The following is a 72,089-nucleotide window of genomic DNA, read 5'->3' on the forward strand; positions in this document are numbered from 1 at the left end:
CACCGCCGGCGGTAGGCGGCCCTTGCGGACGATCCATGGCAGCGGGATCCGGCCGGGAAGGGCGGGGCGGAGGAGATCGGGAGGCGGCAGCGGCGATTGGCTTCAGCAAAACCCTTCGCGCGCAGTGGAGGGGAGGATACCGGTTTCGCGCACTATCCCCGCTCCCACCCCGCACAAGTAGGGGGCGAAGACCCGCCCCGTAATCGAAACCAGCAAAAATCGGAGCCGGAGCCATTTTTACGGGGCGTGCTAGACGGCTGGGTAGAGCCGAAATCCGTATTCCGGCGGTTATTATACGGGTTTGACCCTTTTAAGGGATTTGTTAGACATGCTCTAACCTGATTCCTAGTACTAACCTGGTCTCCCCTCATAAACAGTCAATCCGAACGAGGGCAAACTTAACTGACGAGCTAAAAACTCTTACAGAAAAAAATAACTGACGAGCTAAATTACAGAAACGAAACTGACGAAGTGTCAAAAAACAACAACACCTAACTAAAATTCAGACACAGAGAGGGAGACAGGGTTTAAGCTCAACATCAGCTACGATCGCTGCCTAGCCTTGGGTCGATCTGAACGAGAGAAAACCTGCGTGAAGTAGAGCAGGTCGGCCGTCCGTGAGTCCGGGTACTTGCACGCGCGTCGTCCCCGGCGAGCAGCTCGGAGGCGCCATGATGACGAGGTCTAGCTGCAGGTTGAGGAAGATGACTAGCAACCGGAGGGCGTCCTGGGCGTTCACGACGGCGCGATGGACGAAACAGTCGACCTGGTCGATCTCGACGAGGTCGAAGGAAAACGCGCCGAACGCGTCCATCTCCCCGCGCGGCAACGCCACCCCGACTTCGATGCCGCCACCGTCCAGGTTCTGAGCAAGAACCAGCGCCTCCGTCCGCTTCACGGACATGATCTCCACCTTCTGCGGCCGGCACCACGGCGCACCCAAGTCCGCCGCCGCGTATCACCACCTTCGCCGACCCGGCCACCGTCACCGCGCGTGCCGCCGCGGACTCCTTCACGAGCCGCACCCACCCGTGCGCGCCCTTGCTCCGCGAGCCCTGGCAACGGTGGGCTCACGCGGGGCCTGCAACCGGTCACGACCCGAACCGGTTGGCCACACGCTGCTGCTGTTGCCTCATCGCGCGTGCACGGTACCGGCCCACGCGGCGCGGCACGCCGCACGCCAGCGAGTACGGCGAGCAAGGTTTGCGCCAACGTCTCCGACTCCACGCGCTTCCCCAACTGGCCGAGCAGCTCATCAGTGAACCGGATCTTCGCGAGCACGACGGTTCCAGGCGACCGCCTGCTGAGGTCCCACAGTCGTCCATGCGCTCACGATGGTCGCGGATGAACGCCTAAGGCTGGTGCCACTATAGCCTCGCCACGTCAGCTTTTTCCTCACTCTCACCCTCCTCTCACCTCACTCCCACCCCATGGTGCCAATGCACGGGCTATAGTGACAGCTCTCACTTCTCTCTCCTCCCTACCGCCTCCCTACCGCCTCCCTACCGCCCCCACTAGCACCGCTATCGCCTCCCTCTCGCCCCGCTCTCGCCTCCAACGCGGGCTATAGGCGGGCGGTACCGCGCCCTAACGCCGGGCGCCCGCGCCACCGCCCGACGCTACCGTCTCGCCCCGCTCTCGCCTCCCTCTCGCCCCGTCGCGGGCGGTAGCGCCCCTCCTAGCGCCCGCGTTGGCACCAACCTAACGGAGTTCACCGTCCGCGCCCATGATGCCGCGGTCGAACAGCGGCGGGGCTACCACCCCCAATTTCTCGCCGCCGAGGCGGCGGTGTATGGACGCCCAGGTCATGACGAGGTGCATGTAGCTCGAGCCACCGGCTGGTGCAGCGTGGTACCGACGCAGATGCCGGCGCGAGGGAATACGATGACCTGGGCAGCAAATACAGCGTGTTTGGGCAGAGCTGGAAGCAAAGCAGCGGCCGGAGCCTCGGGGTGTCGCGCGGGTGGTCGCCACCGAGGTCGCTGAAGTCGTCGTCACCTACCGTCACGGTGAGACGATCAAAATCAGAATATTTTGGTTCCTATTAAGGAGAGCTACAAAATAAGCTAATTAAGAATTCGTTTGGAAGCGAGGCTTTCATTTCGTTTGTACCATTTTGAAATGAATACATGTATTCAGTTCATTTACATTGTAATTCAAGAAACAGACACTTGTTTGGTTGCCACAGAAATTGCAAATGACAGCAGAATTCAATATTGAATTTGTACATGGTTTTCATAGAGAAACGCAAATGACAGTCTCAGCTTGGAATTATGTTTACCCATGGCGTCATTCTGCTTCATTTTTTAATTGAAATGACGGCCCAATTCTGTGGTAACCAAACAGCTCACCTATGAAATTCCAAAATGAATTCCAGGATTTCAGGCCTAAATGATGAATACCAAATGACTTCTAATATTTTCGAAAATCGATTTTGAAATTTGATGAAACACGATGAAACATGATGAAAAACGATAAAACATGGTGACACTTTAGTTTGAAACAATTAAGTTTTGTGCATCCTTATGTTTAAATGTATTTCAGAATTCAAATTTTAAATTCTATTGAAACAAACCATTTTTAGGCTTACTTAGAAAATGCCATCGAAAGAAATTCACAAGTTTAAACAAATATTTAATTTGATATATATTTCCATGCACCGGATGTCACGTGCATTGGACACGTGCTTTCCTAAAAAATAGGCGCTGCAAGGGCTGGAAGTACCAAAAAAGCGAGGTCGAAGAACATAAGCCGCAACACCATCGGTTGCCTAGCTGTTGGCAAGGAAGACGACGAGACCTGTCACCGCTCCAGGACGTTCTGATCAAGTGTTAACGGAGCCATTGTTCATTGCATTACGGTAATCTACACTACTTGAAAAGGAGGAATATGTTTCCTATTGTGCGCCCAACCTCTTACTACAACAAATTCTTTAGTCGTCCAGGGGTCCTTCTGTTCGCTCGCCTAAACTGGGCCAAGCCAGGGCAAGCGCGGAAGCGCCCAAGCCCAATGAATTTTTTGATGGGTACCCTTTCCTCTGTCTATGACGTTTCTAGGGTTCTTGTACTACGCCGCCGCCGCCATAGTCTACTTCGGAAGCCTCCCACACCTCACCCCGCCAGCTTCCGCAACGCCCTCTCCACCATGCCCTAGCCATGTCGTTCCTATCCTCACAGTTTCATGCGACACCGCCACCTCCACTCCCACCTCCATAGCCGCCCCGCCACGGCCAACGGCTGAACCGAGGGACGGGAATCCGAGCGGTGCGCTTTGGTTCCCCTTCAGCCGCACGGAGTGGGCGAGCTCTGCACAAATGGATCATCGACCCATCCGTGGAAGTCGGTCCGGCGACGGACAGGGAGAGGGCGCCCGCTTGGGCCTCCTGCTCATGTGGGAGGAAAGAGACGTGTGAGGGGGCGACGGTGTAGGATAACGTAGCATAGAAAACAAAAATTTTCCTACCGCGAACACGAAATCCAAGCCAAGATGCAATCTAGAAGACGGTAGCAACGAGGGGATTATCGAGTCTCACCCTTGAAGAGATTCCAAAGCCTACAAGAGGAGGCTCTTGTTGCTGCGGTAGACGTTCACTTGCCGCTTGCAAAAGCGCGTAGAAGATCTTGATCACGATCGGTTCCGGCGCCACGAACGGGCAGCACCTCCGTACTCGGTCACACGTTCGGTTGTTGATGAAGACGACGTCCACCTCCCCGTTCCAGCGGGCAGCGGAAGTAGTAACTCCTCTTGAATCCGACAGCACGACGGCGTGGTGTCGGTGGTGGTGGAGAAGTCCGGCGGAGCTTCGCTAAAGCTACGCGGGAGTTATGGAGGAGAGGGGGGCGGCTAGGGTTTGGGAGGGGGTGGCCGGCCACTCAAGGGGGGCGGCCAGCTTGTGGTCTTGGGGTGGCCGGCCCCCTCCCCTTGGCCCCTCATTATATAGGTGGATCCCCAAGAGTTGGTCTCCAAGTCTTCGAATAAGACCCGAACCAAAAACCTTCCATATGGTGGGGAAACCTAGCCAAGCTAGGACTCCCACCAAAGGTGGGATTTCCACCTCCCATATGGGGGGGTTGGCCGGCCCCCTAAGGGGGAGTCCACTTGGGACTCCTCCCCCACTAGGGCTGGCCGGCCATGGAGGTGGAGTCCCATGTGGACTCCACCTTCCTTGGTGGTTTCTTCCGGACTTTTCTAGAACCTTCTAGAACCTTCCATAGAACCTTCCGCGACATTTTAATTCACATAAAATGACATCCTATATATGAATCTTATTCTCCGGACCATTCCGGAACTCCTCGTGATGTCCGGGATCTTATCCGGACTCAGAACAAATATTCGAACTCCATTCCATATTCAATTTCTACCATTTCAACATCCAACTTTAAGTGTGTCACCCTACGGTTCGTGAACTATGCGGACATGGTTGAGTACTCACTCCGACCAATAACCAATAGCGGGATCTGGAGATCCATAATGGCTCCCACATATTCAACGATGACTTTAGTGATCGAATGAACCATACACATATAATACCAATTCCCTTTGTCATGCGATATTTTACTTGTCCGAGGTTTGATCTTCGGTATCACTTTATACCTTGTTCAACCTCGTCTCTGACAAGTACTCTTTACTAAATGCCGTGGTATGTGGTCTCTTATGAACTTATTCATATGCTTGCAAGACATTAGACGACATTCCACCGAGAGGGCCCAGAGTATATCTATCCGTCATCGGGATGGACAAATCCCACTGTTGATCCATATGCTTCAACTCATACTTTCCGGATACTTAATCCCACCTTTATAGCCACCCATTTACGCAGTGGTGTTTGGTGTAATCAAAGTACCTTTCCGGTATAAGTGATTTATATGATCTCATGGTCATAAGGACTAGGTAACTATGTATCGAAAGCTTATAGCAAATAACTTAATGACGAGATCTTATGCTACGCTTAATTGGGTGTGTCCATTACATCATTCATATAATGATATAACCTTGTTATTAATAACATCCAATGTTCATGATTATGAAACTAATCATCCATTAATCAACAAGCTAGTTTAAGAGGCATACTAGGGACTTCTTGTTTGTCTACATATCACACATGTACTAATGTTTCGGTTAATACAATTATAGCATGATATATAAACATTTATCATAAACATAAAGATATAAATAATAACTACTTTATTATTGCCTCTAGGGCATATCTCCTTCAGTCTCCCACTTGCACTAGAGTCAATAATCTAGATTACATTGTAATATACCTAACACCCAAGGCATTCTGGTGTTGGTCATGCTTTGCCCTAGGGAGAGCTTTAGTCAACGGATCTGCTACATTCAGATCAGTGTGTACTTTGCAAATCTTTACTTCTCCATCTTCGATGTACTCGCGAATCGAGTGGTAACGCAGCTTGATATGCTTCAGCCTCTTGTGTGACCTTGGTTCTTGTGCATTGGCGATGGCACCCATGTTGTCACAATATATGACTAGTGGGTCCAATGCACTAGGAACCACACCGAGCTCTATAATGAACCTCTTCATCCATACCGCTTCTGATGAAGCCTCTGAAGCCGCTATGTACTCCGATTCTGTTGAGGATTTCGCCACCGTGCACTGCTTCGAGCTTGCCCAGCTTACTGCAGCACCATTCAATATAAACACGTACCCAGATTGTGACTTAGAGTCATCAGGATCAGTGTTCCAACTTGCATCGGTGTAACTTGTTACAACGAGCTCTTGGTCACCTCCATAACAAAGAAACATATCCTTAGTTCTTTTCAAGTACTTCAGGATATTCTTGACCGCTGTCCAGTGTTCCATTCCTGGATCACTTTGATATCTGCTAGTCAAACTAACAGCATGTGCTATATCCGGTCTTGTACATAGCATGGCATACATGATAGAGCCTACTGCCGAGGCATAGGGGATCTGACTCATCCTTTCTCTTTCTTCTGTAGTAGCCTGGACCTTGAGTCTTACTCAAGACCTTGCCTGGTAACATAGGTAAGAATCCTTTCTTACTTTCGTCCATTCTAAACTTCTTTAGAATCTTGTCCAGGTATGTACTCTGTGATAGCCCTATTAGACGTCTTGATCTATCTCTATAAATCTTGATGCCTAATATATATGATGCTTCACCAAGGTCTTTCATTGAAAAACTATTATTCAAATAACCCTTTACACTGCTTAATAGTTCTATATCATTCCCAATCAATAATATGTCATCTACATATAATATCAGGAATGCTACAGAGCTCCCACTCACTTTCTTGTAAATACAGGCCTCTCCATGACACTGTATAAACCCGAAGTCTTTGATCACCTTATCAAAGCGTCGGTTCCAACTTCTTGATGCTTGCTTCAGTCCATAAATTGAACGCTGAAGTTTGCATACTTTGTCAGCATTTTTAGGATCGACAAAACCTTTGGGTTGTACCATATACAACTCTTCCTCAATGTCACCATTAAGAAACGCCGTTTTGACATCCATCTGCCAAATCTCATAATCGAAAAATGCAGCTATTGCTAACAAAATCCTCACAGATTTTAGCTTCGCTACAGGTGAGAAAGTCTCATCGTAGTCAACTCCTTGAATTTGTCGGAAACCCTTTGCGACAAGTCGAGCTTTATAGACAGTAATATTACCATCAGCATCTGTTTTTCTCTTGAAGATCCATTTATTCTCAACAGCCTTTCGGCTATCAGGTAAGTCTACCAAAGTCCATACTTTGTTATCATACATGGATCCCATTTCGGATTTCATGGCTTCTTGCCATTTGTTGGAATCTGGGCTCATCATTGCTTCTTCATACGTCACAGGGTCCTCATCATTATTATCCACAATCATGACATTTAGACAAGGATCATACCAATCAGGAGTGGCACGTTCCCTTGTCGATCTGCGAGGTTCAGTAGTTTCCTCGTTCGAAGTTCCATGATCATTATCATTAGCTTCCTCTGTTGTCGGTGTAGGCGGTACTGGTACAACTTCCGATCTTTGCGCTACTCGATCAACGAGTATAGATTCATCAATCTCATCGAGTTCTACTTTTCTTCCAGTCACTTCTTTAGTGAGAAATTCTTTCTCAAGAAAGGTTCCGTTCTTAGCAACAAAGATTTTGCCTTCGGATCTGTGATAGAAAGTGTACCCTATAGTTTCCTTAGGGTATCCTATGAAGATGCATTTCTCCGCTTTGGGTTCTAGCTTGTCCGGTTGTAACTTCTTTACATAGGCTTCGCAACCCCAAACTTTCGTGAACGACAGCAATTTTTAGGTTTCTTATTAAACCATAATTCATACGGTGTCGTTTCTACGGATTTTGATGGTGCTCTATTTAAAGTGAATGCGGCTGTCTCTAATGCATAACTCCAAAATGATAACGGCAAATCAGTAAGAGACATCATAGAACGAACCATATCTAAGAGAGTTCGATTACGACGTTCGGACACACCGTTACGTTGTGGTGTTCCCGGCGGTGTCAATTGTGAAAGTATTCCGCATTTCTTTAAATGCACGCCAAACTCATAACTCAGATATTCACCTCCGCGATCGGATCGTAGAAATTTGATCTTCTTGTTACGTTGATTTTCTACTTCACTTTGGAATTCCTTAAACTTCTCGAAAGTTTCGGATTTATGTTTCATGAAATAGATATACCCATATTTACTCAGATCATCTGTGAAGGTTAGAACATAACGATAACCACCGCGCGATGCTACGCTCATTGGTCCGCACACATCGGTATGTATGATTTCCAATAAGTCAGTAGCTCGCTCCATTATTCCAGAAAATGGAGTCTTAGTCATTTTTCCCATTAGACATGCTTCGCATCTATCAAGTGACTCAAAGTCAAGTGATTCAAGTAATCCATCAGTATGGAGTTTCTTCATGCGTTTCACTCCAATATGACCAAGGCAGCGAGTGCCACATATAAGTAGAATTATCATTCAATTTAATTCGCTTAGCATCAATGTTATGTATATGTGTATCACTACTATCGAGATCTAACAGAAATAAGCCATTCTTTTCAGGTGCTCGACCATAAAAGATATTATTCATAAAAATAGAACAACCATTATTCTCAGACTTGAATGAATAACCGTCTTGCATTAAACAAGATCCAGATATAATGTTCATGCTCAACGCGGGTACAAAATAACAATTATTTAGGCTTAAAACTAATCCCGAAGGTAGATGTAGAGGAAGTGTGCCGACAGCGATCACATCGACTTTGGATCCATTTCCAACGCGCATCGTTACTTCATCTTTCAGTAGTCTTCGTTTATTCTTTAGTTCCTGTTTCGAGTTACAAATATGAGCAACCGAACCAGTATCAAATACCCAGGTACTAGTACGAGAACCAGTGAGATAAACATCTATAACATGTATATCAGATATACCTTCTTTCTTCTTCTTGACAAGGCCGCTCTTCAGATCCACCAAATACTTGGAGCAATTACGCTTCCAGTGTCCCTTCTCCTTGCAGTAATAGCACTCAGCATCAGGCTTAGGGCCAGTCTTAGGTTTCACAGGAGGCGTGGCAGCTTTCTTGCCACTCTTCCTGTTCTTGCCTTTAGACTTGCCCTGTTTCTTGAAGCTGGTGGTCTTGTTGACCATCAACACTTGGTGCTCTTTCTTGATCTCAATCTCAGCAGATTTTAGCATGGAGAAGAGTTCAGGTAACTCTTTGTTCATGTTCTGCATATTGTAGTTCATCACAAAGTTCTTGTAACTAGGTGGCAGTGATTGAAGGACACGATTAATCCCCGCCTATTAGGAATCACTATTCCCAAGTCAATCGAGTTTCTTCGCATGCCCGGTCATGGCGAGCATGTGCTCACTAACGGAGCTGCCTTCTTCCATCATGCAACCGAAGAAGTGTTTCGATGCTTCATAGCATTCCACGGCCGCATGAGTCTCAAATATAGTCTTCAACTCATTGATTAACTCATGTGGATCGTGGTGCTCAAAACGTTTTTGAAGATCGGCTTCCAGACTGCATAAGATGGCACACTGGACTTGAGAGTACCGAGTTTTCCGAGTTGCGTAAACAGCTTTTACTTCATCGGTTTCAGTTTCTGCAGGAGGGTCACCTAGCGGTGCATCAAGCACATATTGCAGATTTCCGCCATTGAGGAAAATCCTCACATGACGGAACCGATCGGTGAAGTTGCTACCGTTGCTCTTAAGCTTTTCTTTCTCTAGGAACTGGTTAAAATTGATTGGGGACGCCATATCTACAACATATTTGCAATAGTTTAGACTAATGTTTATGACAAATTGAGTTCAAATTTTAATTCAATATAATTAAAAACTAGGTGAACTCCCACTCGAAACAATATCCCTCGCATTGTCTTAGTGATCACACGAACCAAATCCACCGCACCTAAGTCCGATCATCACGAGACAAGGTGTGATTTCAATGGCGAACATTCAAAGTGTTCATCATATCAATCATATGATTCATGCTCTACCTTTCGGTATCACGTGTTCCGAGACCATGTCTGTACATGCTAGGCTCGTCAAGGCCACCTTAGTATCCGCATGTGCAAAACTGTCTTGCACCCGTTGTATGCACTTGTTGATTCTATCACATCCGATCATCACGAGATGCTTCAAAACGACAAGTCTTGGCAACGGTGCTACTAAGGATGAACACTTTATTATCTTGAGATTTTAGTGAGAGGGATCATCTTATAATGCTACGCAAGTCGCGATCTAAGCAAAATAAGATGCATAAAAGGATTAACATCACATGCAGTTCATATGTGATATGATATGGCCCTTTTGTCTTTGCGCCTTTGATCTTCATCTCCAAAGCACGGACATGATCTCCATCATCAACGGGCATGATCTCCATCATCGTCGGCGAAGCACCAAGGTCAATGGCGCCGTCTTCATGATTGTCCTCCATGTAGCAACTATTACAACTACTTTGAAATACTACTCAACATGAAATTTAAAGACAACCATAAGGCTCCTGCCGGTTGCCACAATACAATAATGATCATCTCATACATAGTCATCATCACATTATGGCCATATCACATCACCAAACCCTGCAAAAACAAGTTAGACGTTCTCTAATTTGGTTTGCATATTTTACGTGGTTTAGGGTTTTCGAGTAAGATCCAATCTACCTACGAACATGAACCACAACGGTGATACTAGTGTTGTCAATAGAAGAATAAATTGAATCTTCACTATAGTAGGAGAGACAGACACCCGCAAAGCCACTTATGCAATACAAGTTGCATGTCGAGCGTGGAGCAAATCTCATGAACGCGGTCATGTAAAGTTAGCCCGAGCCGCTTCATCCCACTATGCCACAAAGATGCAAAGTACTCAACTAAAGATAACAAAAGCATCAACGCCCACAAACCATTGTGTTCTACTCGTGCAACCATCTATGCATAGACACGGCTCGATACCCAGCACAGTAGGATAACGTAGCATAGAAAACAAAAATTTTCCTACCGCGAACACGAAATCCAAGCCAAGATGCAATCTAGAAGACGGTAGCAACGAGGGGATTATCGAGTCTCACCCTTGAAGAGATTCCAAAGCCTACAAGAGGAGGCTCTTGTTGCTGCGGTAGACGTTCACTTGCCGCTTGCAAAAGCGCGTAGAAGATCTTGATCACGATCGGTTCCGGCGCCACGAACGGGCAGCACCTCCGTACTCGGTCACACGTTCGGTTGTTGATGAAGACGACGTCCACCTCCCCGTTCCAGCGGGCAGCGGAAGTAGTAACTCCTCTTGAATCCGACAGCACGACGGCGTGGTGTCGGTGGTGGTGGAGAAGTCCGGCGGAGCTTCGCTAAAGCTACGCGGGAGTTATGGAGGTGAGGGGGGCGGCTAGGGTTTGGGAGGGGGTGGCCGGCCACTCAAGGGGGGCGGCCAGCTTGTGGTCTTGGGGTGGCCGGCCCCCTCCCCTTGGCCCCTCATTATATAGGTGGATCCCCAAGAGTTGGTCTCCAAGTCTTCGAATAAGACCCGAACCAAAAACCTTCCATATGGTGGGGAAACCTAGCCAAGCTAGGACTCCCACCAAAGGTGGGATTTCCACCTCCCATATGGGGGGGTTGGCCAGCCCCCTAAGGGGGAGTCCACTTGGGACTCCTCCCCCACTAGGGCTGGCCGGCCATGGAGGTGGAGTCCCATGTGGACTCCACCTTCCTTGGTGGTTTCTTCCGGACTTTTCTAGAACCTTCTAGAACCTTCCATAGAACCTTCCGCGACATTTTAATTCACATAAAATGACATCCTATATATGAATCTTATTCTCCGGACCATTCCGGAACTCCTCGTGATGTCCGGGATCTTATCCGGGACTCCGAACAAATATTCGAACTCCATTCCATATTCAATTTCTACCATTTCAACATCCAACTTTAAGTGTGTCACCCTACGGTTCGTGAACTATGCGGACATGGTTGAGTACTCACTCCGACCAATAACCAATAGCGGGATCTGGAGATCCATAATGGCTCCCACATATTCAACGATGACTTTAGTGATCGAATGAACCATACACATATAATACCAATTCCCTTTGTCATGCGATATTTTACTTGTCCGAGGTTTGATCTTCGGTATCACTTTATACCTTGTTCAACCTCGTCTCTGACAAGTACTCTTTACTCGTACCGTGGTATGTGGTCTCTTATGAACTTATTCATATGCTTGCAAGACATTAGACGACATTCCACCGAGAGGGCCCAGAGTATATCTATCCGTCATCGGGATGGACAAATCCCACTGTTGATCCATATGCTTCAACTCATACTTTCCGGATACTTAATCCCACCTTTATAGCCACCCATTTACGCAGTGGTGTTTGGTGTAATCAAAGTACCTTTCCGGTATAAGTGATTTATATGATCTCATGGTCATAAGGACTAGGTAACTATGTATCGAAAGCTTATAGCAAATAACTTAATGACGAGATCTTATGCTACGCTTAATTGGGTGTGTCCATTACATCATTCATATAATGATATAACCTTGTTATTAATAACATCCAATGTTCATGATTATGAAACTAATCATCCATTAATCAACAAGCTAGTTTAAGAGGCATACTAGGGACTTCTTGTTTGTCTACATATCACACATGTACTAATGTTTCGGTTAATACAATTATAGCATGATATATAAACATTTATCATAAACATAAAGATATAAATAATAACTACTTTATTATTGCCTCTAGGGCATATCTCCTTCAGACGGATGTGGGGAGAGACACCTAGCCCCATCTCCCTCCTTCGATGAAGGATTTCGAGACGAGGAATGCGCCACCGCCGCCCATCACCAAGCAACGCCTGTAGGACTGCGACGCAGTGGACGATGGGCCTCTGACGGTCGGTGTTCAGCAATCGGCCGGATCCGGCATTGTACAATATAGTGCGCCACAAAAGCGATACTATCGCCAAGGTGTTGGAAACTTTCCCACCAAACGTGGCTTTTAGAAGAAGTCGCATCGGTCCCTCCCAGACAAACTTCTTGGTAGGAATAGTTACAACGTCTTGAGTTAGTTCAATTGACATAGGGATATGATGTATTTCATTGGAATCTTACCGGGAATGGTTCATTCTTAGTGGCTTCCATGTACAATGCTCTCATTCAGGCTGAGATTTCGATCGATAATAATTCAAAATTTTGGAAGATAAAAACACCGCTGAAAACAAAAATATTTACAGGATATCTTCATCGGGGGTAATTCTTACTAAAGATAATCTTGCCAAACACATGGAAGTAAAAAGTGTGTCTTCTATCATCAGGACGAGACTATTAAACACTTATTTTTCTAATGTAAGTTTGCTAGGTCTATATGCTCAGCCGTCCAAATAGGGTCTACCTTATACCCACCACGTAGTGTTGTCAATTTATTTGGCAACTGGTGTGGATGTTAGGTTTAAGAGTCTTATTAGGATGGGTGCGATTGTAATTATTTGGTCGCTGTGGCTGTATAGAAATGACAAGATTTTCAATAATATTTCTTCCTCCTTTATGCAGGTCATTTACCGGTGCACAGCTATGCTTCGTTTAGGGTGCCACTGCAGCGTGTGGAGCATCGAGACATCTTTACGGAGGTGTCTTCACGGTTGGAGGATACGACGAGGGATATTTTCTCCCAACAAGGGTGACAGCGTGACCTTCGGCTAGATCCTCCTAGCTAGTGCTCCCACCCCTTCTCCTGAGAACATATCTAGTGCTCCCACCCCTTCGTATGCTATGGTTGCTACCGTATAAAAAAGTATTTTATACATGTCAAAAAATTATACGAAAAATTGTGAGTGCTCATGAAGTATGTCCCTACAACATCCCAAAATTTCATGTCCAAATTCGACATGAACACTGAGAAACAAAAAAGAGAAAACCAGCATGACTATGTTTTAACCACGGGAGATTCCTTTGTTTTACTGGGCTACTGTTCGTCCACTAATTATGTGTAATGATTAAAAAAAATTTATATGAAATACTCCATCCTTTCGAAAATAGGATGCACTGGTAGAAAAATGGCCTTTAGTCGCGGTTCGCAACTGCCATTAGTCGCGGTTGCGCAACCGCGACCAATTAAGCGCGACTAAAGGTCCCCCCCTTTAGTCGAGGTTGCTTACGAACCGCGACTAAAGGCCCGTCCACGTGGGCGGCTACCGTGCGCCTGGGCGAAGGACCTTTAGTCGCGGTTGGTGTCCCCAACCGGGACTAAAGGCTATTTCGTTAATTTTTTTTAATTCATTTGGATTTCTAATTTTTTTTCACTCCGTTTTTTTTTCATTTTTTTTTTAGAATTTCTCTTATTTCAGTTATTTGCATAGCTTAGTCTCTATCTACACTTATCTCTAACTACACTTATCTCTAGTCAAATTACTTACTCGTGGTCAAACTTCCCGCTCGGTCACCCATCCTCCCGCTACTCCACCTCTAGCACGCTTAACTTCCGAGTTCCATTCCGTTCCGCATCCAAGTGCTTCGCGCGCATGTATGTGATAGTAGTATCATATCAATCCTATTAACATGTTGATCGATGTCACATTTCTTTATTGTTTGAATTTCAAATAATTCTTTTAATAAACAAAAGTAATGATGTAATAATAATATTGAATCAATAAATGAATATTAACTTTTTAATTTGTATTATTTTTAATTTTATTTATTAATTAATTTTTTTGCCAAACCTAAAATCTAAAAATTTAAAAATCTAAAAATTGGGTAAAAATGATAGTAATGTTTATGCAGAATGAAATTATTAATTTTAGATTTTAAAAAATTAAAAAAAATATAAAATCCATAATTTATAGAAAAAACTAAAATCTTCCTGCTTTTGTATTTCCATTTGGAATTTTGAGAATCTAAAAATTGGCCAACCGGGTAAACCCTGGTGAATTCGGATGTAACTTTTTCTCAGGATTTTTTTGATATATTATACGTTTTTTTCCGACGTCGTATGCAAAAGTTATTGCGGTTTTACCATTTTTTAAACTTTTTTTGCAAAAAAAGTGGAAATTCGAATTTCTTAATTTCTCCGAATAGTAGGTTGCATAACATACAAGAATCTGAAAACAGTTTTTTTTTTGAATTTTCTATCATTTTCTTTTGTATTTTACCAACCAAAAAAAGGCGATCCACGGGGGGAGGGGGGGTGCAGGGTCCGTGGGAGTAAAAAAACTCGGAAAAACCTTTAGTCGCGGTTGGGGACACCAACCGCGATTAAAGGTACCCTTTAGTCGCGGTTGATGTCCCCAACCGCGACTAAAGGTATTTCCGCAGGCTGCATCCCTCCATAGCCCTTTAGTCCCGGTTGGTGTTACGAACCGCGACTAAAGGGGTACCCTTTCGTCGCGGTTGGAGCATTAGTCGCGGGTCGCCTCCCGAACCGCGACTAAAGCCCCCTTTAGTCACGGTTCGAATAATTCCGGGACTAATGGGGCTGGACGGAAGCCCTTTTTTCTACCAGTGATGCCTATAACTTTCTTTTTTCTGTTAAAGTCAAATTTATCAAAGCCTAACAAACTATATAGGAAAAACTATCGGCATTTATCATCCTAAATCTATATTGTTACAACCATCATGAAATATTTTTTCGTAATCGTGTATACTCCCACCGTTCCATGAAAATTGTCTTAACTTTGTCCAAATTTAGATAAAGTTAAAACAAGCTTCATGGGACCGAGGGATATTGGAGATGTTTCTCCTATAATGTTGGTCAAATTTTATAATACTTTGATCAAAATCTTTGTAGGCACACCATATTTGGAAGTAGGGATTATTACTAGGGATTTGTTGCACATGGTCACTAATGAGCCCTTTGTTTGAAATTTATGGAAGTTGTACTTTTAAGTTTTAAAAAAATCCAAGTTTGTTTAGGGAGTACATATACGTTGTCGATATATCTGTGTAAAGTTTTGGTAGAAAACTTGTATTATTGGGCATGTAAAAAAAATCCTGATAGTATATATTTGTTATATACGAGTATTTTTGTCACTATTTTTTCTTTTTTATATTTCGGAAAATACAATGTATTTTTCAACAAAATTCTAGGCGTACAACATTTAGATTTATATATCTAGCTCAGAATTTTTGAAGGACGAAATATGCGATTTTCAAAAAACGAGCTCGGGGGCTCAAGAGCACCACTGAGTTTCCACCGGAGTAGTTGAAAGTGCAGACGACCAAATTTCGTTAAAAAAGATCACTGCGATATTCACATTTCATGAGGAGAGAAAAAAAAGTACGTACTACTGTATTTTATCTGGCGGTTCAAGGATACGGAAATCCCTTGACACGTGGCGCTGGAAGTCGGTTTGACACGGCCACCGAGCCAGCTGTAGCACCACGGTGCGGGCATTTAAGATACGGAACGGAGTTGTAGGCGGGGCCCACATTCAGAACAAGCAAGCAGGTGATCTCTGCTTAACACACGGAGCGGGTTCCGTAGCCGCGCGCGGCACGGGACGGGACGCCACTTCGCTTGCTCTCGCTCTTGCCTGCGGCTGCGGCGAGCACGGAAGGGGTCGGGGTCGGGAGCGAGGAGCACGAGGCGGAGGAGGCGCCGCCTGCTGCCACCACCATCCGCGGCGAGGTAACTCCTTCTCTTTCTGCGGCGAGCGGCCGCGGAGTTGCCGGGGCCGGCGAGGTTGCGGGTGCAGGCGCGGCGGCGGCTAGGGTTGGGGCGGTTAGGGTTTGGTCGTCGTGCGTAGGGAGCGGCATTGGGGTCTGGGGGCGACGCCGCGAAGGTGGCTGCCCTATCTCGCGCGTGCGCGAAGCGGGTAGAAGGCGGGTCCCTAGCCCTAGGGCCGGCTGCGTCGGCGGCGGCTAGGGGCCATGGTTGCGGCGACGGTGGGGGTGATGCGGCGGAGCGACGCGGGCTGAAGGAGCGCACCTGCTGGTTGCTGCTCCTCCGCCAGCGCCACACATCTTATATACGTTATGTTTTTTTCGAGTGTGACGGGGGGGAAAATCCCCACCGTTTGTATATTCCTCGAATGACTTGGAGTCAGTCCAATACAAGATGTATCTCAGAAACAGGGAGGGGGTAGGGGAAGAGATTTACAACAAGCGGCACTGGGCCGGCAACCAATAAGAACAGAATTAAACATTACACTTCAGAAGGAGGAGGGATCGAAAGTCATCTAGCCGCTGGCGTTCTGTCCCTTTGAGACGCCATCGCCAGGTGCCTAGGTCTTCGCAGACCCGCCGCAGAACAGTGGTGGTGGAGCACGGGCGCGAGTTGAAGACAAGGTCGTTCCGGGCTTTCCAAATAGCCCACAGTATCGTCGCGCAGCCAAAGCGCCAGGAAGTAGAACCAACGCCAGGTGGTGGCAGCAAGCTCCAGACGGAGAAGCGCCCGCCGGGAATGTGGACTCCAAGCCGCGCCCAAACCGAGCCGGCGAGAGAGCAGTCGAAGAAGAGGTGTCTGCCGGTCTCCGTCTCGCCGCAAGCCGCACACGAATCCGTAGGCGCACAGCTTTTGGCAAAGAGGTTAGCTCGGGTGCTAAGCCGGTCGATGTCGCAGAGGTAGGCGAAGATCTTCACTTTCGTGGGCAGCCGAGTCGCCCAAACGATAGAAGCAGAAGTATCCACGGGGCCAGCCGGGGAGAGCCAACGGTACGCCTCACGAGAGGAGAACGGTGGAGCCGAAGGCGAGTCGATGTGGCGCCGATCCGCCCCATCCACGAGAGCGAGCCCATCAAGGATGATGCGGACATCCATGAGCTCCGCGGAAGCCGCGCCGGAGAGACGAGGCAGAAGGGCGAGGCCGTCGGTGGAGACCCCCGCCACCGTAGCGTGCGGCCTGGTGCAGTGGGAGAACAGGGCGGGGAACCTGTCCGCCAGGCAGCCCCCCTGGAGCCACCTGTCGAGCCAGAAGGCAGTAGAAGTACCGCTGACAACGACACACCTCGTCATTGCCCTGTAGAGAGGAAGGCATTCCAACACAATTTTGTCGAGGAAGGATGGCGAAGAAGACACGTCACCCAGGTCTGTTCGATTCTCTGCTTTGATCTGTGTTTGGTGGTCGAAATGCAACTGCTCTCCAACATATGATGATTTGGAGAGGACTTTCGTATGGAGATGCATTTGCTTTCATATATTACATCATTTATATGTGTCCCTTGGTAAAGGTTAGGTTGTCATGATTGTTGCTCCAAGAGTTCTCATATAAATTTGCTAATAAATGCTCAAATATGTACGAGTACTAGCACGTTATACACTTATCAAGGAGTAGTAAATATTAAGTGTGGCTTTAAAAACCAATTTTCTGTTTTCTTATCATTGTCAAGCGCAAACCATAAGGCTCAACCTGCTTGTTCCATCTGCTTGTTCCATCATTGGCTACACCTGGTACTCTCAAGTCTCAAGTGATTTGTATTTATGATTTTTGACAGTCTGCGTGTCTCAGCTTCCAGAACTACTTTTGATATGGAATGAATTATGCTGCAGGATGGCAACCTATGCTCTCCACGTCGCTCGGTCGAGTGGGTTGGCGGATCTGTTAAAGGGAGACGATCGGCCTAATGAGAAAATGTTTTTTCTCGGACCACGTATAAGGGTAAAGCTTCCTAGGCCTCAACCACATCGCGGCCCCACGCCAGGTAGGCCGGGGACTGGCAGGCCAGGGACTGGAAGGCAGGGGAGGCCAGGGGGGCCAGGGGGCTCCGGTGGTGCAGCGAAGGCGGCGGTCCTAGCTGCCGCAGTGGCTGCAATCGGGAAACTCTGGGAATGGCGATGGTATGCCATGGGACCAGTTGGTATCTATGTACTGGTTCGCTGTGTCAAGTATGTCAGGCAGCGCCTACGCAACGTCGCCATCACCAACCGTAACTCCGACCCTGAAGGTACATTTCTCACTTAGCTTCCATGACGGCGTGCCAGGGCTTTGACATGTTTGTATGTGTTGTTCCATATTTCCTACTGTTACTTGGTTGAACATCTGGAATGTTGAATATAACTGCGACTTATTTCTCATTGGTAGATATCTGGCATTCATTTTTTTGTTATTCCAGTTTATGTATATGCAGCATCCTTAACACAAATTGGGAAATTTCGATGCATTCATATTTTTGTCTGGAAATGAACTCAGCATAATTTTTTCACCTTTGTTGGTTTGTTTTGAAATAGAATACAATATCATGTTACCTTTACAGCTGTTGAGTTTCTGCAATAATTTGATTTATGTTAATTGTTAGCAGAACAAGCTTAGATGAATTGCTGGACTACTAGTACTAGTGTGCAGAATTTATCCGCATTTGCAACCAGAAATTGTAAGCATAGACAAGCAATGCACTTCTGTGGCATTCAAGACATATATATTTGTTTAGGTACTAAGCATAGCTTATTTTGTAAAGGGGACTCTATTTTTGTAAATAATTCTCAACATCTTTAGTAATTCTGAGCCAACATTTAACTCAATACCCTCTTAAGCTTATGGGTTCATAACTTATTATCAAAATAGGACTGATCTTAAGGGTTGCACTGCTGCAATACCTGCATCACTGAAGTTCATGCTAGTGTGCTTTCTGAATGATGTCAGGGCCTGGATCACTGCTGAAGTACGCTCAGCAACACGGCCAGTAGAGTTGAATTACATTTAAGTTCAGATTGTCTTAAACGTGACATATCAGCATAGCAACAAGAATAGGGTAATCACATCTTACGGATGATGAATCCTTATGTCCCCAAAGGTGTAGGAAGGATTGAGAACTGAATAGTATTTAAAGAATCTCAGATTGTAAAACACTGTTTACAAAAGCTTGATGCGTACAGCTCTCACATATAGTTGTAACCCAGAAATAATTATCACTCACTTCCAGCTAGGCTATCGTCCTTTCCTTTGCTTGCAGCTGTTAGTTTCTTATTATTTCACCCGTTTTATTCCCATGACCATGCAGTTTATCATCTGGGTGAAAATGCAGATGGGGAAGCGATATTGTCAGCTTACATGCTTGAAATGTTAAAGGTTGGTTAACACGGAAATGTAATTTCAATCATATGTGCTTGCTAAGTATTGAAATGACTGACATTTAATTTCTTTAATCTTTGCAAGGAGAAATACCTTGATCTTGATGTTTACACAGCTAGTTCTTCATTTGGTTCTTATGATAATAGAGGTTCGATCTTTCCTAGAACTGAAAGTCAATGTTAATGATCAAAATGGTTCATGCTTTAACAATTGTTCTTTAGGACCATCTGCCGCATTCTACTGTACTGAACATTTCCATCTCAAGATTATGAATCATGTCAATCTTCGCACGCCACTATTGAAAGATGTGAAAGATTCCCTTGATAGGTCTCCATTCCGAACTTGTTAATTGTAATTAATACCAATGCTCATGATTTCATTTTTAAATTTTCCCCTAAATTTGTACTGTAGGACGAGGCAGATGATGATAATGAGTTCTAACGAGAGTGATGTTGTCAATGAAGTCAGTGCTGATTTTTCATTCTGTCTGCTTTCTCGGGCCGGTCAGGTATATAATTATGTCTCTTCTTATTTCTACTCAGTCTTCTGTATCATTGTAGAACATTAATATCTCAACTGTATTTGCATTGTAAAGGGAGTCGGCCTTTTCATCAACGAAAAACTGGATGATTGTGATTTTTGGGACTGCTGCTCCCAAACCTTAGATGAACCAGTTTTTATTGAAAGAGCTTCTGGTACAACACTAATTCTTCTTATTTATTTGGGCTTAGTATACATGTGTACCACTCTTATTGACTCTTCTTTAAATTGTAATCGCAATCCAGGTGACTTGAGTTACATGGCAACCAAACGTTTCAGTGAAGATGGATCTTTGAATGTACGTGCAGTAATGTTAATAAAAGTAATCCTGTCTTTATTATAAACTAATAAATGAAATTTTTCTGTAGGAAACTATGCCTGGTGACCCTGAGTTTATTATCTTTGTATGTGATGGTGTTAGGTAAGAGAACTTACCACAACCCATCACTCCCATATAGCCAGTTTGCACACTTGTTCATATGTTACTGTAGCATTTTCATGTGAGTGACTAGTAGACCAAAGTTTGCATTTCCATGAGCTATTTCAAAATTTTGAACTGTGCGTATGGTAGTACCTTATGATTGGTGACAAAAAAAGTGGTTAACCCCAGCCACATGGTTGGGGGTACCCATAGCCACCTTTTTATGCCCACAAACCAAACACATCCTTATTGTCCTTATCTAGCACACAAGAATAGTTAGGTATACATGAGTCAGTTCACGTCCTGAACATTTTTTATTCCGTCTGAATGTATATCACGTGAGGTACTTTACTCCAACGTATATACAGTAATCTACTCCATGATAATCATTTCTATTATTGTTCATATTTCTCACCAGTTGACATAATTTGTCATATATATATATTTTTTTGTAGCAATTTGTTGCAGAGCCTGGACTTAGTTCAATTTGCTTACCAAGGCGTGAGGAACGTAAGTCTTCTTTTCCACTGTTCTGATTTTCCACGTTTTGGTAAAACTTGGGCTTGAGCGTCCATGAACAGATTTTTGAGTCAAAGGAACTTGTGCTTGACTACTAATTGTGTTTGTTTCTTTCTACTTATCAGATTAGATGCTTAGAATACTTAAGTTGCAGCCATTAATTTACACCAAGAGTAGTCCCTTTTGGTATATTTGTTTTCTTGTTGCCTAATATATTCTGTGAACACTAGGGCATGCCATTGCGCCCTCTCTGTGAAACCCTCCTGGACCTGATGAAGCCGTCCACTATCAAGATGGCGGTTGTACTCGTGCAGTTGAAGACCTACCGGCAGCAAGGGGAGGGTCCATCATCCGGTAGTCAGTGATACATGCTCGGAGTAACACTGAATGAGGAACTCCATGTTTTTTCTTTCTGTGGATTACGTGGCACATAAATTTTTGGTTATGTATCTGGTGAAACAAAGGTTATTGACAACATATTAGGGTGCTAGACTAAACAGAATCTGTGCCACTCATTTATCCTATGGTCGTGCAAACTATTTGTGGTGCCACTCATTTACCTGTTGCTTTTGTTGATGGTCCATCTGTTTGTGGTGCTATCACTAGGGTGTATATAGAAATCTGTCATGCATGGCTGTAACATCGATATCCACTTGCCACTTGGTTCTTTTGGGCAGTGTTAAAGAGGCTCACGTGATCACTTTTCCCAGGAGTGCAACGGGCATGAGAAGTTGCACCGACAATCAGAAAATTCCGTGCATAAACAAGGGAAAAGTGCTGTGACATATTGAAAACCTGAACATGGCACTGCAGTGCGATAGTTCTTCTTCATGTTTTTATATGGCACTGCAGTGCGATGGTTCTTCATGTTTTTATAGGAATAGATTCTTTTGCATCAACAGCAATGTAGCAGGCAGTTCGAAATTTCTCCCCACCCAAGCTTACATGCATCTTTAGAAAGAACAAACCTCTTGGTATCATCATTATCTGGAGGATTGAGAATCCAGCAACTTACCGAGGTTTGCTGTTTCAGTTCCCCCATTTGGTGATATTAGATCAGAGCTTGAAATGTTTAAATGTTATTCATTTCTACAGAACCAAGTCGTGGACGAGTTGATGTAGCCAACAGTACTTTTTTTTTTAAATTTATTTATAAAATAACAGAAAGTCGAAAAGAAAAAAGCTGCGTTCGCCCGCCCGTGCCGACAGACAGCAGTACATCACCGACAGCTCTTCGTTTATTCAGTCCCCTGATCCCCTCGCCTTCCTAGCTCAATCCCGGTGATTTCATTTTCCTCACGGCTCCCAGCCGCTGCCGGCCTGCCGCCATGAGGCTCCGGCGGCGGCGTGCCACTCCTGGGTGACCACTCCCCAGTCCCGGTGATTCCGCGCCGCAAAGGTCCTGGCGGCGCTGGAGGGACTTGGCCCCGCGCGCATGTCGATGTGTCCTTCTCCGGGTGTCTCTTGCGGATAACTGCGCCGTGGCGTTCTTCCTCACCCGCACCGAGAGCTCCCGTCCACTGCTACAATTGTTTCTGGAAGGAAGCCCCCCTCCCCTTGCCGACAGAGGTGACCTTGCTTCCCTCCCTCCCTCCCTCCCTCCCCGCCTGCTAGGTGCTAGCACCAACTAATTAATCAGCCTTCTCCATCTGCAGACATTGGAATTTTGCTTCATGATCCAAGAAATTCACAGCAGTTCTGACTGCGTTGATATTTGATCTGACTGGGTTGACAAACAGTGCCGCGTCGTCAGCATAGAAGCTGTTCAGCAGTTTAGCAGCTCTGTGGGTGGGATAGAGAACCGAGGATGCCCTCAGTGGCGTGATCCAAAATCTTCTGCAGTGGATCAATTGCAAAGTGGAAGAGAAAGGGAGAGAGCAGGGTCTCCCTGCCGCAGCCCACTCCATTGAGCAGATCTCGTGATGAAGTCGAGGCCAGCATAATGGAAACCAGCTTCCCGCAGCGCTGCCCAAAACCATATATTGACAGTACTTTCAACAGCTAGTCCAGTTGACTGAGTATGCTTTTGCAATGCCCAACTCAAAGCAAGGCCGAAGCCAACTTGGCGCCGTGAAGCATTTGAATCAAATTTTGAACATCCAAAAAAATTGTCTTGCATGCTGCTCCCTTTGAGGAATTAACTCTGACTGTTGCAAACAAGGCTCTTCATATATGGGGCAAGGCGAGTGGCCAATAACTTTCGGAGGATCTTGGCGATGCTGTGGGACAGACTGATTTGTCTAAAATCAGTTGGCCCAAGAGCAATATCCTTCTTGGGGATCAAGGCAATGTAAGCTGTGTTGAGGAGCTTCCAATTCTTGCCAATAAGAGCAGACATTTGGTTTAAAGCATTCGGAACGTCCATCTCGTCCGTGTGCCAGCACCGCTTGTAGAACATGCCAATGAACCCATAAAGCCTAGGTGCCTTCTCAGCAGTCAGACACTTGATTTCAGCTTTGAGTTCTTCCAGCTCAAACGGCTGATCAAGGTGACTGAGATCAACCTGGGGGAGTCGCAGATTATCCCACCACATATCGGCACTCTGTTCATCAGGGTTACCAAGCAAGCAATTCAAGTGGTGCAGCAGCACGTCAGCCTGCTCGGAAACCACAGGATTGCCAGCATGAAGATAAGGAATGTGGTTCTTCCTTCTTTGTCCATTAGCGCGCAGATGGAAAAGCTTCGTGTCCCCCCCCCCCCACTCCCCACCTTAATCCAGGTAAGCTGAGACCACTGTCGGCTGTCGACTGTCGCCCATTTGATTCTGTCAATGGCCGCAAACACATGCAGCCTCGACTTGAGGAGCAAGCGGAAGCTGAGCTCTGCTGGCGTGAAGTTGCGGTATTCTTGTGCTACGTCCAGCCGGAAAATGACCTCAGAAGCAATGGCTGCATTGAGCTTGCCCTCCTGTGAAACTTTCGTGCTCTACTTAAGCAGAGCCTTCACAATGGCTGGACTGAATAAAGTCTTCTTAATTTTAAAAAGAAACTAACTAATCATCTGGTTCGCAGGTCTCATGATCTATTAGAGATAATTGGACTGTATTTGGCATTTCATCTTGTGAAGCATTTCGCTTTTCTAGGTTCACTTGGTTAAAGATGACACCGGACTGTCGCTTTTTACTAGTCTTTACTGGTAGCTTTAGTGCAAATCTGTGCTACATCATGAAACTGGAAGCATAGCTGCTAGATTGAGAATAGTATGCATAATATATGTTGCACCTGTACACCTTTAAAAATGCCAAATGTTCTCATGTCACCTTTCCATTTTTTGCGTGGAAATTCATTCAGGTACATTTCTTCAATAGTTCACCTCAGGAGCATGTTCATGATGTTAGCTTAATGAAGCATAGCTGTGCTGGTTAGTGGTTTTCAAAAGTTACATAAGAAGTTATTGGCAGTAGTCTGATATATTTGCCACAAGAAGGAAAACAACACAGCACGGATGAAATTTCTGTTTGTTTTATGGTATAATATGTTTCAGATATATTCAGTTGAAACCAACACTTATTTAAGGCCTTTTGCAGAATTTACTTGACGATGAAGCATACAAGGCATCAAATAAGCGCTAGGTTTCGAAAGTGCCATGCTAGCTGATATTGGGCAATCAGCAGTTGGACAGGTATGAAATGTGGTGTCTTATGATAGTTTCATTGTACATAATTAATAATCCTGCCAGATACTGACGTTTGATGATTCTTGATGATGATAATTCATCTTTTTTTTACTGTATGGTTATCTTTTCACAGATAAACAAGGTTACTTTCAGTCTGACTACAGAGATTATCCACAGGTATGTTCTTCATACTTCAGCCATGAATCATTTCCTAAATACTGCAAAAGCCAACTGCACTAGCTATACTGTAAAAAGTTGTAGAACCGTGATATTTGAGAACTGTGCTTTAAAAAAATAATCACTTGGTCCCATGTTATTACAACTAACGAGGAAAGGGAAGTAAGTACTTTGGAACCAACCAGACCCGCTGATATCTTTTTTTTTTTTGGATATGAGTCCCGCTGATATCGTTTCTGTAAGATTATTGTATTCTGTGGAGGCTGAATTACTTATGTTTGCATGTGTGCGTGGGAGAAATCCTACGGAACAGAGTTTCTTATGCCACCTGCCAAATATCCCGGTTGATTCTGTTGAGAGTTGAGTTAGTTCATTAAAAATATTTCAGCGTCGCGGAAAGCAAGAAAAAAGAAGAAAAAAGGAGCGGAATTACTTCACACACGAGAATTTTCGTTTGATCTCTGTCCGACAGTTCCTCCACAGCGCTATTATCCTCTGCCCGTGTGGCTGTGTCCACGTCTCAGCCCCAGCCCAAACCCAATTCATATCCGGAAATACTCTGCCATGATTCGACCTTCCTCCCTCCATGACCTTTCTTCTATTTTTTTTTTGAGAGAATGTCGGCACTTTATTGATTACGTAACATCATTACAAAGTTCTTTCCGGATGCAATCCGGGACAACAGAAAGGGAAAGATTACATCTATCTGGCTCACTACGACGAGCTAAAACATGTGCCGCTACATTCTGCTTACGACCATAATGCTTGAAAGATACAGTAGAAAACTCAGTAGCTAGTTGTTTGATGTCACTAACCACCGAGCCCACACTAGATCGGTCTCGAACCTCTGAGTTTAAACGCTGGATCATGGTGAGGCAATCTGAAGCCAAAATAACCTGGCTGAAGCCATTATCTCTGGCAAGCATCAGTGCAACCATCTTAGGAGACATTATGCCAGGTACTCCCTCACTGCATGCCAACTTGAGATCACCCAGATGATCACGGATGACCACTCCCAGCCCCATCCGGTGTTCTGCTGCAAAAACGGCCGCGTCCACATTGATACAAACCCAACCCGCCGGTGGTGGAATCCTAGCTTGGTTCGAAGAAGATTCACACCTCTTTGCCGACGATGGTTTGACGCAAAACTGAACTATGTTGTCCACATAGGCTCTGACTTTGGCCGCTACCCTGACACGAATCAGAACACCTTTCCCATTCCTTGCATCATTTCTAGATTCCCAGATATGCCAACAAGTGACCGCTAGAGCTGATGCTTGCACTGGGGAAGCCCTGCCTAGGAAATCAAAGATCCATTGTTTCATATGTCGCAGATCTTTCCTAGCCAGCCTCAACTGAAAACCCTCCTTAACTGAATCCCACACCACTGTTGCAAAGGGGCAGCGTAGGAAGAGATGCTCAACATACTCTACCTGGCCACAGAAAACACACCTGTCATCGGCTGAGATCTGCCGGTGTCTTAGCTGGTGGCCCGTACCCCGTAGGCAGACAATCATGGGCCATGCCACAAAACAATTTTCATCTTATTGGGACAATTAATCGTCCAAATTGACTTCCAACTATTCTCCTGGTTCTGAACATCAGAACACCCGCCCTTGTTCAACTTGCATCTAGCCTGATGGAATTTCTCCGTCCTTGCCAAATTGTAAGCCGATCGGACAGAGTATATGCCGCCCGTATCATATGGCCAGGAGGCAAAGTCTTCACCACCAAACTTGCTAATAGGGACTTGGAGTATCACCTTGGGAATCTCTTCCGAGAAGAAAAACCTCACCTTCCCCATATCCCAGGCTTTACCGTCCTGGTTCAGCGGGATCTGAACTTTTTTGCATCATTTGATAGAGGTGCTAGCGTGGAGAAGGTACCCGACTTGACACCCGGTATCCAACTGTCTTGCTTGATTCTGATGGAAGTGCCTGAGCCGACACCCCACCTTAGACCCTTCAACAGTAGCTCCCTCCCAAACAAGATAGAACACCAAGTGAAGGACGCTGCTCTGGGTTTGCTAGCAGATAGAAAATCCGTATCAGGAAAATACCGCCCTTTCAAGACTCTAGCACACATCGATGATGGCTCCGTTAGAAGACGCCATCATTGTTTCCCAAGCATTGCTTGGTTGAATAGGACAAAGTCCCGGAATCCCATGCCTCCTAGTGATTTTGGAGAGGTCATCCAATCCTAAGACCGCCAATGCATCTTCTTCTTTCCCTCCCCAGAGACCTACCAGTAGTTGGCAATTATAGTTTTCATCTTATGTCAGATGCCTACAGGGATTTGGAAGCAGTTCATGATATAGTTGGACAACGCCTGGGACACTGACTTCAAGAGTGCTTCCTTTCCAGCCCGAGACACCGGTCGGTCGTTCCAGTTATTGACACTTCTCCAAACACGGTCCGACAAGAAATTGAAGGATGAGGACACCGTCCTGGCAATTTATGTCGGCATGCCCAAATAAGTATCGTGGAGGATCTCACTCGTCACCTCTAGTCTGGACTTTACCATGATCTTAACACTATCTTGGCATTTTCTCCCAAAGAAAATTCTATGTCCGGAGGCTTCACAATAACAGTTCAGAACCTCCTTGAGAGAGTCCACACTTTGTTGATCACTGCGTGCAAAAAATATGCTGTCGTCTGCGAAGAGCAAATGAGATATAGAGGGGCCGTTTTCCATTACGAAGACCTTGTAGTTCACCACGTCTCTCTTTCTTCTGCAAAAGACAGGACAGTAAGAACAAATAGGGACTTATTGGATCACCCCGTCGAATGCCTCGAGAGGGTACCACGGAGGATGTTAAAGATCCGTTTACTCTGACAGCATACCTTGCAGTTGTTACACATCTCATAACTGAAGATATCCACCCAGAGTCAAAAACCTGGCCGCCTTCATGGTGATCTTCTCTGTGTGGTGCTTTTCCTAGGGTCAGTGCACCAGTTCAGCCTGGCCAGCCAGCCGTGCCAGGCCGCCAGTACTCCGATGGCTAGAAGTGCAAGCCGGTGTTGTCCAAAGCAGCCTGGGCCACGGCGCTCCGTTCCGGCGCCGTCATGGGGTTCTCCGTCCCTGGTCCTCCTGGTGCCGTATATTGCAGTGAAGCTCTTCGGCCGCTCTGTGCTACCACGGTCCACGGTGACTAGGAAGGTATGTACGAGTAGATCACCAGCTCCAGGCTCGGCGGCTCGTCCATGTCCCTGTTCGGGCCTGTGGCGGCATGTAGACCAAGGTGGCAGACGTCAGCTCCGATCTCGTCATCCTTGAGTACGACCCGAGGAACCCTCCTGCCCTTGTAGAGATACCACGCCACGGACAGGCGGCATCGCTGAACCATCAGGTCTGGCCGAGCTTCAAGGTGCCCAGGGCGACGCCGGGTGAAGCAGCACATACTCTTGGGCCCTTGGGCGGCACACATCTTCTCCATGATGAACTCCGAGCAACTCTGCGGCCATCCGGTACCACGGCTACGCTGTCAGGAGCCAGGACGCAGACGCACGAACCCCCACCTCACCGACGGCCGTGAGCTGCACTCCGACGGCAGGAGCGTACATCGCATAGGGCCCGTCCCACCGGATCTCGCCATCGACGGGATCAGGTGGCGTAGATGCGGTCGATCGATGGTCCGCATGTATATTGCATAGTTTTCGTCATGGTGTCGATCTCCGGTGGAGCTAATTGGATCCATGGCCCGCTCGCTCTCGTACTTTTTTTTTTTTTTTTGACATCGTACGCCCGAAGGCATACGTTACTTGTATTCATACGGTAAGGAAATACAAACGAGAGCAGTACAAATACGAGTAAAACAGAAAGGATACAGGCCAACCAGGTGGCACCACCTAGCTACAGAGAAGAATCCAGAGAACGCTAGTCATCCGTCTTCACCGCATCCGTCGCCGCCGCACCGCGCACACCCGACCACCGTCACCGGAGGGAGGGCACCGCACGGAGAGGCAGCATCCCTGGAACAGAAGAGGCCGCTAGCCCACAGGCTTTGAAGAACCGCAATCGCCACCAGCTCCAGGAAGCTGGATCTTGACACGAAAAGCTCATCGGCGGGAGACTCGCTCCCAACCTTCTTCAGCTCCGGAACCATGGCAATCGCCACGCCGCCGCATAGGCGACAGCCGGATCCCTCCACCTTCTTCCACGAACTAGCCCAGCCGCCAGATCCTCCCTTCCTCCACACACCTACCTCAGCAGCTCCGCGCCGTCGTTGGAGGAGACGACGCCGCGACGACCGAAGAGCTCGAGGACGGCATCTCCACCACGCACGCCCTGCATCGTCGCCATGCCGGCCGCGCGGGAGAACTTCCACAGATCCGCCGCCACCGCAACGAACGGAGACGGGAGAGGGCCGGATCCGAGAAGACCAAAACACCGGACCCGCCGACGCCGCCCCCTCGCAGACGCCGCCGCCGGCAACGAACCCTACCCTATTTACAGCCGAACGCACGGACCTGGGGTTCCCCCACCCTTCCGCCGCCGCAGCGGACTGAGAAGGGGAGGGGAACCCACGCCGGCGCCGGAGAAAACGGGGAGAAAAGCGCGGTCGCCCTCTCAGTCGCCTCTCTCCTCTGTAGCTCTCGTACTTTTTGCTGTAAATAGTTTGGACGATTGAGTCCGGAGTGGAGTCCAGCCATCGACAAAACAAAACAGAAACGGAAGCAACCCGGCCTCTGTATCGTGCGTGTTAGGATTTAATTAGTTTACTTAATTAAAGGGAATCCTCCCTATGTAACCGCCGTCGTGCGGTTGCTTCGGCAACTGACGCGACGCTCCCTCACACCCCCACGATCAGTCGCGTCTCCTCTTCGCGACGGTTGAACTTGTATAAATACCCGATTGTCAATGGAATAAAGAACACAGTTCGATTCATTTGCTTCTCTCTCGATCGCTCTCAGTTTTCCTTCGAACACGTTATCAGCACGCTCTCAATCCTGAGCGATTTCGAGATCGGAAGAGACAAGAACAAGAAGAAAAGGTGAGAAACAATGCCTGCAGGAGGTTTCCTTGGATTCCTCCTTCGTCTTCTTCGCCAGGAAAGTCGCCGGAGCCGCCTCGTCGCGCGCCGCCGCCATGGTGCTGGTGGACTTCGCCGCCACAACCGCCATGTGCAGCGCCTTCGACATCTTGGTGGCCGTCGCCAAGTCTTCCGCCGGAACGAACGCCATCGCTATGGCTTCCACTGGTATGGAGGTCGCCGCCATGGCCCTCGCCGCCATGGCCCTCGTCGTGGTCGTGGAGGTGGTGATGGCGCAGGGCCATCGAACGCCCAAGTCGTCCCATCCACATCCGCCCCAATGGAGATGCCGGAGGCACAGCCGCTGCCGGCGTGGATTCTCGCCGGACCAGCCGCGCCAAACCTCTACGCCGACGAGGAGATGGAACCGGCGGACGATGACGTTGACGTCGACGACTCGGCCCTCGCCGCTCCGCCCCCACCCCTGCCTTGCCCGGCACGGGCCGGGCTCGCCCGAGGCTTGCACAGCAGGGAATCCATGTCCAGGAGGAGGCCGAGCCCGTGGTGCCTGAGGCGGCGTCGTCGGACCTGCCGTCCCCAACTCCGGCGCACGAGCCCGGCCCATCAAGCGTCGAGTCCGCCACGCCAAGCGCTGGACTCGCACCGATGGCCGTGCGTGACGCCGTCCTCGACGACGACGCGGGAGGCTCTGCCGCCGCTGCACAGCCTCCTCAACGCCGCCTCCGCTTCATCGTGCCGCGCGCCGTGCTGCAGGCCAGCCGCGCCGGCCGGCGGCCGGGGGAGTGGAGCCCGGCGAGGCTCTCCAACGGCCACTCCAACGGCGTCGCCCCGGGGACCCTGCTCCCTGGAGGATCCTCCGACGAGGAAGAGGACGGCCGGAATACCCGTCGCCGGTGATTGCTGATGCGGCCGGCCGGCCTCGTGCTCTCCGTGTGGCTTTTGTCTGTGAGAATGGGGATCGAGAGCCTGGACTTGTTTCCTCTCTCTCCTTATCTCTTTGACTGACCAGGAGAGTGCATACGTGGCCATGTGCATGCGGAGACACCAGCAGGCCTTGCTGTCTACTCCGTATTTACTACTAGTAGCTATTTGCTTTATTGCTTCGTAGTACTAGTTCAGCTTATTAGCAAATTAGTCTTATAACAGTGGTTCTAGCGGTAATTTAGTTCTGTTTAAACTCTGTTTAATTCAGTACAAGTTTTTCAGTACTGTTTTTCAGTTCAAGTACTATGTGTATTACTGAAAATGTGTGATGTAATACATTTCCGTGTGTGCACATGTTGAGATTTATTACATTCACTGTTTGCAATTGAGATTGTAAATTTCTTGCAAACTGAAATGCAAAATTCAAAGTGATTTCCTTCAAATTGATGTCTTGGGATCATGATGTGATGTGTAGATTTATCTACCACTACTGTTAAGCCTACATATTGTCATTTTGACATTATGATTGCCAATGTGCTCTCCCATACATTTTCATTAAGTTATGACACAAGGCATTCGAAGTGTGAGTATCTATACTCCGCTAATGCTGCTAGATCTACTCCAAATTTTCTTTTGGAGATTATCTACAACGTGCCATACTTAACAATTTGAGGTTCACACTAATGAGTTCAAGCCCACTTCTTGAACTTCATTTATTTTGCATAGTTCATTACAACATAACCATGATGGTTTTTGGTTTACCAAGTGTAAATTGATAATCTCTGGTTTACCCATGTAGGTAACCGATGGCTCGAGAATTTGAGGCACTCGCCCTCAATGGCCACAACTACCCTACTTGGGCCATGGACACGAAGATCGCTCTTGCATCTCGTGGGATAGTACGTGCAATTCAGGCTGAGCAGGATCCACTACCGGCCGGAATCACGCCACTAACAGAAGAACAGAAATATACCGCTTTATACATTATAAGGCACCATATTCACCCAGATCTCAAGTCTGAGTACTTGGAGGAGGAATCCCCTAGTACCCTGTTTCAGGCCCTCAAAACGAGGTATGAATGTGTATGCGCTTGTCCCGCTGTAGCACTCCATGATTGGACTCACCTCCGTCTTCAGGACTTCAGTCCATCGGAGAGTACAATCACGAGGTTCATAAGATCGGGCCCAAGTTACGCTTTTGCGGGAAGGAACCTGCGATGCGGAGAAGATAGAGAAAACTCGTCGACTATGCTCCCATCTGACAGAATCCTCCAGCAGCAGTACCGTGCTCGCGACTACCAAGTATATTCCGATCTTATTCATATCTTACTTCAGGCTGAAAAGCATGATGAGCTACTCGCTAAGAATGGCTCTCAGCGCTCGGTTGGTTCTCAACCTCTACCTGAAGTTCATATGAATGTCGCGAACGGACGAAAGTTTGATGGTGTTTTCAAAGGAAAGCCCTCTAACTTCAATGGTAAGCGAAAGCGCAACCTAACAGAAGCCCAAACTCGCATCGTGGGAAAGGCACCGCAAAGTCCAAGTTTGACAAATCTAAGCTTTCATGGCTAAAGTGTGGATGCTACACGCACCCCACTGACAAGTGCAAGACCCCAAGGCATCTGGCCATTCTGTACCAACAATCCCATGGACGCAACGCACCTCGAGGGAAAAGGTTTGAAGCCAACTTCAACCTTCATCCAGATGGCACCGATGGAGCTGGCTGTTCGCAAGACGTTCCCTCGGGACCAAGCAACGCCGTTACTCTCCTTCCATCAAAGGACCCTGCAGGAACGGAGGACATGATGGTTGAGTACACCTCAACCGACGTGTTTGGAGACTTCGACTAGTCCCGCTACCTCCTTAGTGACTAATATATTCATGTCCATTTGTGATGTTGTAATAGAACATAAGTATTGTTGTCATTTATATTGTATCAGCACTTTGATATAGTAAGATTGTGATCTATGTATTTAAATCAAGGATTCTTATTGAAAATTCTTCATTTTTATATATAGTTCTCTACGGGGACAATCCGATGGAAGAGGAATTATGCCTTGTGGATGTTGCTACCACAAACTCCATACCGAGGAGTTAAAATATTTCCAGACTCGAAAAAGATGAATGGAGATATTTTAACTATCGCTGGACGCGATACGGTAATTGTTGGCACTGGACGTGCCATATTTACCCTCCCAAACGGTACCCAAGTGATCCTTGAGGATGCCTTGTTGTATCCCGATTCTTCACGTACCTTAATCAGTTATCGAGATATTCGTAAGAATGGATTTCACATCGAAACCCATGAAGACAACAAAGAGGAGTATCTACTCTTCACAAAAGATTACGGATATGGCAAGCAAGTACTTGAAAAAATTCCTTCTCTGTCGTCCGGATTGTACTATACGTACATCAAGCCCGTAGAACATGTTGCTTACAAGGTAATTTTCCGTAATGTTGATGCATTCCAAACCTGGCATGATCGCCTAGGCCATCCCGGTATCGGGATGATGAGGAAGATTACTAGCAATTCCATTGGTCATAATTTGCTTGAGTCCAAATTTCCTCGCCTTCAGATTTTGTGTGCACATCATGTGCCACGGAAAGCTTATTTTAAGGCCTTCGCACCTCAAGATACAAGCTGAACCACTTCAATTTCTTGAACGAATTCAAGGAGACATTTGTGGTCCCATCCAACCATTATCTGGACCGTTTAGGTATTTCATGGTTCTTATTGACGCATCTACACGATGGTCACATGTGTGCCTTCTTTCCACACGGAACCATGCATTTGCCAAGATAATGAGGGAAGTAATTAAGTTACAGACCCATTATCCGTAAAGTCGAATTAAATCAATTCGCATGGACAATGCCGAGAATTCTCCTCACGTGCTTTCAATGACTATTGCATGGTCCTGGGATTGAAGTTCAAGACTCGTTCCATACGTCCACACTCAAAATGGTTTGGCTGAATCCCTAATTAAGAGGATCAAACTCATTGCAAGACCTTTGTTGATGAATTGCAGCTTGCCAACATCGTGTTGGGGTCATGCGCTTTACACGCCGCCGACTTAATACAATTGCGACCTACCGCATATCACAAAGATTTCCCTCTGCAATTGGTACGTGGAAATCAACCTAGCATTTCCCATCTCAGCGTAAGTTCTGATGTGCTACATACATCCCGATCTCACCACCTCGCCGGACATCCATGGGTCCACATAGGAAACTGGGATCTATGTGGGGTACAAATCGCCGTCGATTATTAAGTACACTGGAACCCCTTATCGGGGATCTATTCACAGCCCGTCACGCCGATTGCATATTTGACGAGGAACACTTTCCCAAGCATTAGGGGGAGATTTCAAGTACCTAAAGAATGCCCGGAAATTGATTGAATGCTATCGCCATTTCATCCTCTCGATCCACGTATTTCCAAGAGACCGAACTACAAGTTCGGAAAATCATAAATTTGCAACATCTTGCAAATAATCTGCGATTCATTTACCGATTTAAAAGGTGTCACAAAATCCTTGAATCCGGCCGTAAATGCGCCCGAAAGAGTGGAGGTACCAACTAAAACCACTCAACTACCCGTTCCCAAAAAGAGGGGGAGTAGTACGGCCTTCGACCAGGATCCCGCTTCTCGTAAGCAAAGAAAGGAGAGTAAGGAGAAACTCCTCAAAGTCAAGATGCAAGTCAACTCAACGTTGACAAACACCTTATGGGTAGTATACACCCAAAGGAAGGGCAACCTCCACAACCCAAAAGCTCTTTGCACACACCGGGCCGGAACATCTAACACCTAGACTCACGCATATTGGGAAATCACGAAGAGTTATCAACGGTGCACGAGATATCCATCAACTATATCGATTCTGGGAATCATTCAACCGTAAGTCTACGATTGTCGACACTTATTTTTCTGCTACAATTGCAAATACCCTTCTTAATGATCATGATCCAAGGACTATCGTTGAGTGTGAAAAACGCTCCGATCGGGCCTCAATGGAAGGATGCAATACAAGCTAATTAGCCTCGCTTAATAAAAGGAAGGTATTCACATAAGCAATACCTACACCTCCCAAGTTGTTTTCCCCGTGGATTCAAATGGGTTTTCCTCCTAAACGGAATGAGAACAATGAGGTGGTGAGATACAAGGCAAGGCTCGTAGCACGTGGTTTCCACGCAGAGACCCGCATTGATTTCAATGAGACATATTCTCCAGCTTATGAGTGGTATCACTTTCCGATATCTAATATCTTTGGCAAGACAAAATCGTCTATCTATGCGCTTGATGGATGTCGTGACTGCATATCTTTATGGGTCACTAGATTCGGACATATACATGAAGGTTCCCGACGGAATCTCTGTCCCGAATGCAAGCGCAAAACGCAACATGTATTGTGTAAAACCGAACAAGTCTCTATACGGCTTGAAATGGGACGGATGTGGTACAACCGACTTAGTGAGTTCCTTCTTCGCAAGGGTTACTCCAATAGTGATGATTGCCCATGTGTCTTCATCAAGAAGTCCTCTTCAGATTTTGCATCATTTCAGTGTACGTTGATGATCTCAACATCATTGGCAACACACAAGATATTGATGAAGCACGCAATCATCTAAAGACAGAATTTGAGATGAAGGATTTGGGTCAAACCAAATTTTGCTTGGGTCTTCAACTCGAGCACCTTCCCTCGTGAATAATGGTACACCAAGCCGCCTATATCCGTAAAATATTGGAGAAATTCAATATGGACAAATCCTATCCATCTAAAAACTCCCATGGTGGTTCGATCTCTAGACGTAGAGAAATATCCGTTCGTGTCGAGGGATGATGGAGAAGAGATGTTGGGACCCGAGGTTCCATATCTCAAGGCTGCCATTGGAGCGCTTATGTATCTTGCAAATTGTAATGAGACCCGACCTCGCATTTGCAGTGAATCTACTTGCTAGACACAGTGCAGCCTCCTACCAAACGCCATTGGTCCGAGTAAAGAATGTCTTTAGATATCTCCAAGGCACAAAGGATCTTGGCCTATTCTTTCGCTTTCGTAGAAATCTGGACACCAATATGATTGGATACACAGATGTCGGCTATTTATCTCGATCCCCATAATGCCAGATCACAAACCGGCTTTGTGTTCCTACATGGTGGAACTGCAATATCATGGAAGTCTTCGAAACAGACTCTAGTTGCAACATCCACCAATCATTCTGAAATAATCGCATTATATGAGGCATCACGCGAATGTGTGTGGCTTCGCAGGATGATAAACCACATACAACAATCATGTGGAATTGGTTCTATCGAATCACCTACCATTATCTACGAAGATAATGCGGCTTGTGTTGCACAGATGCAAACAGGATACGTCAAGAGCAATATCACTAAGCATATTGCCCCTAAGTTGTTTTATCCCCATGAACTCCAAAAGGGTGGGGAAATAAACATCTTGCAAGTCAAATCATGCGATAACCTCGCTGATCTATTCACAAAGTCTCTACCAACTTCAACGTTCCAGAAATATATTTATGGAATTGGTATGCGCCGACTTCGGGATTTGCAAGAGTCGGGGGGAGTATCTTCCTGAACTATTCCTGTTCAAAGCATCATATTACACTCTTTTTCCCTTTATGAGTTTACTTTTCAGGTTCTCATTAAGGTTTTTAATGAGGTAATATCAACATAAGATTATATGTCATATTTTCTGTTTTCCCCACCGGGGTTTTTAGGAAAGTATACACGACATATTTATTGCCCTCTAAATTCTATGGATATACTTCATATCGAGTTAACGGAGGCAATAATCATTATATGTTGGATCATTTTCTCCTTATTTTCCCACAGGGTTTGAAGGAGTTTTACCAAAGATATCCTACACTACTTCTCATATTTTTCCCACAGGGTTTTTGGAGAAGATTATTCCAAGGATGATCAATCGCAAGTACAAGGAAGGATTAGGGGGAGTGTTAGGATTTAATTAGTTTACTTAATTAAAGGGAATCCTCCCTATGTAACCGCCGTCGTGCGGTTGCTTCGGCAACCGACGCGACGCTCCCTCACACCCCCACGATCAGTCGCGTCTCCTCTTCGCGACGGTTGACCTTGTATAAATACCCGATTGTCAATGGAATAAAGAACACAGTTCGATTCATTTGCTTCTCTCTCGATCGCTCTCAGTTTTCCTTCGAACAGTGCGATCGTATGACAGGACTCGAGGACGGACGACGGATACACTTGACGGATTGCTTCCCGGTGGCAATTGCTCTGTAATTTCAATGGAAAATCAAGGGCAATAAAAATGGATCAACAAGAAGTCTTACTTTTTTTTATTATTATAGGTATAGATATAGACATATTTCTTTTATCGAAAAAAATTCGTTTCCCATTTTCGGCAAAGAGGCTAAGGAAAACAAAATGTAAAATTACAATCTTTTATCTGAGCGATGGGGCGCACCATCAGAAGAGCCGGTCCAATCCAAAGCCAAAAGCCAAAGCCAAAACCTAAACTGCTAGTTTGCCCACGTGAGGAAGGCTAGCTGCCACGTAGGATCGTACGGGAATCGGACACGAATCATCGTACATATATAGCAGCGCCAAGAAAAAAAAAACTGGTCCCATCCGAATCAGATCTCGGTCCGGATCGTGTATCAAATACTAGCACCAAGATCTCTTTTTTTTTTTTGGCTCGATTAAATACCAAGATCTTGTCCCGTGATCTCTCCCTGTATAATAATCAAATCAATCCCCAAGGCGTAGCCCTCCACGGTTTCACACCCCCCTGGGTGGGGATCGCGCGCCATGGGGATGAAGCTGTCGTCCTTGCGCTGTCCACCGCGCAGCGCCGTCGTTGCTGTCTCGCTGCCACCCGACGTCGTCTTTGACATCCTCTCATGGCTGCCGCTCAAGTCCCTCTGCCGCTTCCGTTGCGTGTCCAGGGAGTGGCGCGCCCTCATCTCCAACCCGGCCTTCGTCGCGGCGCACAAGGCTCGCTCCGAGCCTCTCATCGCTGCCAACTCTTTCAGCGAACCAACGACTCTACGGCTCATTGACATGGACGGCAATGTTGTGAAGGTGATCAAAACCAAGGATCATATTTTTAGTTTTGTCTGCGCAAGCTCAGATAACATCATATGTGTCCTCGGCCATTCCTTGCTACAAGCTAGAGTGATTAACCTTGCAACAGGAGAGATATTGGTGACTAGCATTAGAGGTACCTTCATAGGTTTCGGCCGTGCTACCCCGTCCGGTGTCTACAAGATGGTTTGCATCCGTACCCGCTGCTGTAGGATCCTCACCATTGGAGATGGTGCGGGGTGGAGGCAAAAGCAATCCCCCCCACCCAAAGGTATCTCCTATCATAGTAATCCTGTCACGGTCAACGGCGTGTTATACTTCGCATCGCAGATACATGGGGATAGTGTACTCTGCTTTGACCTTGAGAGTGAGGAGTGGAAAAGGGGGATTAGAGGCCCGCCCAATGTGGAGCCTGAGCGGTGTTACATCACTTTGGGCGAGCTAAACAGCACCCTATGTATGATGCAACCAGAGGTTGACAATGGATTCACAATCATATGGCTCCTAACTAATGCCGATAAGGGCACGTGGTTCAAGCTGTACACGATCCCCTTGGACCCATCTACATACGATCGTATGATACCTTTGAGGATGTTACTTGATGGTGGGAAACTGCTCTTCTACGTCACAGATGATTCCATGAAATTACCGGTGCTGCAAATCTTTGACCCACAACATAGGACATGCTCGGACGCGCCCAAGATTCTAGCAGGTGACCATGGCGGAAGTATCAGCCTTTGCAGCTTGCGCTAGGAGGGTTTTTATCTATATTTAAGTTCTTAGGCATTTCACCCGCTATGTAGGCAGCAGGACAAAGACCGGTTAGACAGCAGCATGCATGAGGATCTCCTAGTGGCTGCCCGTTAAGTTTCATTCTCACATAGAGTTGTATCGCTACCTGTTTTAATTCCAGTTGGGCTTGTTTGTGCTGTTGCCCCAGCGAAATCTGCTTATTTTCTTGACTTGCAATTGAACCTTATATGGATGTGGTTGTTTTATTTATGAAGTGCAGTGAAATCCTGTTTCGAGAAAACTACCCAGCCAGGATCTACTGCCCAAAATACTCTATGTTCTGTAATTTTTTATTTTGAAAAGTTTGATGCGTCAAACAAAATTCTTAACCTTCTCTATTAAAGAAAAATGGAGTATGCATAAGTTCTCCTTGAAACCTGAAGATTAACAAGAGGGTCGTGTACACATAGTACAGACTCAGCTTTCGGGGTGTAATATCCTAGAGACAACCTGAAGCTAGTATATGTGATTAAGTGATTGACTAAATGCCGTTGACTATGTGCTCATTCACTCTCTTATATGTCGTTCGACTGCTGTAGTCATGTCTGCAGCCTTTAAATATGGAAGAAAATATTCCTGGAATTTTTGTGCTGTAAGAAACCTGACGCTCTCAGGTCTCAACTCTCGACTCAAGTTTTAGTACATTGATATGAAACCGGGCACTCTGAAAGTTCTCGAGGAGTTAATGTTGTTTGCGTACATCAGGTTTGTATGGTGCATATATTTGAAGAGCTTTTGGTTGTATGCATCATGTTCTATTGACAGTGATTGGAGAGAATGCCAACAAATGGGCTATATATACTCATTTCACAAGAAACTAAATCGTGAGAGTTTATTCAGAATTTGGCAGGAATTCCGCGAGGCGATCATGCGGCTTCACGGTGAGGTAGGAGAGGTCACTCTGCAGTGTTCCTCCTGAGGCGGGAGTCAGAGAGGTCACTCTGCAGTGTTCCTCCTGAGGCGGGAGTCAGCGTCGCGGGGGTCACTTGAATTATTTAGCAGATGACGAGTATTGAGTCTGATCTGCTGTAATTAGCCATCATCCATTTATAAAGGTTGGTCTCTACATTCTAAATCTTCCCCAGCATATGATTTTTTTTTTCTGATCACCAATACGCGCTCTGCTCACTGCACTAGTACTAACCAAATAGTGTGCTTGGCTGCTTGCTAATGCTAATTTCGATGCTTCAGAAAAACAGAGTAGATTGCTACAGTAAGAGCCATGAAGTCACTTGATACACCAGACCCACAAATTTGCCAACTATTCTAGCTTCTCCACCACCGTTACAAAATAAGACAACGTTCCCAAACTTCCCTATGGCTACTAGCTAACAAATCAGAGAAAATAATTGTTCTCTCCTTTTACCACTCTTTTTTTTTTTCAAGTAATCAATGGAGAGCGATTGTCAACCTGAACGTGCTGCACTAATTTGAAATCTGGGTGTCACTGTATGGTTCGTACCCTGGGCCTGGGGTACGATATGGGCCGAGGGCCACCGTTGTGTTGGTGTGGTGGGAGCAGTATAAGTATGAGGCTTGTAACCAGAACCCTGTTATGTTGAAAATGAATTGAAGTCTGAACTCTCTCATCCTGTTCTCTGTTTCCTAGCCTTTTTTCTCTAATTTCCCATCCTGATTTCCCCTCAAATCTTGGTATGTTAGGACCCTTGCCTCCACGCACCTCATTGGGCCGGGTACCATGGGCTTGCAACAACGGAATCGGCCCAACTCATAGCCAGTATCGGGTCGTCATTTACAAGTATCCAAGGAGAGGCAACAAAAGAGGTATCCGGAAGGATCAAAAACGGCACGGCGGCGGACTTCCTCTCCCACCTTGATTCCGATTCCCCGTTCATGCTTGTTCTTGTGTTCAGTTCGTGTATGATTGAGTGGATTTGAGCATTTGGATCTTAACATCTGGTATCAGAGCCAGATTCCACCTTCCCTAATTTTTCCCCAATTTTTTTTCCACCCCACACGTCGCCATGACTCCCATGACTCCCGAGCTCAAGGCTTACCTTGATGAGTGGCAGGCCGAACGCAAGGCCTACCTCGATGAGTTGGAGGCCAGACGCAAGCATATCTTGGACGACCATATGGCTCGCATGGATGAGCATATGACTCGCATGGATGAGCAGATGGTTCGGACGAATGCTCTTCCCCGACCGGCGACTGAACTCTGTGCAATCGACCACCAAGACTGCACTCCTACCATCGACACCACCAGCGGCGTTGTTGGGCCTGTGTAGCACGGCCAAGAATATCATCGCGTCAAGCTCCCATCAACACCAACACACTGGTGCCCGCGCCCGTGGAGAGCTTCGGCACAACCGAGGTCATCCTCGCGTCGGCAGGGCTGGCCGAACCCCGGCCTCCGACTCCCACCACCACGACGCCACTCGTGGTCGCACCTGTGCTTCCCATCAGCACCAGCACTGTGTCGCCCGTGCCATGTTCGGTGGAATGCGCGACCGGTCTCGTCATCGCGTCGTCAGGGCTGTACGATCCCTCGGTGTTCCCAACAATCGCTCCTGGTGCTCCCAATACGACCAGTACCATGGCGCCGCAACCTGTTTGATGAATTGCGCCGCCCAAGCCATTACCATGTCGACCACGACGACACAACTGTCATGGGCATCCGGGATTCCATTGTCACCTGCCACGCCCACGACAAACCGCATGGTCTCCACCGAGCTCGCCCCCGACAACGAGCAGGGTGCGTCGGGCGACAACCACCAACAACAACTCCAGCATTGATGTTCCCTTCTATGTGATGCCCGCTGTCACCTTAACAGCCCGCGCCCAGGAAGACTCAACGCCATCAACCAAGCTTGTGGTCCCTACCTTGACCACGCCCATAGTCCCAGCAAGCATTGGGGACATCTTTGTCATCAACAACAACTCTACCAAGGATGTGCCTCCTGCCATGGAAGAGGTGCTCTGGTCAGATCAAGTGCCAGGCCATTCAATCTCAGTTGATTTTCGCAGACCATATGATTAACACGCTGTTGTCCTCAAGCTGGCACCAGGGACACATGCATTGTCCTACACCGTGGCCACCTTTTTATCTGCACTTGAGCTGGTGTGGTAGCAGCAGGCCACAACCAATACCGTGGCCATCGTTCGCTATCCTTCCTGGAGGTGTGCACCTCGTTGAACCAAGGTCACCACTTCAAGGTACATCCGGTGAATTTTCTATTGTTGCTGTTGTGATGTGCTGCTTTCGGGACAGTCAATCTTGGGTTAGTCATCTGCATATCTGCTTGCATTATGAGCTTGACCGAGAGGAGAATTTTACCAGTTTGCAGCACGATGACCGAGATGATCAGTTTAACTCTCTTGGTGTAAGCCTGAATGTTCTGGAAAATTTTCTTAAGAAACCATGCACAGAATCTGAGGAAGCTACCGTGAGTGGTCTAATTAGCAAAGGTGTTGCAAGTGTTCTCAAGCTATGGCACATTCCTTGGTTCAGTTTTCTTTTCCTTGAACTGACTAGTGAAGAGCCATATTGTTTGGCATTGTTCCAGTGGGACATTGCTTGGCAACCTGAGGCTGAGGAGCAGGTGTCTATGAGATTGGATGTGCTAGAAATGCAATGTCTCAGGGACATGTTCCTACTTCGACTAGCTGTTACTACTTATCGAAGGGCCAAACCTAGGGAACGTCTGGATGTGTCTGCACCGGTAGTCACGAAGTTTCAGCAGCTGAACCTAATGTATTACTACCAGGCATCCAAATTACGTTGCTTGAGCTGCAGGGGTCAACGTGCAACTTATTTCCACCTGGAACATGCCGCTCACAAGGTTCAGAGCTACATGAAGTTCTCTTTTTCTGATCGTTATGGAGAAAGAATAGATTTCAAAGTGGGGCACCTATTTTATCATGTTGTCCATCATACTACCCAGGGGGCCTCTCGCTGCAATGGTGTTACTGTCTATTCTCACTTCCACATGTGCATGGGTATGAGTAATGGTGAACTACTTCAGTGGCTCGCCAACAATCTCTGTGGTTCAAATGTATCAATCATTCAAAGCCTTCATGATGAAGATCAATTCTGGGTGCTAGTGAACTTGGATGGTGAAGCTACTCAACACAGAAAGAGTCAATGGGATCCTGGAAGCTGTATGATTGCACTATGCAGTTTCGAGAAAAGGTGGACTACTCTGCATTATCATGCACACCTCCAGTGGTCACCACTACATCTTGCGGATACATTTCTGAACTGGTGGGTGGCATGGACTCTGGATGGTTTGGAGTTCTCTATGGATCACAGACAAGCTCCTTTTGAAGGAGGGAAGAATGTCATCCGAGTCGCCTTCTCCGACCATGTCCAAGTCAGCCCGAACTACTGCATCGACATTATCTACTACCGCGGAGATTATCGCCATGATCCTAGCAGGACCAAGAAAATTCATGTGCCATGGGATCCCGGCAAGTCAAGCCTTCGATATCCTTGGAAGCTTCGGCTTGGGGACAAGCCGAGTTTCAAGGAGGGAGGGATGTTAGGACCCTTGCCTCCACGCACCTCATTGGGCCGGGTGCCATGGGCTTGCAACAACGGAATCGGCCCAACTCGTAGCCAGTATCGGGTCGTCATCTACAAGTATCCAAGGAGAGGCAGCGAAAGAGGTATCCGGAAGGATCACTGTATCCCGTTGAATCTGTCGTCCTTCCATCCGTGGGACACGACAATTTGGTATCACATCCAACAAAGTAGACACAAAAAAAATCTCCACACCTTTTCCTGCCTACCACCTGTTCGAGGAAATGTCGAGCCTCCATGAAAATGTTCGCCGGCTGTGTTCTTCTCGTCACTGTGCACTATGTGTATCATCCCATCACCGAGGAGGTGTTGCATCAGGTCTTTGAGGCCTATGGAGTGGAGCAGATCTCTGTTCCCTAGAGAGCCGATCATGTAGAGACGGAGGTTCAGCTTAGATCAAGACGTGGGGCAGCGCAGGCTCTTGCCTTGCATGGTCGTTGTATCTACAAGCACTCCTGCCTCCTCGACATCCAGCAGGTTTCACCAGATGTCCTGAAACAGCCTGAGCAAGCTTTGCGATCAGATCCATGGCCAACTACAGAAGTTGGCGGCAATCATGCGCACAGCTTCACGGAGCACCACTTCTTCCTCGCGGGACATCACCACTGAGGAGCATGACAACAACCTCATCGCTGCCCCGTGGTGTGCCGTGCAGACCAGGGTGTCGTTGCCTCCGACCCCAGTAGCCTCACTGCTCCGCCTACCAGATGCTGGCTGGTTTGCCAGAGCAGCGATGCCACCGTTGACGTCCTCCCTAAGCTCGTCGCCTCAGTGGCGAATGACGAGGACCTCAACCTCGAAACTATTAGTGTCGCTCCACTGGCACCTACCAACTACCCGACGGGTGGGCTAGCACATGGTCACGACGGTGACAGCCCGGTAGTGGTGTCTGTAGTCCTCCAGACCATGACCCCATCATCCACAGCTTGTCCACATCCTTCTCTGAATAGAAGGTTCTAGGCTAGCGCTATGCCGCGACCATTACCATGGTTGTCTTTTCTGTGTGATGGAGATGACGAGCGGCTAACTCATGTCCTGCAACTCAAGGTACTTTGCTCAGCTTGCAGCCAAAACCCCCATTGGTGTACTCTTCCCAAGCTTTGTTGAGTAAAGGACCAAGATGCTGGGAGCATTTGTATACCAGTGTTAAACTGAATCTACATGCAAGTTGTTGGAACTTTTTCAGTCCTGAGCTACCTCTATACAAGAATGATTGGTTCATAGGCAACAGTCTTACTGACTTGATTGTACAGAAGAACTGGGATCCAGGTGGTATGTTGCAATCAGTTCACCTCTTGCTTCTTCAAGATATTGTTTCTTATCATGGGATACTTGTTTACCCAAGGCAAACCATTCTAATGGAACAATTGGGGTTTCAAACCTTTATCCGAGTTTGCAAGACAACCTACACGTGTAATCACCAATGGGACCCTAGAATCCTTGTTGGCGTCTTTCACGTGCATTCAGTTGGTACTCTGAAAGTTGACATGGTGCTTCAGTATTCCTTTGCCAGATATCCTATGTTTGGTGTTAAGGAATGGGTGCAAGATATCCCCAATGCGTGCAGCTTAGCAGTGTCGTGTCTGATGCTCCTCCATATTGTGTCTGATGCTCCTCCATATTGACATGACCACCATATTGTTGGAACTCTTTTACAAGTCCTTCTCAATACTTCAGTTTCGGAACTTCACGCAAGAGAGTGGTGTATGGGAGATGTTAGTGCAGATTTCAATAGGTTCTCAAGAAATGAACTGATGGACAAGTGTTGCATTACGTGTATACTGAAGTGGGAATTTAAGTTGAGTTATGATCAAGGTCAAGGTGAGCAGTTTACTTGTAGTGCTAAAAAATCAGTGGGGGTACAATGTTGTGTATTTTCTCCTAGCATCATGACGGGACCAGTGCAATGTCCTTCTATCAAGGTCTTGGAATTTTTTTGTTGCAACATTTTGTGGATCCTGGAGGTTACACTTTGGATGAATAACTCGGACATTTCCGAACCTTCTTGCAGCACTCTTGGGCATTCAATGTTTATTGGTATTTTTCTTAAAAGGATGATATGGTCTCTAGCACAACTGCTCAGTTATCGTGGTGAAGGTGTACAAGCAGATTGTTGGATGATCAAAGCATCCAGGTACAAAATGGAAGCGCAACATAAGCTTGGTTGTGTTGAACATTCTTTGTTTGCTCGCTCATGGCTGTCAAGTAAAATACTTGTGGGTGCTCAAGAGAGAGCCATTCATGGGGAGATGCACAAGGAAAACACACTCATCTATTCAATATTGATGGAGTCCATCTGACTAGCAGTACATGGGATCACATAAGAAATTTTCGATTAGTTGTAGCTGGACAGTTCCTCACAGCTTCTTATGTGATTCGGTCCATGAGGTATATAGCGACTGCTCATTACCTTGGCACCTCGACACAGGTTTCAAGCGAGTGTGTATCAGGCTTATTTGTTTGGCTGTGAAGCTGCTCTCTTGATCAAGGATCAGATTTTACTAGCACAAGAACTACGTCCACTGATTTCCCAGTTGTCAACATACCACCACTGACCGGCCTTTTCCTATTATGTGTGCAATACGGTTATGGAATCCTGGAATTTCACAGTTAATTCCTCCATCTTGCTGGTTCTTGGGTAGTCTAGGTGCATAAGAAGCTGGTGCCTCGTCTCTTTTCTCTCTCTCTCCATATTGGTTGCGTGAAGCGCAGGAGGTTGAGGTCGAGGCAGCGGCGACTGTGCTGGACGCGGCAAACACGGAGGAGGAGGGGCGCCTGGCCGAGGTCGGGCGGGACTGCGGGAGGAGGCAGCCGGCAGCAGCGGTGGGGAGCGCGCTGCGAGCGACGGCGGCAGCTGGACGCGGAAGCGGTAGTGGCCGGCAGCGCCCCGATGGGGGGACTCGACGTGGCAGAGCAGCGGCAAGGAGTGTGCGCTCGGGCGTGAGCAGCCTTGATCCAAGGGACGTTGGAGGCCTGCCGGACGGTCGGCAGGCGGCAGTAAGAAAGTGAACCTCGTCTGTGGTCACTTTGTTACTCATAGGTTGGAGCACCTACACTACAATAGAAATTTCAATTTAATCCAAGGGACTGCAATGAACCTATTAGACAATGTGCATGATGATATCCTTGTGGCATCTTTCTACAGTGCCTAGCCCTTAAGTTTCGTTCTCACCTAGAGTTGTATCGCTACCTTTTTTAATTTTAGTTGGGTATGTTTGTGTTGTTGCTCCAGCGGAATCTTCTTAATTTCTTGACTTGCAATTGAACCTTTTTATGGATGTGGCTGTTTTATATATAAGGTGGAACGAAATCCCGTTTCAAGAAACTATCCAGCCAGGATATACTGTCCTAAATGCTCTATGTTCTGTAATTTTCTTTTTTTGAAACCTTTGATTCGTCAAACAAAATTCTTAACTTCCCGATTGAAGAAACATGGAGCATGGATAAGTTCTCCGTGAAACCTGAATATTAACAAGAGGGTTGAGAACACAGAGTGAAGCTGGTATATGACCTTCTCGAGGTCATATTTCATCTCGCTGCCATGGCCGCTTCAAGCATGACGTTCTGGACATTGGCAACAACGACAAAGGTAATGAAAAGCAGGCTGCCTTTGCAAGTCACGAGCAAGGGAACACTCCTTCATATCCTATTGATGCATTATGGTACATGGATAAGGGAGTTACCAATCACTCGTCTAGTGAGTGAGAGGGGCAAGCTCTCTGCTCAGGAGCCCTACGGTGGTCATGATCAGGTTCGCACTGTCAATGGAGCAGGTATGCACATCTCATATATTGGTCAGGTTTCCCTTCTTACTCATAATTCAGAAAAGAGATGTTGGACCGGCGCGGTATTTGTAGATCTGGCATGTCAGTACATCATGGTGGGGTTATCATCAGTGGTACCATGATAGTACCTAGGTAGGAGCACCCATAAAGCACGCCCCGTAGGTTTAAGCGTTTATCGCTGAACCGCATTACATTTTTTCGATAAAGGGCGCTTTATTACTCGACGTATCAAACATTACACTCAGCCTCTGCATAGCTAAGATGCACACAACTATTTATGAATCCAGTATCCAAACTAAAAGAGTACAGAAATGATAAAAAGAAAAAAGCTAACTAGTCGACAGCTCCATTGGCTTCTATCCTACGGTTATGCAGCCACCCATGTTGGGTAATAAAGTCCTTGGCGTTTTCTTCAACCATGTAGACACCTCCATAAATAGGTCTCGGTCTTCGACGCGTTGAAGCGGCGACCATGAACGGAGCATAGTTGTACACCTGTAAATAACCTGCATACTAGAAGATTTTTTGTCATTAAAAACCTTGTCGTTTCTACACATCCAAAGCGACCATACATCTGCAATCGCTACCACTCGGATAATCGTTTTATACCTTGAATCCACCCCATTTAGCCAATTGCCAAATACATTGGTAATACTACGGGGTGGGTAGTTTTGCAAGGTTATCTTTAGTAAGAATCACACCTCAACGAATATACCATGCAAAGACCTTAGTTTTTAGTGGTATCTTCATCTTCCAGATGGACTTATTATTTAAGATCGGTTGAGTAGGAATGCAAAGGGCTTTGTACATAGAGGCTACCGAGAATACACTATTCTTGGTAAGAATCCAACGGAATTCATTGGTCCCCGTAGACAACTGTATTGAATCTAACCGCTGAAGCAGTTCATTCCAAGAGTCTATCCGGGGGCCAATAAGATCTCGTCTGAACGTTACCGAGGGTGGAGAAGATTCCATCACCTTCTACAAGGTGTCCCCTTTATAACAAACAATATTGTACAAGGCTGGATACTATTCATGAATAGTGGTTGTTCCCAACCATTGATTCTCCCAAAAACGTATCTCCGCCTCATTCCTAATGGAGAAGGAACTAAATGGAAAGAAGTATTTATTTGTTGCCATAATGCCAGCCCAGAAGTGCGAGTCACCCGGTTTTCAAATAACATGGGATATCGCCTTTGAGCCTACATACTTTTTTCGCAGTATTTGTTGTCATACACCATCCTCCGTTCATAACTTGGCCAGCCACTTTCCTAGAAAGACCCAGTTTTTATCTTCTATATCGTAAACACCAAGTCCACTTTGATCTTTTGGATGGCATACAACACTCCATTTTGTCAACCGATATTTTTTGTTCTCGCTATCCTCTTGCCAAAAGAATCTTGATCTGAAGTAATCCAATCGATGCAAGACTCTTGGGTAACTGGAAGAAAGAAATCATATACAGTACCATGTTTGTAAGTACTGAATTTATGAGAACTAATCTAACTCCAGGGGTAGGAGCTTTCCTTTCCAACTAGTAAGGCGTTTCTGACGTCGTTCTTCGATGATTTTCCATTCAGCCAAAGTCAGTCTCTGATGATGAATCGAAATACCAAGATAGCTGATTGGAAAACAACCAAGCCCACATCTGAATAGTTCGGCATAAAGGTTGACATCGTCTATGGCTTCACCAAAACAAAACAACTCACTTTTATGGAAGTTGATCCTAAGACGTAACAATTGCTCGAATGCTGAAAGAATTAACTTCAGATTACCTCCCTTTGCCAAATCATGATCCATAAATAGAATTGTATCATTGGTATACTGAAAAATTGATAAGCCCCCATCAACTAAGTGGGGAACCACACCTTCAATTTGGCCATCGAACTTAGCGCGCTCAATTATAATTGCAAGCATATCCTCCACAATGTTAAAAACTATTAGGATAATGGATCGCCTTGCCTCAACCCTTTTTCGTCTGGAAGTATTTACCGATGTCATCATTGACCTTTATGGCAACACTATCACTAAAATTGTGTTATTAATTAGAGCGCGCCACTCATCAGAAAATCCTTTCATCCGGAGTGTTTGTTGAAGAAAAGACCATTTAACTTTATCATAGGCTTTTTCAAAGTCGATTTTGAGTATGACCCCATTCAAATTTTTGCGGTGCATCTCATGAATTGTTTCATGCAAAGTGACAACTCCATCAAGGATGTATCTACCTTGCATGAAAGCCATCTGAGAAGGACGCGCCACATGATCTGCCATGGAATTCAGTTGAATAGTAGCTACTTTTGTGAAAATTTTGAAACAAACATTTAAAAGACATATGTGTCTGTATTACTAAATCCGTTCTGCATCAATAACTTTCGGTAAAAGAATGATTTCACCAAAATTGATACGGAATAAATCCAGTTATCCCGCATGGAGCTCAGTAACAATTCCAACAAGTCAGTCTCCACAATATCCTGCATCGATAAAATTCGGTGGCAACCCATCCGGTCCTGGCGCTTTATTGTGCTCCATCGTAGAAAATCCGCTTTCCTAATCTCCTCCACGAATAAGGGGCGATTAGAATGTTATTTTCTTCTGGAGTCACACAGGAAATATCATCCGTCCTGGATTCATCCAAGGATATATCCGATTCCTCAGGCTCGCCAAACAGATCTTTATAGTAAGATGTATTATAGGATTGAAGCTACTCCTGATCTTCGATCAGACCCTCTTCCTGAACAAGAGAATGCATGCATTTTTTTTCTGTGTCTACCATTGGCAACACTATGAAAGTATCTCATATTCTAATCTCCTTCCAACAAGAATTAGGTCTTAGATCTCTGGTACCATTTGAGTTCCTCTTCTCGAAGTAAACAGGCTAACTTTGCATTGTATTGACTTTTATGTTCAATTTCTTGTGCAGTCAACGGTCGTATCTCAGCGATTACCTCTAAATCATCAATGTATGATGTTAGGCTGAGTTTCTCTTGTTTGAGCTGCCCAGTCATGTGCCTAGCCCACCCTCCAAGGTATCTACGCATGGAATGTAGTTTATTATTGCACCTTTGGATTTGGGTGTTTCCTGGCAATCGACTTATCCCAAATGAATTTAATCATGTTCGAAAAGCCATCCCGATGTAGCCATCCAAGTTCAAATTTGAACTGGCGTCTACGTTGCGGCAATGGTGTCCCAGTAGTTAATAATATTGGAGTGTGGTCTGACAAGGCTTCGATCCGAGGAAGAGCTTGTACTGAGACTAGAGGGAACTGAAATTCCCAATCGGAGTCCATAAGTACTCGATTCAGCTTCTCGATGTCGGCTCAGGAAGACTATTCGCCCAAGTGAACTGTCTCCCAATCATTGTCACCTCTCTCATATCCAAACTATCAATGATAACATTGAATAAGAAAGGCCAATTGATATCAAACCTGCCCCTGCTCTTTTCCTGAGGGTATCTAAGCAAGTTAAAATCCCCGCCTATGATAATAGGATGCGGATTGTCCTTAGCCAGATTTACCAACTCACGAAGAAAAGAGGGTTTATGCACATCCTGAGCAGCTCCATAGATAGAAACCAAACTCGATATGAAGTTATCATACCTATTCCGAATGTGGAGTTTGATATGAAAATCACCACCAGAATTATCTAGTATCTCCATAGTTGAAGTTCGGATCCCAACTAATAAGCCACCAAAGCGCTCCGGAGGCAGGCGGGATATCTAAGGAAAGTCTTCCCGCCTGAAAGGCGATTTAGAAAACTTACGGAATAATTCCGCTTACCTGTCTCAGCGATAGCAATAAAGTCTAAAGAGTGTTCCCTAATACTTTCAGCAATATGTAAGTATTTAGCTAAGTCTTTGAGACCTCTGCTATTCTCAAACAGGCCAAGCATTTCGTTTAATAGAGAACAATCTGTATTTCCGTTCAGTAGCTTTTAGTTCAATGCATGAACCCAACGACCCGCCATCCAAACCAACCTCCGACACCTTTCCAACTAGATGTATGAGTAGCTGGGCGTCTGAGACGGTGTACGCTTCCTCATCATCACGTACTATTATGCTAACAAATATAGTTGTGTTGCGTATCAATATATGCTACTTAAGACGAGCGTTTTTGTTCACTCGAAATATAAGACGAGCGTCCTCGGAGAAAGAAAGGATTATATATCCATGCTGCTTGAGTTGGAGTGCATTTTATTGTTGGATTTGTTTACCCATGTATCTCGTATAAGTTGATTTGGTGTGCGGTAGATCGCAAGCACCAAAGCCAGATCGGGCCTAGTAGGTTGTGCCTGCGCTACACGGACGACGGAATCAGAGATCAGGCGACGCAACGCTCCTCGTACGATCAGACCCTGCAGCGATGCTCCCCGTGCCTTGTTCTTCGCTTGGACGACGGCGCTCTCCTCGCGATGCTCCCATGGCGACCAAGGTCTACGGCGACACTTCCATCTGGTTGCCGCACGACATCATCTTGGAGATCCTGCCCCGGCTGCCGGTGAAGTCTCTATGCCGGTTCCGATGCGTGTCGAGGAGGTGGTGCACAGCCATCTCCTCCGACCAGGTCTTTGTTTCCAAGCACAGGCACCGCACTCAGCAGCTCATTGTCGCCTCCGCTTTGCCGGAGTCCTCTGTACGGCTGTTCGATATGGAAGGTAATCTTGTGAGGGTGATCCGCGGCGTGGGCTCGTTTCTGAAGTCTATTTCTAGCAGTGCAGATGAACTCGTGTGTCTCATGCAAGGAATAGGTTGGAGCACCTACACTACAATAGAAATTTCAATTTAATCCAAGGGACTGCAATGAACCTATTAGACAATGTGCATGATGATATCCTTGTGGCATCTTTCTACAGTGCCTAGCCCTTAAGTTTCGTTCTCACCTAGAGTTGTATCGCTACCTTTTTTAATTTTAGTTGGGTATGTTTGTGTTGTTGCTCCAGCGGAATCTTCTTAATTTCTTGACTTGCAATTGAACCTTTTTATGGATGTGGCTGTTTTATATATAAGGTGGAACGAAATCCCGTTTCAAGAAACTATCCAGCCAGGATATACTGTCCTAAATGCTCTATGTTCTGTAATTTTCTTTTTTTGAAACCTTTGATTCGTCAAACAAAATTCTTAACTTCCCGATTGAAGAAACATGGAGCATGGATAAGTTCTCCCTGAAACCTGAATATTAACAAGAGGGTTGAGAACACAGAGTGAAGCTGGTATATGACCTTCTCGAGGTCATATTTCATCTCGCTGCCATGGCCGCTTCAAGCATGACGTTCTGGACATTGGCAACAACGACAAAGGTAATGAAAAGCAGGATGCCTTTGCAAGTCACGAGCAAGGGAACACTCCTTCATATCCTATTGATGCATTATGGTACATGGATAAGGGAGTTACCAATCACTCGTCTAGTGAGTGAGAGGGGCAAGCTCTCTGCTCAGGAGCCCTACGGTGGTCATGATCAGGTTCGCACTGTCAATGGAGCAGGTATGCACATCTCATATATTGGTCAGGTTTTCCTTCTTACTCATAATTCAGAAAAGAGATGTTGGACCGGCGCGGTATTTGTAGATCTGGCATGTCAGTACATCATGGTGGGGTTATCATCAGTGGTACCATGATAGTACCTAGGTAGGAGCACCCATAAAGCACGCCCCGTAGGTTTAAGCGTTTATCGCTGAACCGCATTACATTTTTTCGATAAAGGGCGCTTTATTACTCGACGTATCAAACATTACACTCAGCCTCTGCATAGCTAAGATGCACACAACTATTTATGAATCCAGTATCCAAACTAAAAGAGTACAGAAATGATAAAAGGAAAAAAGCTAACTAGTCGATAGCTCCATTGGCTTCTATCCTACGGTTATGCAGCCACCCATGTTGGGTAATAAAGTCCTTGGCGTTTTCTTCAACCATGTAGACACCTCCATAAATAGGTCTCGGTCTTCGACGCGTTGAAGCGGCGACCATGAACGGAGCATAGTTGTACACCTGTAAATAACCTGCATACTAGAAGATTTTTTGTCATTAAAAACCTTGTCGTTTCTACACATCCAAAGCGACCATACATCTGCAATCGCTACCACTCGGATAATCGTTTTATACCTTGAATCCACCCCATTTAGCCAATTGCCAAATACATTGGTAATACTACGGGGTGGGTAGTTTTGCAAGGTTATCTTTAGTAAGAATCACACCTCAACGAATATACCATGCAAAGACCTTAGTTTTTAGTGGTATCTTCATCTTCCAGATGGACTTATTATTTAAGATCGGTTGAGTAGGAATGCAAAGGGCTTTGTACATAGAGGCTACCGAGAATACACTATTCTTGGTAAGAATCCAATGGAATTCATTGGTCCCCGTAGACAACTGTATTGAATCTAACCGCTGAAGCAGTTCATTCCAAGAGTCTATCCGGGGGCCAATAAGATCTCGTCTGAACTTTACCGAGGGTGGAGAAGATTCCATCACCTTCTACAAGGTGTCCCCTTTATAACAAATAATATTGTACAAGGCTGGATACTATTCATGAATAGTGGTTGTTCCCAACCATTGATTCTCTCAAAAACGTATCTCCGCCTCATTCCTAATGGAGAAGGAACTAAATGGAAAGAAGTATTTATTTGTTGCCATAATGCCAGCCCAGAAGTGCGAGTCACCCGGTTTCCAAATAACATGGGATATCGCCTTTGAGCCTACATACTTTTTTCGCAGTATTTGTTGTCATACACCATCCTCCGTTCATAACTTGGCCAGCCACTTTCCTAGAAAGACCCAGTTTTTATCTTCTATATCGTAAACACCAAGTCCACTTTGATCTTTTGGATGGCATACAACACTCCATTTTGTCAACCGATATTTTTTCTTCTCGCTATCCTCTTGCCAAAAGAATCTTGATCGGAAGTAATCCAATCGATGCAAGACTCTTGGGTAACTAAAAGAAAGAAATCATATACAGTACCATGTTTGTAAGTACTGAATTTATGAGAACTAATCTAACCCCAGGGGTAGGAGCTTTCCTTTCCAACTAGTAAGGCGTTTCTGACGTCGTTCTTCGACGATTTTCCATTCAGCCAAAGTCAGTCTCTGATGATGAATCGAAATACCAAGATAGCTGATTGGAAAACAACCAAGCCCACATCCGAATAGTTCGGCATAAAGGTTGACATCGTCTATGGCTTCACCAAAACAAAACAACTCACTTTTATGGAAGTTGATCCTAAGACGTAACAATTGCTCGAATGCTGAAAGAATTAACTTCAGATTACCTCCCTTTGCCAAATCATGATCCATAAATAGAATTTTATCATTGGTATACTGAAAAATTGATAAGCCCCCATCAACTAAGTGGGGAACCACACCTTCAATTTGGCCATCGAACTTAGCGCGCTCAATTATAATTGCAAGCATATCCTCCACAATGTTAAAAACCATTAGGATAATGGATCGCCTTGCCTCAACCCTTTTTCGTCTGGAAGTATTTACCGATGTCATCATTGACCTTTATGGCAACACTACCACTAAAATTGTGTTATTAATTAGAGCGCGCCACTCATCAGAAAATCCTCTCATCCGGAGTGTTTGTTGAAGAAAAGACCATTTAACTTTATCGTAGGCTTTTTCAAAGTCGATTTTGAGTATGACCCCATTCAAATTTTTGCGGTGCATCTCATGAATTGTTTCATGCAAAGTGACAACTCCATCAAGGATGTATCTACCTTGCATGAAAGCCATCTGAGAAGGACGCGCCACATGATCTTCCATGGAATTCAGTTGAATAGTAGCTACTTTTGTGAAAATTTTGAAACAAACATTTAAAAGACATATGTGTCTGTATTGCTAAATCCGTTCTGCATCAATAACTTTCGGTAAAAGAATGATTTCACCAAAATTGATACGGAATAAATCCAGTTGTCCCGCATGGAGCTCAGTAACAATTCCAACAAGTCAGTCTCCACAATATCCCAGACCGATAAAATTCGGCTGGCAACCCATCCGGTCCTGGCGCTTTATTGTGCTCCATCAGAAAATCCGCTTTCCTAATCTCCTCCGCAGAATAAGGGGCGATTAGAATGTTATTTTCTTCTGGAGTCACCTGGGAAATATCATCCGTCCTGGATTCATCCAAGGATATATCCGATTCCTCAGGCTCGCCAAACAGATCTTTATAGTAAGATGTATTATAGGATTGAAGCTACTCCTGATCTTCGATCAGACCCTCTTCCTGAACAAGAGAATGCATGCATTTTTTTCTGTGTCTACCATTGGCAACACTATGAAAGTATCTCATATTCTAATCTCCTTCCAACAAGAATTAGGTCTTAGATCTCTGGTACCATTTGAGTTCCTCTTCTCGAAGTAAACAGGCTAACTTTGCATTGTATTGACTTTTATGTTCAATTTCTTGCGCAGTCAACGGTCGTATCTCAGCGATTACCTCTAAATCATCAATGTATGATGTTAGGCTGAGTTTCTCTTGTTTGAGCTGCCCAGTCATGTGCCTAGCCCACCCTCCAAGGTATCTACGCATGGAATGTAGTTTATTATTCCACCTTTGGATTTGGGTGTTTCCTGGCAATCGACTTATCCCAAATGAATTTAATCATGTTCGAAAAGCCATCCCGATGTAGCCATCCAAGTTCAAATTTGAACTGGCGTCTACGTTGCGGCAATGGTGTCCCAGTAGTTAATAATATTGGAGTGTGGTCTGACAAGGCTTCGATCCGAGGAAGAGCTTGTACTGAGACTAGAGGGAACTGAAATTCCCAATCGGAGTCCATAAGTACTCGATTCAGCTTCTCCATGTCGGCTCAGGAAGACTATTCGCCCAAGTGAACTGTCTCCCAATCATTGTCACCTCTCTCATATCCAAACTATCAATGATAACATTGAATAAGAAAGGCCAATTGATATCAAACCTGCCCCTGCTCTTTTCCTGAGGGTATCTAAGCAAGTTAAAATCCCACCTATGATAATAGGATGCGGATTGTCCTTAGCCAGATTTACCAACTCACGAAGAAAAGAGGGTTTATGCACATCCTGAGCAGCTCCATAGATAGAAACCAAACTCGATATGAAGTTATCATACCTATTCCGAATGTGGAGTTTGATATGAAAATCACCACCAGAATTATCTAGTATCTCCATAGTTGAAGTTCGGATCCCAACTAATAAGCCACCAAAGCGCTCCGGAGGCAGGCGGGATATCTAAGCAAAGTCTTCCCGCCTGAAAGGCGATTTAGAAAACTTACGGAATAATTCCGCTTACCTGTCTCGGCGATAGCAATAAAGTCTAAAAAGTGTTCCCTAATACTTTCAGCAATATGTAAGTATTTAGCTAAGTCTTTGAGACCTCTTCTATTCTCAAACAGGCCAAGCATTTCGTTTAATAGAGAACAATCTGGATTTCCGTTCAGTAGCTTTTAGTTCAATGCATGAACCCAACGACCCGTCATCCAAACCAACCTCCGACACCTTTCCAACTAGATGTATGAGTAGCTGGCCGTCTGAGACGGTGTACGCTTCCTCATCATCACGTACTATTATGCTAACAAATATTGTTGTGTTGCGTATCAATATATGCTACTTAAGACGAGCGTTTTTGTTCACCCGAAATATAAGACGAGCGTCCTCGGAGAAAGAAAGGATTATATATCCAAAAGTGATGGGAGTGATGTTTTGGCACATGGGAGCGTATGCTCCCTTTATCTTGAAATACATGTTAGATACATTTTAAAATGTCAAAAAAATTGAAACAAAAATTTCGCACGTACATCTTCATGTGCTACGCGCTCACAAAGTCCTTTCATGAAAAATCGACATGTCATGTGGCGTGTGTAAAAAAGACAAAATTCGGTGCTGAAACAAAGACTTGTCACAAGATAAATTTTCTCTTTTTCGCTTAGACTACAAAAAAATATCATTTTTTCGTGAAACTTGACGAATACACATATGTTATGGAGATGTACATGTAAATTTTTTTGTCAAAATTTTTTAACACTTGGAAATATGTTTTTAACGCACCCGGAAGCCGAATTGAGTTTCTGCAAAAGTGATGCTGCTTGAGTTGGAGTGCATTTTATTGTTGGATTTGTTTACCCATGTATCTCGTATAAGTTGATTTGGTGTGCGGTAGATCGCAAGCACCAAAGCCAGATCGGGCCTAGTAGGTTGTGCCTGCGCTACACGGACGACGGAATCAGAGATCAGGCGACGCAACGCTCCTCGTACGATCAGACCCTGCAGCGATGCTCCCCGTGCCTTGTTCTTCGCTTGGACGACGGCGCTCTCCTCGCGATGCTCCCATGGCGACCAAGGTCTACGGCGACACTTCCATCTGGTTGCCGCACGACATCATCTTGGAGATCCTGCCCCGGCTGCCGGTGAAGTCTCTATGCCGGTTCCGATGCGTGTCGAGGAGGTGGTGCACAGCCATCTCCTCCGACCAGGTCTTTGTTTCCAAGCACGGGCACCGCACTCAGCAGCTCATTGTCGCCTCCGCTTTGCCGGAGTCCTCTGTACGGCTGTTCGATATGGAAGGTAATCTTGTGAGGGTGATCCGCGGCGTGGGCTCGTTTCTGAAGTCTATTTCTAGCAGTGCAGATGAACTCGTGTGTCTCATGCAAGGAATGGGCCATGCCAAAGTAATCGATCTAGCTACCAGAGATGTGCTGGTGACCTACTCGTTGGGTAGGGTCTTGGGTTTTGGTCGTGCCGTCCCATCCGGGCTATACAAATTGTTATATTTTAGATTCGGCAAATATGAGATTTTCACCGTAGGAGATAATGTTGGGTGGAGGAAGAAGGGCCGGATCGCGAGCGAGATCGCTTGTTACAGCGATACTATCACGATCGATGGCGTGGTGTATCTGTTAGTTTGATCTCCAGTACGACCCAACGGTCGTACGACCTGATCTCGCGCCCTGATCGGGGGCGCCCAACCCGTATGGTTGGTGGGCCCCCGTCGCCAGCGCCATATAAAAGAGGTGGGGGCCGGGGCACGGACGAAAAGGTTTTTCCGCTGCCGTCCTCCCCACCGACACACCAAACCCTAGACCATCCGATCTGGTGAGGCGCTGTAGCGGCGGGAAGCACCACCGACATCGCCGCCACTCCTCCGTCGCCGCCATGGCGAGCTCCTCGTCGACGAAGACCGACGGTATGCACCCTGTTGTTCCCCTCTAGTGTTCATCCCTGTTAGGCTAGATGCAATTACTCACTAGATGCAACAGCTAGAGGTCCTAGAAATCTAACAATGGTATCAGAGCATGTCTAGTTTGTTGATCTAGTTGAGGTAGAAACCATACGGGATAGAATCGAAAACAGAGAGCTTTAGTTTGTAAATCCTAACCCTAGATCGGATCATCCCGAGATGAACCAGTAATAGAAAAGAAAGAAGGGGACAGAGAAAGGGAGGCGGCATCCATGCCGGCCTCCACCTACCGGCGAACTCCGGGAAGGGCCGTCCGCCTCCGCAGAGGCGCCGTGCCAGGGCACCGCGGCTAGTCCGCCCGGCAGCGGCGCGCTCACCCGCAAGGGGAACGCGCGCACCGGCGAGAGGACCGGCTACGGCGCCGCAATCTCCCCGCGCGACGGCCCGTCTCGGCGGCCACCGTCGTCTCCCTCATCTGGCTCGCGCCGCCGCAGTCGGATGTGTGAGAGAGGAACAGAGGGGAGAGAGTGAGGGTTAGGGTTTCAGGGGCGGCTAACGACCCCGTTTTGTTCGACCGAGAGCGGCGCGCGGCCGTCCGATCGAATCCGACGGTCAGTTTTTCCAGAAGCCGTTTCGGGCCAGAGAGAGGAGAGAAGAGGCCGTGGGCCGGTGCTGGGCGCGGCCCATGCAGCGGCGCAGCTTGTTTTCCGCCCGTGCGCATTTTTTGGCCTTTAACACAGCATCAGAGAAGAGCCCATCTGGGCTGGTTGGCCTGTTATGCCTGTTTTTTTGTTTCCAGTAAATTTTTTTCTGTTTTAATTTTCTGGAAATAGTTTAGTAATAAGAATAAATGTGAGATATGAATTTTTTCCTGTGGGTTAAAGTTCGAAAATTAAGTTAAGTTTCTGCTGTGTTAGTTAAATTGAAGTCATATTTTATTGTTTCCTAATTTAATTGGAACCAACGGGAAAATTGAATTAGGAAATGAGAGTTATTTTTTTTAGTATGATGATTTTATTTAATGACCAACGTTGTTAATAAAATTGTATTCCGCAAGATTCAGAATTATCATTATTGGTTCTATTTCTGCCCAACGGTGATGTAGAATTAATATTGTGAAGTGCCATGTTTTAATTTGACCAACGTTGAATTAACTCATTTTGATGGAAATTTTGTTTCAGCTATTGAGCCCCTCAATGGAGGGAACTATGGCTCGTGGCGAGAGAAGGTTGAGATGGGTCTTGCTTTGCTTGACCTCGACTTGGCACTGATTGAGGCTTGTCCCATAGAACCTAAGGACCCCGTGAGGGGCGACAAAGAAAGTGAAGATGACTTCAACAAAAGGGTTCTTGACCATGGACCAAAAAGAATGAAGTACGATCTTGATCGTGCTAAGTGGGACTCGTCCAATAGAAAGTGCTTGATGGTGATCAAGAGCTCCATTTTGGAGGCTATAAGGGGAGCAATCCCACAGTGTGACACCGCCAGTGAGTACCTGAAAAAGGTAGAGAGTCAGTTTACTGGGTCTTCCAAGGCCTATGCTAGCACTCTCATAAGAAAACTTGTCACTGCCAAGTACACTTGTTGGGGGGATTACCCCCGGTACGCCAAAGGCGTGCCAAACCGGATGGTTTGAGACATCGAGATACCGGTTTAATATTCTTACCGGAACACAAAGGTAGGAGTTTGGGCTAAGTGAAGCTAAGCCGGTATCCCCAAGAGGGGTATACCGGAACCTGGTAAGGAAGATACCGGAAAGAAGGGCCTGTCGGCAGAACTGGTCAAAGATTCTCTTCAGAGCAAGAAGACAAGGATGAGCTAAAGAGAGAGATGACGCTGAAAGAAGCCGGAGGACGTCAGCGTCCCTGATTAAAGAAGACTCCGGCGTCATCTATGGTTAAAGTAGCTTTGTAAAGTAGTTTGTCCAGTCAAAGATGCCATTAGGGTTTCTTGTTCTGTAAGCCACCCTCTCCCCTATATAAGGAGAGGGGGTACTGCCTCATACAGGCGCGTGTCCAGAGAGGAGATTAGACGATAGAACTTGTATCCAAGCACCTGTAATCCTGTTGAGATCTATGAAGCAAGCGATCTAGTAAAGAGTTCTTCCTCTTGTCTCTCTTCTTGCATACCGGCCTTTGGTTGTGTTCTTGAGGAAAGCATCCGGAAGTTTGTCCCATCTAGTCGCAAACCCTCCCCCGAATCCTCTAGCGTCCATTCGGCCCCAATCTAAGCCATCCTATGGCATCTGTCTGTTCACCACGACGACAGTTGGCGCCCACCGTGGGGCATGAAGTGGCGCTTGCAGGAGTTCACATTCGGGCGGGCATCCTTGAGGTCGCCGGCGAGCGTACGGTGTCCGCGCTCGTGCAGCGCATCTACGACATGGACTTCATCAACGACAACGCGGGCTGCTTCGCCAACGGCGGCGTCTTCCCCAAGAACGGCCGCACCATCGAGTTTGGCAGCCACCGCGTCTACTTCGGCACCGTCCCTGTGCGCCAGCGCCTTTCGCCGGTGCTGGTGGCACCAGACCCGCCAAGATGGCTCTGTGCTGGCCGCGTCGCCGGCAGCGTCGAGGTAATGATGACTGGCGTGGTTGGTGCAGGAAAAGAAGCAGTGGATGAAGGTGCTGGTCGTGCGGCTTCGACCCGTGCGGCCAAGCCGCCGCTGGAGCGAGACGCTGGCGCTGCGGGAACGTCGTCAGCACCACCTGCAACACCTCTCCAAGCGGCGATGAACGTGCTGGCAACGCCCATCGCGCAGAACATCGACCCGGCAGCGGCTCAGGCGGAGCTGGAGGCGCAACGCCAGAAGCTGCTCGCAAACGGCACCGACATCGTCCGGGCGCAGCGCGAGCTGAACCTAACCCTACGTGAGTATAACGCTGCCCATGGCTTTGCTTCTGTTAGCGCTCATGCTGCTAGGATACCGGAGAACCGGCTAAAAGCTCGCAACCTAGATCAGGATTTGCGCAAAGAAGTTCTTGCCGGCAAAAGTACCTCTGCATCTGTTAGCATCGTGGAAAAACCTAAGTACAGTAGCCCGGATAAAACTATAAAAGCTGCTAAAGCCGCAGTAGAGCTATGTGAATCGCTTTCCGGAGATGCTTTGGCAAAACAGCAAGAGCGTGTTAGAGAACTGCTGGAAACTATTGAGCAGCAGAATACTGAGCAACTGGCTAAGCTGAACAAGGCCGCGGCCTCAAAATCCGCGCGTTCAACAAAGAAGGCCGGAAGCAAGTCCCATGGGCAGGCATCGTCCCCCCATCCGGACAGAAGAAGGGAAAAAGAAATGAACGCACAGCAGATGACTGTGTACGATCCGGTTCTTGCCGGAAAACAACAAGCCGGGCAACACGATGCCGGTAGAAAAAGCCAAGGGGCAGGTCGAGGCTACGCCAGAGGAGGCTATGCCGGAAATAATCATGCCGGTAGATATGAAACCGGGCAAAATTACCGAGCTGCAAGGGCAGTGTGTGAGGAAATGCCACCACCAAGGTACCGGCAGGCAAGAGCCGCGGAACCGGTAAGATACGGAGAGGGAGATTCCGAAGTAGAGCGAACAAGAGTCTACCGGAACCCCTTGGGGGATCGCCTGGGGGAGAGATGTTTGCCAGACCAGGATGCGAGGCACAGGCTGGACAGAGTACATCTTTCCGAAATGATCGAGTCTGAGGGTCCTCCTGGCCCGAAATGTTTTGGCCCACGGATCATGGGAGAAGAGCCACCGGTACGCAATTTCCAGCTGCCCCGGGACACAAAAACGTATGATGGCACGACCAAGCCGGAAGATTGGCTGGCGGACTATGTCACAGGTGTTTATGTAGCTGGTGGTGGAGTGAACCGGCGTTGGGCGGTGAGAATCATACCGTCCTACCTGGTAGGCCCTGCACGGATTTGGCTTAACAACTTGCCGGCAGGAAGCATTAACGGATGGCTGGACTTTGAGGAAGCCTTCGTGAACAACTTCAGTAGCACTTACAAGAGGCCAAACCGGCCCCAACAGCTCGCTTTATGCCAGCAACGTGCCGGTGAGACAGACAGGGATTATCTTACCCGATGGAACTCAACAAGAAACACGTGTGAAGGAGTGATTGAAGCACAAGCAATTGCTTGGTTCAGTCAAGGATGTCGGAGAGGATCACCGCTGTGGCAAAAGCTGCAGAGAAGCATGCCAGCAACCTTGGCAGAGATGATACGTGTGGCGGATAGCTATGCATTGGGAGACCCACTGCAACCAGCAGTACAAGCTGAGCCAGAGCAGCGACAGGAACAACACCGGGACAACCGGAGCAACAAGAGAAGGGAAGATTTCCCGGATCGAAGGTACGCTCCGCAGCACGTTGCTGCCGTGCAAGAAAATTATGATGCCGGCGGCAGCCAAAGGCAAAAAACCGGATCGCAGCCATGGGCGGGTCCAAAAAAGCAGTGGGTCGAAAAGAAACCCTGGGGCCAGAAAAAGAATTGGCAGGAACCCGTAAAATACACCATGGAAGCCGCCATGGATCAACCTTGCCGGTGGCACACGCCAAACCCGGATCACCCGTCAAATCACCTGACGAAGGATTGTTCTTGGACCAAGTACTTGATGCAAAAGGGAGCGGTAAAGGACGCGCAGGCACAAGGGTGCTCGACAGTGTTGCCACCGTCACAGGATATGCTGCGTCAGCAACAACTACCACCACCGCCACCACTCACCGGGGCAAATGCTTTACCGGTACAGCATCAGCCAAATAGGCAACAACACCAGCAAGTTAACCGGGTGGAGCAAAACGATGATCAACCACCTCCACCGGCACCTTTAGACCGGAATGTTTACGAGGGCCCGCATCTGTGCTGTGTTGTCTTTGTCACTGAGCCAACAGACAGGCAAAGTGTGCATCGCCGATCCATGGAGGTAAACGCCGTGATGCCGGCGGTTCCCAGATACATGCTGTGGTCAGATCAGGAAATTACCTGGTCATTTAAGGATCACCCCAAAATCATGCCGAATCCGGGTGGATACGCTCTTGTTGTGGACCCAATCATGAAAGGGCCGCAAACCCGAGTGAAATTCAGCAAGGTGCTGATAGACAACGGCAGCAGCATAAACATCATGTACAAGCATACCATGCATACGCTGGGCATAACAGAAAACATGCTTCAGCCAACGCGTACAACGTTCCACGGAATTGTTCCGGGCTTGTCCTGTGCTCCGGTAGGAAAAGTTCGAGTGGACGTAGCGTTTGGAGGACGTGACAATTGCCGGGTTGAAAATGTTGAGTTTGAGGTGGTGGACCTAGACAGTCCTTACCATGCGTTGCTGGGAAGACCAGCGTTGGCAACTTTCATGGCTACAACTCATACAGCTTACCTCAAAATGAAGATGCCGGCACCTCGTGGACCCTTAACTGTGGTGGGGAACTATAAGGTCTCACTGGAAACAGCATCTGCCGGATCAAACCTAGCGGAATCACTGGTGATCGCGGAGGAAAAAAGAAGAATGCAAACCGCGGTTGCGCTGGCTCAGTCCTCACAGTTGAGCTTAGCGGCAATGAGTGGAAGCTTGGGCTCACCGGCATTTAAGCCGACAAATGAGACAAAGGACATTGTGCTGGATCCGGCTTACCCAGAGCGCATCGTTCGCATCGGTGCCGGGCTCGATCAAGCATATGAAAACGCGTTCGTCAGCTTCCTCCGTGAGAATCGGAATATCTTTGCCTGGTCAACTGATGACTTGGTGGGTGTTCCGAGGGAGCTGGCTGAGCACTCTTTAAATGTCCGGAAAGATGCTAAGCCGGTGCAGCAACCCTTGCGCCGATTCGCTGAAGATAGGAGGAAGATTATTGGAGAAGAAGTGACCAAACTCCTCGTTGCCGGATTCATTGTGGAGGTCACGCACACAGAGTGGCTGGCCAATCCGGTAATGGTCAAAAAGAAAAAAGATGAGAACCTGGAGGCCAAAGCGCCAAAGGTATGGCGCATGTGCATCGACTACACTAACCTAAACAAGGCTTGCCCAAGAGATCCTTTCCCTTTGCCACGGATCGATCAAGTGATTGATTCAACTGCTGGGTGTGAGTTGTTGTCCTTTCTGGATGCATATTCCGGTTTCCACCAAATTCCCTTGAAAAAGGAAGATCAAATAAAAACTGCGTTCATTACCCCGCATGGGGCTTACTGCTATGTCACTATGCCCTTTGGTTTGCGCAACGCTGGTGCAACGTACCAGCGCTGTATGCAAAAATGCTTGTTTGATCAAATCGGAAAGAATGTGCAAGTCTATGTAGACGACATTGTAATAAAAACTAAGGTAAAAAACACCTTAATCGATGACATCCGGCAAACATTCGATAACCTAAGACGGTTCCGGATGAAGCTTAATCCGGCAAAATGCACTTTCAGTGTCCCTGCCGGCAAGTTGCTCGGTTTCCTTGTGTCAAGCCGGGGCATTGAAGTCAATCCGGTAAAAATCCGGGCAATAGAAAGAATGACTATCCCACGAGAACTAAAAGACGTGCAAAAGTTTACCGGTAGCTTGGCATCGCTAAGCCGGTTCATAAGCAGGTTGGGAGAAAAAGCTCTGCCACTCTATGCTCTCATGAAAAAATCTAATACGTTCGTCTGGACCCCTCAGGCAGACGCAGCGTTTAAAGAACTGAAAACAATGTTGGCCACAGCACCTATACTGGCTTCACCTCTAGAAAGAGAGCCGATGCTATTATACATAGCAGCAACAAACCGGGTTGTGAGCGTAGTGGTTGTGGTTGAAAGAGAAGAGGAAGGAAAAACCGTCCAGAGGCCGGTATACTACCTGAGCGAGGTGCTCTCCCTCTCAAAACAAAACTACCCTCACTTCCAAAAGATGACCTACGGCGTATACATGGCCGCCACAAAGCTCAAGCACTACTTTGAAGAACATCCTATAAAAGTGGTGAGTGAAGCACCAATCTCCGATATCATGTGCAACAAGGACGCTAGCGGAAGGATTGCAAAGTGGGCAATCCAGATATCACCATATGTACCAGCGTACGAAAGAAGAGATGCCATAAAATCACAGGCTTTAGCTGATTTCTTGGTTGATTGGGCGGAAATGCAATACAAGCCCTCAAACCAAAGGGTAGAGTACTGGAAGATGCACTTTGATGGATCCAAACTCAAAGAAGGTCTAGGTGCTGGTGTGGTGCTTACCTCGCCAAAAGGAGATCACCTCCGGTATGTTTTGCAAGTGCATTTCAGGGCATCGAATAATGTCGCTGAATATGAGGCCTTGATCCATGGATTAAAGGTCGCAAAAGAAATCGGTGCGCACCGGATCATTTGCTATGGAGATTCAGATCTTGTGGTGCAGCAGTGTTCCGGGGATTGGGATGCAAAAGATGCCAACATGGCCTCGTACCGGTTTCACGTGCAAAAGATTGCCGGATTCTTCGAAGGGTGTGAGTTTCACCATGTGCCGCGCGCAGAAAATGAAGCCGCGGATGCTTTGTCCAAGCTGGGCTCATCTAGGCAAGAAATTCCTCCCGGAATAGCTTTAGCTCACTTAAGAGTACCATCGATCAAGCCGAGTCCGGAATCGGAATCAATTTTTGTACCGGAGTCACATGTTGCACCAATGGATATCGGCGAGGGAAACCCGGGGACTGCTCCGGTAAGCTCGGGGACTGCTGTGCCCATACCGGAAGAAGCAATGCTGGTGGATAGCATGGACGTAGATGTACCGGTGTTCCTAGTCCGGGAGGCACCATCATGGGTTAAACCTATTAAGGAATTCCTGATCAACGGCACCTTGCCGGTTGACGAAAATGAGTCTAGAAGGATCCAGAGGAGGTCCAAAGCTTACACCATCATCAATGGCGAGGTATACAAGAGAAGTGTTACCGGTGTCCTCCAAAGGTGTGTGGAACCGGAAGAGGGAAAAGAAATGCTTGAGGAAATTCACCGAGGAGAATGTGGGCATCACGCGTCATCAAGGGCGCTGGTGGCAAAAGTATTCCGGCATGGGTTCTACTGGCCAATGGCTTTGCAAAATGCGGAGGATATGGTAAGAAAATGCAACGGGTGCCAGAGGTACGCCAAGCAAAACCATACCCCAGCATCCGGTTTAAAGACAATACCGCTAACTTGGCCGTTTGCCGTTTGGTGCCTAGACATGGTTGGCCCATTCAAAACTGCAAGGAGCAGCATGACTCACATCTTGGTTATGGTGGATAAATTCACCAAATGGCTAGAAGTGAAACCTATCGCAAAATGTGATGGGCATACGGCGGTGAAGTTCTTAAAAGATGTCATTTTGCGGTATGGATACCCGCACAGCATCATCACTGACAATGGAACCAACTTTGCTCAAGGTGAGTTCAAAAGGTTTTGTGAGGACAACAACATCCGGTTGGATTTGTGCTCAGTGGCACATCCACAAGGCAATGGCCAAGTTGAAAGAACAAACGCTTTGATACTTTCCGGTATCAAACCAAGGCTCATTGATGCAGTGGAAAAGTCACCGGGGTGTTGGCTTGATGAGCTACCATCAGTGCTGTGGAGTATAAGAACAACTCCAAACCGGTCTACCGGATACACTCCATTCTTCATGGTTTATGGAGCAGAAGCGGTCATACCAACCGACATTCTCCATGATTCGCCAAGGGTGCAACTCTATACCGAAGAAGAGGTAAAGGAGGCCCGAGAAGATGATGTGGACTTGCTGGAAGAAGCAAGAGAACTAGCATTGGCAAGAACAGCCATTTACCAGCAAAACCTCAGACGTTATCACAGCCGGAAGGTTAACCCGAGAGTATTCCGGGAAGGAGACCTAGTGCTACGCCTAGTGCAGCGCACTGAAGGCCGGCATAAGCTCTCACCACCATGGGAAGTTCCCTTCATTGTAAGCAAAGTGCTTCACAATGATGCATACTACTTAATTGATGCGCAGGAATGGAAGAAAGGAAAGGCGGACAAATCCGGAGAGGAGACCAAACGACCGTGGAATGTAGCTCTGTTGCGTCCTTTCTACTCTTGAAGTTGTGGTGTAAGAAGTTCCTTTTTGTACCTTGATTATGAATAAAAGATGCCGGAACCTTGAATGAATCTCGGGGACTACCCCAATAAGGTTGCATGTAACTTGTTTATTTTTTCAGTTTACCGGTTGCTTATTGAACGTTTTTTCTTTCCGGTTTAGTAGTGTGCTAAACCCTACCGGAGTCTTCGACTCTGCTGCTGTCCGCAACCCGGCTTCATGGCAAGCAAGATAAACCGGTAGAGGATAAGCACATGAACTGCGAAGAGGGAGAGCAGGAAAGAACAATCCGGAAAATTTAACTAACCCCGGTTATACCGGTTTTTTGCAAAAATTTCGAGTTATTTCTATGTTCAAGAAAATGCTTGTTTGGTGAAAGAACCTTGCGCTCATACGCCAAAGAACGCCCAGAGAAGGCAGGCAGAGCCAAGGCAAAAGAACCAAGTGTGCATCGAATTGGATGCGGAAACAATTTGGAAATCTTTGCAGTGCAGGATAAAAGCAAAACCAAAAGCAAATATGCTAAGGCAAACTTAAGATAAATAACTACCGGTATAACTTACCGGCATAAACTGTTGTATGGCAACCAAAAGCGAACTTAGAGTTTTACATCATAAACCCCGGCATACCGGGGTAGAATTTAACGGGACATTGTCTTAAGATAAGCAGGACCAAACGAACATATCACATGCAAGCATTTAATAGAAGATCATCAGGCAGCAGGGGCTTCCGGAGGAGCATCGCCAGCACCAGCATCGTCCAGAGGCTCCTCATCGGCTTCATCCTCCTCCTCGTCGAGATAGTCCTTGACGTTAGGAGGGGGAGGGATGAAGGTGCGCATGTCAGCGTACTCCGCGATGTGGTACGCGCGATCCTGCCGCTTAGCGGTAAGAATCGGGTCCAGATCGGTTTCCGCGCCTTCGCGCACTCCGGTGAGGGCGTCCAGGTCCAGCTCTGGATACCAAGAGCAGGCGACGCGGAGTGCGGAGTCTGCCCCAGCGCGGGCAGCGGAGCACTGCCATTCGCGGATCCTCCTGCCGGCACCCTTGAGGCGGTCGCTGATCAAGGTGAAGGTATTTGGCACCACTTCGCCAGGCCACAGAGTCCTGAAGAGCTGGGTGGCTACATCAGGGATATCAGAGAGATTCCGATCAATGGCGCGCATGTGAGACACCCGCGCGTTCAGCGCAACCAGATGGTCATAGGGGGTCCATGGCACGCCAAGATTCTCCTGGGCCTGGCCAACGCGATGCTCCTCAACCCTCTTTATGGCAAAAGCCTGGGAGTCCGGGAAGAGGCCTGCGCAAAGAAAGAAAGAGGCTAAGAAAAGGGCAGCCGGAAGAAAATGTAACCGAAAGAAAATGCAACCGAAAGAAAAAAGCTTATAAGCAGAAATCGGAAAAGGGAAAAGGGAAGGAACTTACAGAAGGCATGCGCATCAGTCTGCGTGATTAGCCGGTCATATTCCTTCCGCTCCGCCTCCAGCCGCGCGGCCTTGTCCTCGACACCTTTCAGCGCCTTGGCGGCCTCCTCCAGCTCGGCCTGCAACACCATATTGGAATTGCCGGCATCCTCAAGAGCTTCATGCATCTTGGCCGCTGCGTCGGCTTCAGCAGCCTTTAGCGCCTTCGCATGGTCAAGGCCCAGCTGGATGAGCTGAGCCCTTGAGCTCCTGATAGCTGGTCTTCTGGGCGCCCAGCTCCTTCTGGTGCTGCCGGATAAGTTGTTCCTTCTCCCCTGAAACCCGGAAAAGAAGATGTTAACAAAGTTGTACTATTAAGATGGAAAGAAAAACAAGCCAACCGGAAAACAGGAAAGTCGTACGTTCGGCGGCGGCGAGCTGCTCCTTGAGGGCTTCAATGGAAGCCTCCGGGATCACTGTTGAACAAAAATCATAAGTGTTAGAACAAAAAAAAAAAGGTTTCCGGTAAGAAGATGCCGGTGGTACAAAAACTTACCTTGGCACTTATCATGTGCCTCAGCGAGGTCCCGATGTTCCCATAGAAGCTCCTCAAAGAGGACCTTCCGAGCGTCAGCCGTGAGCTGTTCAAGAAAAAGAGATTAACTAAGTTTTGCGCTAAGAACAAAGTTCTTAACCCGAAACTCGGGGACTGGCAATGCCGGTTTCGTGCGCTTTTAAGCTAAGTTTTGCACTAAGAACAAGGTTCTTAACCCGAAACTCGGGGACTGGCAGTGCTAGTTTTGCGCATTTTTAAACTAAGTTTTGCGCTAAGAACAAAGTTCTTAACCCGAAACTCGGGGACTGGCAATGCCGGTTTCGTGCGCTTTTAAGTTAAGTTTTGTGCTAAGAGCTACGCTCTCAACACAAAACTCGGGGACTGGGAAGATAGACAAGAGAGAAACCGGCATGAAACTAAAGAAAAGATATAAAAAATCCGGAAGCAAGGAAACCGGTAGAAGTTGAAAAGAGTTGATGAAACGTACCATCAAGTTGTTCGTGGCATCATACCACGCGCTGTCGAGCTCCTTCACGGCGCAGCGAAGCCGCATGAAGTGCTCCTCGGAAGACCGGTCCCCAACAGGATCAGGTGCCGGCAGCCTGTCCTTGCCGATGCCGCAGGTTGCCGGGGTCATATCCGCGGCGTTCCACTTCTCTGCGTAGGGCAGGAGATGCCCCAGCTCCTTGCCCTCGCGCTGAAACTTTGTAATCCGGCCAAGCAGGCCGGTGGCCTTCTTGCTAGCAGCACTGGCGGCCTTGGAGACGTGCAGCACCAGGGGCTGCTGGCCGCCGGAAGGGGCGTTGGAGGCCGTCGCCTTCCCCTTAATAAGCTTGGAGATCTTGGGCGGCGGCGCAGTTGGAGCAGCCCCGGAGGGCTTGGTGCGGGGAGCATCTGGCGGTGGCATTAGAATGGTTCGTGGAGAAGGGGGAGCGCTAGGCGCGTCACCCAGGTTGGAACTTTCTGGCGCGGAACTTTCCGGCGCGGAAGTTGTCTTCTTTTCAAGGACGGGAGGAGCCGAAGGCTCCGCCCGCCCGGCAGCTTCTTCCTCGGCGCCGATGTTGCTGGCGCCGGTATCCTGTTTCTCTGGAAGGAAGGAAAGATCCTCCTCCGTGCGGTGTTCTGGCGATGTAGGGGCCGCACGCCCCAAACTTGTAGTGCCCCCCAAAGGGGAGGCAGAGATGTTGCCGGCACCAGAAGGTGCCGGGCTTGAGTGAGGAGGAGGGGTTGAGGTCCTCGCGAAACCCTCAGAGCCCGCTGGCCTTGAGCCAAGCTTCAGCGCAGGGCTAAAACAAGAGAAAAAGCAAAGAGTTAGAGAAAGCAACCGGCAAAAGAACTTGGTAAGAAGAAACAAGAAAAGGGAAAAGGAAGAAGCTTACCCAGCGGCGGTCGGCATCTGCTTGCGCTTGTAGCGCCGCATGCCCACTTCCTTCTCCCCCAGAGGCTCCGTCCGGAAGCGTTTAGAGGGAGGGGCCTGGCTGGAACCGGCATCAGATGCCGGCGCCTTGTTCTTCTGGCCCTGGGCCGTGAGCTTGTCCACAAACTCATGACCGGCCTCGGCCTGCAAGGGCGGCGCGTGCTCGTGGATCTGTGAGTTCAAAAGAGCTGAGAAAAGATCCGCAAAAGAACAATAATGAAAGAAGTAAAAGAGACCGGAAAAGAAAGGTACCTCAAGCATGGTCAGATCATCCGAAGAACCGGTTGGCTTCGGCGGAGACCTGCCAAGGCGCGAGGCTGCGGTCTTGCCCATCTTCAGATCTTTCCAAGAAATGTAGGGATCTGGGTCGACGGAGTCAAGGGCGCGCTTCACACAGATCCCACGCCGCTCTGCTTGAATGACGGGGAAGCGGTCCTTGGCCTGAAACACGAAAAAAGAGGGTTAACAAGAGCAAAAAAGTTACCGGCAAAACCGACCCTAATTGCGTAATCTCTTACTTCTTGGGTCGGAGGGTTAGTAGTGCTGAGGGGAAGGAGACCCCATTCCCAGTCAAACGGCATAGCAGTTTGGCAGATCTGCTTAGGCTTGCGGACGACGTCCTTCTTGCTAAGGGGACGGCCTGTGATCTTGGTGGGATCGCCAGGACCGTACATCTCGCTCATCCTATGCATCCGGCGCTTGAGAGGGAGTACCCGGCGCGAAATAAAAGTGCGGATGATATCATCCGAGCAGATGTTGGTCTCCTTCTTCAAAGAGGCCATGAAGCGTACCAGCCGGTTGGTTTCGATATGGTCCGTCTTCGGGTTGTAACTCCAGTTGGCTCTACTGGGAGGCCCCGCTTTGAACGGCGGAAGATCAATGAGATTTGCGCGGCCGTTGTTCTTCACGTAGAAGAAAGTTCCTTGCCAGGCGCGGCAGGACTCGAGGCCGGTGAACTTAAAGAAAGGACTCCCCTGGCGGGAGCCAACGATGCAGGACCCACACTCCACAGGCGGCTTGGGCTTAGGAATTTCCTTGCCCTGAACGGAATTAATCCGCAGAGAAAAGAAGCGGGCAAACGTCTCACGAGTGGGACGAATGCCGATGTAGGCCTCCATGAAGGTGGCATAGCAGGAAAGGTAAAAGATGGCATTGCCAGGAAGGTGATGAGGTTGGAGTTCATAGAAATCTAGGAACTCCCGGAAAAAAGGCGAAGCGGGAAGGCCGAAGCCACGCTCAAAATGAGCAAGGAAAACAACATGTTCACCGGGCTGGAGCTCCGGTTCAATTTCGTCACCAGGAAGCCGGCAGGTTACTCCTTCCGGAATCCTGCGGGACCGGTATAGCCAATCGATCTCGAATTCGGTAACATTGGAGCCCATCCAGGCTCCACGAGTGATGGGGGAAGGCTCTTCGCCGGATGCTTGGCTAGAGCTACTGGATTCTAGGTGGCTACCGGATGCTTGGCTAGAGCTACCGGATTCTAGGCGTCTACCGGATTCTTGGCGGCTACCGGATCCCTGCTGGTTGCCGGAATCGGTATCCATAGGATCTGAAGCCCTAGATCCACCGGAAGATTGTCTACGCTGGCTACCGGAGGAGGAAGAAGACGAAGCAGAGGAAGATTCCTCGCCAGACATGGGTTTGGAGGCGAAAAAAAAACAGAAATCCCACAGTAGAACCCCGCGCGAAGATCTACGAGTAAGAAGAAAATCA

The 72,089-nt window shown here is 47.2% G+C and overlaps 2 protein-coding genes across 10 annotated transcripts; both read left to right on the top strand.

Annotated features, from left to right (window-relative positions):
• The first annotated feature begins 15,917 nt into the window (after positions 1-15,917).
• LOC127314103 (probable protein phosphatase 2C 42) lies at positions 15,918-21,526 on the top strand. Its single transcript, XM_051344572.1, has 11 exons — positions 15,918-16,092; positions 17,952-18,346; positions 19,400-19,467; positions 19,555-19,618; positions 19,692-19,797; positions 19,882-19,978; positions 20,066-20,165; positions 20,256-20,308; positions 20,379-20,431; positions 20,887-20,941; positions 21,181-21,526. Exons 2-11 carry the CDS (start codon positions 17,953-17,955, stop codon positions 21,313-21,315), a joined length of 1,125 nt encoding a protein of 374 aa, XP_051200532.1. The 5' UTR covers positions 15,918-16,092; position 17,952; the 3' UTR covers positions 21,316-21,526.
• A 624-nt stretch (positions 21,527-22,150) lies between these two features.
• Positions 22,151-46,399, top strand: LOC127311796 (F-box/kelch-repeat protein At2g43270). Of its 9 annotated transcripts, none has more exons than XR_007857898.2 (8): positions 22,151-22,519; positions 22,606-23,669; positions 24,241-24,310; positions 24,477-24,571; positions 24,699-24,742; positions 39,372-39,586; positions 40,194-44,895; positions 45,086-46,399. XR_007857898.2 is itself a non-coding variant. In XM_071824699.1 (6 exons), exon 6 carries the CDS (start codon positions 37,464-37,466, stop codon positions 38,490-38,492), a length of 1,029 nt encoding a protein of 342 aa, XP_071680800.1. In that variant the 5' UTR covers positions 22,152-22,519; positions 22,606-23,669; positions 24,241-24,310; positions 24,477-24,571; positions 24,699-24,742; positions 36,510-37,463; the 3' UTR covers positions 38,493-38,775. The 9 variants fall into 9 exon arrangements, 1 of the variants encoding a protein (XP_071680800.1); XR_011749772.1 differs by having other exon boundaries at positions 39,372-39,426; positions 39,467-39,586; positions 40,194-46,399; XR_011749774.1 differs by having other exon boundaries at positions 39,382-39,426; positions 39,467-39,586; positions 40,194-46,399.
• The last annotated feature ends 25,690 nt before the right edge of the window (positions 46,400-72,089 follow it).

This window comes from Lolium perenne, chromosome 7 (genome assembly GCF_019359855.2).
Source record: "Lolium perenne isolate Kyuss_39 chromosome 7, Kyuss_2.0, whole genome shotgun sequence".
Classification (NCBI taxonomy): Eukaryota; Viridiplantae; Streptophyta; class Magnoliopsida; order Poales; family Poaceae; genus Lolium; species Lolium perenne.

Coding starts and splice junctions, on each gene's coding strand:
- LOC127314103 (XM_051344572.1), top strand. CDS start 17,953: ATGGCAACCTATGCTCTCCACGTCGCTCGGTCGAGTGGGTTGGCGGAT. Junction 20,309..20,378: donor GTGAAGATGGATCTTTGAAT/GTACGTGCAGTA, acceptor ATTTTTCTGTAG/GAAACTATGCCTGGTGACCC. Junction 20,432..20,886: donor TTTGTATGTGATGGTGTTAG/GTAAGAGAACTT, acceptor ATTTTTTTGTAG/CAATTTGTTGCAGAGCCTGG.
- LOC127311796 (XM_071824699.1), top strand. CDS start 37,464: ATGGGGATGAAGCTGTCGTCCTTGCGCTGTCCACCGCGCAGCGCCGTC.